The following is a 67,691-nucleotide window of genomic DNA, read 5'->3' on the forward strand; positions in this document are numbered from 1 at the left end:
AATCCTTTACTATTAGTTTAATGATTTAATTGATATATGATTAGTGTAAAAAAATTATACTATTAATTAATTAAACATTACTTTAAATATGACTTTTATAATAATTAAAAAAAAACAAGTTTTGATTGAAGCGGGAAGTCAACTCATAAGAAAATGAACATTATTGGAAAATTATGAGTATAAAATTTTATTGGAAATCATGAATAGTATAAATTTTTTCAAAATTAAATATGTTTAGACTTAATTAAGACTAAACTTTTCAATTTTTTCTTCAAAATTTCAAAACCAAAATCATACTTTCTATTTAATATTTTTTTAATTTTTACAGAGCATAAAGAATATTAAATAAAATAGATGTTGAAAATATAAAAAAAGTGATTAAATAATAGAACCTGAAAATGAAGAGCATTACATGTCAATATTATGTACTGCAACAATTTGAGGTTAGTTATCTTCCTTGGCAGTTCATGTCAAAAGAACATAAAGAAAAAGAAAAAAATTACTTTGAGAAAAATATTTTTTTCATTGAATCTATACAAGAAATACATCACCAACAACTGCAAGAAGAAAAAACTAACTTTTACCTATGCAGCTTACAAATAAGCATAATAAATCTCCTAATTTATAGTTTCATATTTTACAGGGAACAAAATCCCTTAAATTAAGAAGAAGAAAAAATTTCAACACAATATAACGTGAAGAAAAAATATTGACCTTTTAATAATAATAATAATAACTGCTACCCCGTAATATTGGAAATCATTGCTCCAATGATGCATGAGCATATTCCCCTTCCACAATGTGTGCACATATGATTTTTTTTTTAAGGTATGTGCACAAATGAATTATTGTGGCATGCATTGGACACTGGACAGTGTTGGACATATTGCAATCAAAAAAAATTATTTCCTAATAAACCTGATTCAGAATCAATCACAATTAATTGCTTATTACCATTAGGTAAATGGAATAACTGCGCTGCTAATTTTTGTTAGCTACAATAACTGCGTTGCTAATTTGCCAATGGCTATATTGTTACATTTTTCTCACACCTATTGGGCCTCTATACATTTAATTACTTATGAAGTTTGGGTATCTATATTAATAACAAAATTTTCAATGAATAATGGGTATATGAATGTAGGGGCTAATTATTAAGGGTTTATCATAACTATATTTTCACATTAATTAGTCTATGAGATGAAAGATACAATTGGGTAATTATCCTTCCAACTTAATTAGATGCACTTGCTTTTAAATGACATTATACTCTAATGAACTCTACATTACATGAGACCCTGAGGATATCACATTATGATCATACAATTTGTATCACACTCACAGGTTCCGAAATATTCATTTGATGTAACCACAAACCATGCTGTTAGGGAAAATCTACTATTCTTTTTTTTATTGTGTCTTACTCAAACTAAAACTTTTCACATTTTTTCCTTTATTGGGAAAAATTGGTTGACTTGGTGTTGGAATATCTTTAGAGATGCCCTAGTGCATCCAATTATTTGCGTTGGGCCTTCACCTCAATTTAAGCACAACAAATTACTTTTCAACCTTAATTTATTTTTTTTAATCTAATAAAATCTAAGATTTTGCCAAAGTTATTGATACATGCGGGGAAATTATAAGCCCTTCTTTTTCTATGCTATGAAAATATCTTGATAGTGATTTATTATTCGAATTTATCTTAAATTAAAAAAATTACAAAATTTAAATAATAAATATGCCTAAAAGAACAAAAATCTCCGTTGAGTAGGACATGAACACATGGCAAGGGGCTGCTAGTTCCTCATCTCAATCATGTTCTTGTCTTTTTGTTATCAATTTTCATTTTAAAAAAAAAACAAATGCAAATTCAATCAGCGTCATTGTTTTCATTCATCACAATGCAAGGTGTGATGGTTGATTAAGGTGAAAAATGGAGAAAGTTATAACAACAATGAAAAGAAAAGAAATGCATATTTTTTATCGTTTGGTTGAGCTGAAAGTCATTGTAAAATGTGTACGAAAATGATAGGGTCTATGGGGTGTATTTTTTTTTTTCTTCACAAAGTAAGATGAAAGACGAAGAAATAATACATTAAAAATGTGAACTTGAAAGTTTCCAAATTTAACTCTGTTAACTCATAGGATATGCACAGGTAAAAAAATATAATTAATTATGATTGGCAAAATTGAACATAATAGAGACATATTTGAATATTTGTTTTTTTTATAACAAATAGATTGAATATGTCTTTGTTTCACTAACAAAATTGATTTTACAACTTATTTTTTTATAAGTTATAATGCATGGACAATCAGAAGTTAAAAATGATATTAAAGCAAAAAAAAAAAAAAATACAAACATAGGATAAAATTGGAATTATATAAAAAAAATTGAATCACATCTCATCGTATATATTGATTTTAACTTTTATAATATATCTTCAAAGTCATTAATCTTTTATTGATGTATCATCATTAATCTCTTAAAATTTATATTAAATAAATATTTTTAAATACATGAATTATATTATAATTAATTTTTTTTAACATTTAGGTTATATTTTGAATTTACTATAAATAATTTATATTATGATCCGAGATTTTTTAATTATTAACAATTTCTTTAAATATATATTGAAATTCAATTTCGAAATGAGGATGAGACGGATAGACTAAAAGAGATAAACAGTTAAACAAAATTAATAAAATAATACTGTATTTATTGTTAATAATATAAAAAAATACATTTGATTCTCTTTAAATAATATTTATTTTTCATTATCAATTATTAGATTTAGATCCAAACCCTATTCATACATAGTTCAGAAATAAATATCTAACTCGAGTTTTCACTATTCAGCAGAGAAGCCTCTCCGATTCCGGCACGGTGGTCGGCATTGCATTTTTTCGGCGGCTCATCTCCGCACCGACGTGAGTTTACGTAGGAATCGTAAAACCAACGGGAAAGCCTTATTCGTTATCCCTTTCCCTTCTCTGCTGAGAGAGTGTTGAGAATTTTAATTATGAGTGGTGCATGTTTCGATTTATATTTGTGAATATCTTTATCAATGCAATCTATGAATTTTTTTTTGTTCGTAATTCTAGCTGTCTAAATGCTTCTTGTTCTGTTCTTGTCTATATACACATATGTTATGTCTCCTAATGGATAATACATGAGAACTTTTTATAGTGATTGATTGTTCTTTGTTCACCTTCAGACTTATTAGAAAACTTTCTGTGACACGCATTCAAGTTTTTCATATTCAAATACTCGATTATACGTCAAGTAGAGATTAGTTGAAACCATGATGATCTTGTAATGCCTAATTATTTCACCACTATTGCAAATTATTTGTCTTTCTCTTTCTACAAAACCTTACCAATTTTCAACAACATTGAAATTTATAAACATAAAATACAATTATCCATTTGTTTCAAATCATCAATAAATTGCTGTTTTGGGGTGCAGTGACAGGTATGGCAGATAAAGATGAAGAGCTGGCTATGCCAAGGGATGCAAAGATTGTGAAGTCTTTGATGAAATCAATGGGCGTGGAGGACTATGAACCTCGTGTTGTACACAAGTTTCTTGATTTATGGTATCGCTATATTGTTGACGTGTTAACGGATGCTCAAGTGTATTCAGAGCATGCAGACAAGTCTGAAATCGACTGTGATGATATTAAGCTTGCTATTCAATCCAAGCTTAACTTCAGTTTCTCGCAACCACCCCCTCGTGAGGTAATAATTAGTAATTTGCCACTTTTCAATATTTTTATCCAATGGTTAGATTTTCTTTCAAATCCAAAAAAGAAGGAAAGTTGATTACATATTTTTATTTCTTACTGTTGAATTTAGGTTGGTTGTGATTTTTCTGATAGAAAATGCATAGTTTAAAAATAGTTCAGCCTTATTTATAGTTTAAAAACCAAACACGTATTGCAAGTGCCAAGCTAATATGAGAGAGGCTGGCTTGTTTGTTTGAAGTCTAGACGTCTATACTACAACTTAAGTAAAATCTATTAGAAGAAAATATAGTTCAGTTCTGTTACTTTCTGACAATCATGGTAATAGGATCTGTGCTACATAATTATAAACAATTAAGTTGTTTTTTTAAATAACCATATTGGATTACAAAAGAAATTGCAGGTAAATTATTTTTGTCTTCTTTTCTCTTCTGTGAGCTCTAGCTTTCTATGCCCCCACCTTTTGGTATTGCAGTTTCATCACTAGCTTGCAGAAATTAATCTTGTGTTGAAGTTTTAATTGTCAGTTGTTTGGGAATTATGGCTGAGACTGAGATTGCCTTTCGGTGGGACAGATCACTGAAATTCAAAATTATCTAGAAAGAGAACATGCTTAAATGTAATCACTTGGCAGGTGCTTCTGGAGTTGGCTCATAACCGCAACAAGATACCATTGCCAAAGACTATAGCTGGACCTGTTATCCCGCTTCCACCTGATCAGGACACATTAATCAGTCCCAATTACATGTTTGCAATTCCAAACCAAAGGCCTGCTGAACCTCCTATAGAAGAAACAGAGGATGAAGAAGATACTAATACTATTCCCAACCCCTCCCAGGAAGAGCAGATAGTCATGCAACAGAATTCACCTCAAAGAGTATCATTTCCCCTGCCCAAACGCCAAAACGATTAATTTCAAGTCCTGTCTGCCATTAATGCTTAATTTAGTCTAAGCTCGCACGTAATTGTTTTACTATGGTGGTAGTAACAAAAATCTATAAATTTTGTAGCTTGTTCGATTTATTTATTCTTTGTAAAGTCCACTGGGTTCTGACATTGAAATAAAATGGTTTCCAAACGGCTCCTTGTGGTTAGAAGTCCTAGTGAACACAAATGTTCACCACAGCTCTCTCTATAGTTGGTTTGGAGCCGTGCTAATTCTGAAATTAAATTCAATTGAGTATTTCTGTAGACATGAATTTTTTTTCATTGTATTCTGTTCACTTTTCTTAAATAAGATCCTTTTTAACTTTGAGCGGCCACTGACCAGTCTACATTCTTGTGATATTGATCGAAAGCTTGCTGAATACTGCGTGCCATAACTTTTACTTGCCTGAACAAAGTCAACTGTAAATGCCACACTACAACAATTCCATGTTTTTAAATGTTTTTCGTCTTGTTTGGCATAAAACTCGCATAATTTGGTTCTAAATTACGCTAACCTTATTCGGATTTAACAATGCTCTTATTGAGGGCACTGGTTAAGGAATTAAGAGAAAAAAAATTTCATTAAAAATTATAAGTATTTAAAAATCATGAGAGCATATTTTTTGTACAATGTTCTTATTTATTTTCTTAATCTCCTAAGAGTATTGGTTAGCATTTGCCTTTAACAATAATAAATATTGATTTTCTTTATCTTAAAGTATGATCAAACAATTCTGTTTCAGTATTGCTACAAAACAAATTGATTTTTATAATTGTTATATATCTAGATCATTGTAAAGATTTCTATTCTTATCATCTCTTCTAACACCATATTATTGGCATACGGCAGATTATATATGTACTAAAGGGTAAGTTTTAGTAAATGCAAATGTATATTATACTGTAAGGATATGATGTTGAAAGATTACCGAAAGTTGATGAATAATCCATCTTACACATCATATGAAGTAGCAGTCTATGAGATTCAAACTTTTCGAATTCTTCTCTTGTTGCGCTGCTTGTTTACTTTCAGCGAGTAAAACTTGTTCGCATTTGTATTTACTTATTTAACTTTTAAAGATTGACAACATCAGCAAAGATAATTTGTTTCAATCGTTACTTACTGAAAAGATTACTGTGAAGTTAAGCATGATATAGTTTTGTTCTGGCTGCATTATGCTGTACTTGAGTGTTTATTCAAAATATTGATGGCAATGATGCGAGGTGAAATCATATCCAGCATTTATTCAGAATATTGGCAATGATGCGAGGTGAAATCATATCCAGCATATGCTTAAGCTTTCATAGTTATTATTATAACACAGCTACCCAGAATAAACACACTTCATCAAATACTTTTTTTTGGGGGGAATCAATGAGAATGAGAAACATCCACACAACTTTGCAGGGACATAAGCATGAAAGCATTGTGACAAAAATACTCAATTAGAAGAGAAGAAAATGAGAGTTAATTGACAAAGCTCGCTCAATAATAATCAATATTCATTATAAGAATATTTCCCAGCAATGTTTCATCAAATTCTGCTTTACACAAAAAAAAAAAAAATCACCAAACTTTGCTTGAGGCTTCAAGCAATCCCCTAACAAATTCCAAACACAAACTTTTGTGTATCACTCTGAAAAATATAAACGAATACTATATAGATCATAACAGTCATGATCTCTCCCTAAAAAAACCTAAGCTTGTTCAAGACAGTTCTCCTTTGCTGGAGAAAGAAGAGCAACAGCAGAAAGATCCGAGTTACAGAATTTCTTGTAAACTGCCCTAAGCTTACTTCCTGGAGCGGCAGCATGAAGGTTGACCATGATTTTGGCGCAATCCCTGGCAGCAAAAATAAAACGAGAGTCACTTCATGAAAGTTGACAAAACAACACTCAAACTACTTTCATGTTTAAAACATCAATTTGCTGATCCAAGAAAATATTAACCTCAGTTGCTCCTCAGAGTAGCCTGTGTAGTGCTTCAAAGTGCTTGTCCAGAAAGGGCTCCTTCCAAGGGTACATCGAGCCGCAAACACGGCAGCAGCAGCGATCAGAGAAGGGCGATACAGGATTGCAGTAGGATAATGCATCAATCCAAGTTCAGCAAGAAAAAACACCATGTTCTCCATCTACAATGATGAAAAAATTAGGCACAATCATCAGTGCATTCAACTCTGGAATCTTCTAAAAAAAACAAAAACTTAACAACCCAAGTACAAAAATATACCTCTTTGTCCGATGGAGTGGAAGCTTTGATATACCTAACCAAGAAGTGATAGGGTGTTGGAACTGTTAAGTACCATTCAAGCTTCCTAAGGATTGTTTTCTCCATCATCAACACTTGTTGACTAACATAAGCATTGTCTGATATGCACTCAAAGTCATTAACCTGCATATATACATTGGAAAACCCACATCATAAGTAAAAGCAAAATTATTCTCTCAAAACATGATACATAGATCATAGAAGAGAAGGAATTTTACCTCCGGTGCCCATATCTCTTCATATTTCGAGGCTATCAGCATTGAGCTGATGCCAACCAGCTGAAGCTCCCTCCTAGGCACAGCCTTCACAGATAGGAATCGATCGACAATGTTCAAGGTCAAATATAGAGTTTCTGGCATGAGCTCAAACTTCCTATGCACTTCTATCAACCAGTCCACAAGGATTGATCTCATCTTGGCATTAATATCTGGCTGCGAACCCATGTAGTCATGCACACAACCCTCTTCCTGTTTCATCAAAATCAAATACATCTACATATAAGAAATGCATAGGAAAGAGGGAACATAGAGACAAACAAAGAAAAAAAGCATAGAGCATTACTTCAGTCTCTTTGTAAAATTTGTAGATATCATCGATGTACTCGGCTGCCGCCAATTCATTGTCCATGTCAGTTGCATCAATGCTCACCAACAAATCCCTTGGAAGTCCACAAGCAGCCTGAGGTTAACAAGTTGTTAGACCAGAAAAAGAGCACCTCAACCCCAAGTCCCAAACCACATTCCAAAAAATGAAGAAAAAAAGGAACAACCTTGCTTCTAGCAGAGAGGACTGAACTGAAGGCTTTGGCATTCTTCCTAGCAGATTTTTCCCTTTCCTTTTTTCCCTTCGCAGCTGGCTTTTCTTCTGATTCATCATCAGAGCTAATGACAATCACTTCAGGTTCTTCTTTTGTCTTCTTAGCTGCTTCTACCTTTCTAGCAGGAACAAAATTCCCAACACCATCCCCATCAGTTGCTACCACTGCTCCATTGTTCGCTTCAGTGCTTGATTTCTGGATAACAACCATTCTCACATATTTAGAGACACATCCGTTACCAAAAAGAAAACAAATTTCTTCACTGGTTTCTTTGAAAATCAGATAGTTCAAAAGTAAAAAGTAAAATAAAAAGAAAATCAGGGGAAAGAGAATAACAACCTTGTTCTTCTCTTGTGCATTGGCCAATAATTGAGCACGAAAGTTCCTATTAAAAAAGAAAAGAGCAGAATTAGGCAAAAGAAAGCAGATGAAAATTATCTAAAAGGATAAAACATTTCAAAAGAAAAAACCTTGTGACAGGCTTAGACAAGTTAATTCCATTTCCATGGCCTTGTTTACCCACGAGATTCCCAATATCCTGAAGCACCCTTCTGTTGTTTCTGCCTTCACCACCCATGTTCTTCTGCTTAACCTCACCAACTAAACCACAAAAAGGGGAATTTCAGAAACGAAAACATAAAAACCCAAACTTTATCATCCAAACAAATCTTAAAACCCCAAAACCCAAAGAAACATTGAAACATTTATTATCGACATCGGCAGTAAGAAAACAACAAAAAGATACAAAAAAAAGAACAAAAACCATTGATGGGTTGTTGTTGTTGTTGCTGTTGTTCCAATCTGGCGGCCATGACAACGGTTTGATGCGGTTCTTGAAACGTTGACCCAAAAACACCGCCGAGAGTGGAGAACAGCGACGACAGAAAACCCTGAAGACCACCGTTCCGCGTCTCTCCTCCGCCGCTTACGTCGGTTGTCGCCACCGCACTCTGTTTGTTGGTAGCAACCTTTTCCTTCTCTCTCTCTCTTTCTTTGGTTCTACGCCGAATTAACGAAACGAAAGTATGTAACAGTGTGTTTGTTTCTTTGTTCCTTTGAGTGTTTTTTATAACAACACCTCTGGCCTCCAACGGTCGATTCTATATTCAATCTTGACCGTTGGATTTTTCTCTCGCATCAACGGCTAGTATTCGTTTATTCACTTTCCTTGCGTTATTTTATAGCCGTTACTCTCACACACTTCTCATTCCCTGCTTATGCTATTGCATCTTCTTTCTCTTATTCTTTTTTAGTTCTTACTCTTCACTTTTGTACTTTAGCATAAAAAAATCAAATCTAATATGTAATAATATAGTTATCATCTTATCTTACCTTAGTTACAAGTGTCCTTTGATTTATTTTTAAATCAAACTAAATCTATCATTCCACCGCGTTTGCCACTTCCTTTCATTTTTTTTAATAGCACATTCTGTTCACTCTTTTTATTTTCTTTATTTTATATATTCAATCATTTTATTTCTTCCTTGTTTAATTTGTTTAAGGAATAATAATAATAATAGTTCACAGGACTGAAACTTTTACAAGATATGCCCTCTCACTTTTTTATAATATATTTTTTCTGATTTTTATAGTACATTAATTTTTTTTTCTCCATTCTCACAATTAACGTCGCGGTTTAGTTTTTTTTGTTTAAAATTCTTTTGGTTTGATTTTTATAAATCTATTCACAATAGAAGTCTATCAAAAATCATGTTAGAGATGAATTTTTAAAGTAATTATTTTAAAAATTAGTAAAATTAATTCAGGATGTAAAAAAAATTATACTGATAATATATATTATTTAGTATTTACTTTATATTGAATATATAATTTTGTTTTAAAATCCATTAGTAACAGCATTGGCGATAGATTTTGGTAATTTTAATGAGTTCATAGATTCAAATATTATTATCATTAGAACGAAAAAATGATTTTTTTTTTTCAAATAGCATTTAGTCATAAAACTTGCAAGTATTCCACTAATTAATATCTTAAAGGTAAAAAAATTAATAATTTTTCTAAATTGTTTTTGAAAGTATTAAATATTTCTAATTACATTTATTAATTTGAATTCTTTAAATAATATGTTTAAATTTGAAGCATTAATTAACACTTACTTATTTTAAAAAAGATTTGAGCATAAAATAATACTAGTATGTTATTGATGAAGGGGTTGACAAGATTATCAAAACCTATGCTTTGAGAATTAAACCAAAACGGCTAGTTGGATCGAAAACACTGGTACACAAAATTAGTCCCGAGAAAAATTAGTTAAAATTTTTAAAAATAGTCAATAATCAATAAAATAGGCAAAACATAGTATTGGTAAAATAAAAAAGACAAAACATGGTATAATTGGACAGTAAAAGAATGTTTAAACAACATTAATTTATTTTATTTTTCTTGAAAAATATGAAAATCAATTTAAAAATAAAAAAATAATTGTTATACTAGCTTTTTTATTTTATATTTTCAACAAAACAGTAGGTTGTAAAAGCTGGCGTAAAAGTCCCAAGTAGCAACTAAACCAATATAAATGTTATGTTAGGCAAAACATTAACTAGTTTTTTTTTTAATTGAAAATTTGTTTAATTATTTGATAAATAAGCTTTTTTTAATAGTTTTTAGTAGTTTATAACATTTTTTTAAATACTTCTTAAAATAATGTTTTTTAAAATACTATCTTTTAACTTCTAACTTTTAATATTTTCATTCATTTTCTTTTTCAATATATTTGTTCATTTTTTTATCTTTTAAAATAAATCATAATTTTATTATATTTTTATCATTTTATACTTTTCAATTTGTTCAACAATTAATTTTACTAAATACATTGTTATCTTTTCAGCCATGAGCTGATTTTTTAACTTTCATCTAAATTTTAACTAATTTTATTAAACATAACCAAAATCCTTATAGTGCAGTTTTTACTCTAATAATGACTTGTGGTCTTTATATATAAAAAATAAAAATACTAGAAACACATTCTTTTGAACACATATTTATTGATTAGTTGAAATTTATTAAAATAATAAAAAGAAATTATGAATATCATATCATATTTAATATATCTCTTAATTTTATATTTTTCAATAAATTTTAACCAACGTGTATTTGAAATAATGTGTTCCCAGCCCCCCTCCCCCCCTTTTTTTTTCCTAATACTCCTTAATGCCTTAAAGGTTTTACTAAAGTAGTCCGTCATGAAATTTGTAAGGTTTTACTAATTAATGCCTTTAAGGTAAAAATTAAACATTTTAAATTGTTTTTGAAAAAGCAAGTATTAAATAATTTTATACATTTAATACTTTCTGATGAAAACTTTTACCTTAATGTCTTTAAATAATATTTTTACAGCATTCATTAATATTTACTAATTTTAAGGAAAATATAAACATAAAATAATTAATATTTACCATTATTAATAAATATATAAAGGAGATGTATCTAATCATAAATTTATTTTTACGAAAAAAGTGACAAGAATAAATTTGAACTATAAAATTATAAGTGAATGATTTTACATATTTTTCAGTTTATATTAAGAGTATCTCTTCAACCGAATGTAAGAGATCAATCCATCTTAAATTCAAGAGATCAATATAGGAATTAGTACGTGTGTATGGTATCTTCAAATGAAGTCTTTTAATTTTCGTAATGCTATAGTACGTACTTCGGTTTTTATTGGTTAATTAAATGCGTTTTTATATTTGTCCATAATTAAACCGGTCAATTATATGTCCGTGGTAATTAAACACTAAGCAAACCACACTCTTCAAGGATTGAGGCCGGAAACACACATTCTGGCATCAAATTTGGCAAACATAGGGCATATGGAACCTAGCTTGAACGAAAAAGGTCATGTTTCTAAACAAAACCTTTAGTGTTATCTGTGGTAGAAAAAGTCATAGGAATTGAAAATTTACGTGGCCCAAATAATTAACCGAATTCGATAATATCGAAGATTGAAGACAAATCATATGACATAAAAAAAAAAAGACAAATTATATGCAGCTGAACGCCCGAACCTTCTGTACATGGTGGAACTGATTTTGTTCAATTTTTTTTATTGGGGGGGCAAATATTTTCAAACATCAAATTATAGTGGTCACTGGTCATTACAATTTACAACTGCTAAAGTTGTCCCCAAGAAGGTCATTACATCTATATATGCCGAAAAAAAGAAATTATAAAAGAAAATGGGGATATCCAAGGCATCCAACAATTAAGTTCATATTTGATCAAATCAAAAATCGGAAATGATGACAAACTTAATTACTGATCAAAGATTCAAAATTACTAACTATTGTTATAATTAAGTGGCTATATATAAATTGTTCGCATAAAAAATTAAAAAGCCATATTTTATGAAAACTATTATCTTATTGATAAACCTTTTAAAAAAAATTAATCAGTAATTAATTTTTAGACTTTTTGATAAAAAAAAGGCTAATGATTAATGAATGTGTAGCTTTGTGAGGAAAGGAAGCCGCGTACGTGCATGCATGTGAGAATTTAGCTGGATAAGTGCTTTTCTAAGACAGACATGTGACGAATGCCGTTTAAGCCACGAGGCGCCTATGTACGTGTGTCATGATTTTTACCATCCCTTCGATTAAACTCTGTTTAGCCAATTATTTAGTAGACAAAAAACTTAGACACTTTGTATATCCCAAAAATATATATTTTCGTTCTAGTCGATTTCGACTGGAGATGAAATATCGAATTTAATAGAGAATATAACATTGTCAATATTTATAATAATGTATCTAATCGTTATCTTCATTTATTATATAACCAATATTTTATGTATAATTTTCTCTTTTTTTTTTTATCATTGTGATATTAGTTTGAGATATTTATCAATTTTATTAATAATAATTAATTTTCATGACAAAATCTAATTAATATTTTTAATAATATTTTTTCCATAATGTTCAAACTCGATGTCTACTTAAATGAATTTAAATTTAGTATCACTTAAACTAACATGTTAGAATTAATCCCTTTAGAACTAGCAGCTATTGTATATGCTATATACAAGTTTGCACGCTCATCAAAACACCTGAGAAAACACAAACTAGAGTCAGCATTTATACATTACGAAAATTAGTTTCCATAATGAGTACATACATTATAGAAACTAGTTCACGTATCAATCAGTAAAATTAAATCATGCATTTATCTATTAAACTACATTATGAAATTAAGCTTGTTTGTTTGCATGCAAAGATAAATCTAGAATGCTGAAACGAAAAAAAAAAAAAAAAAAAAGCAGAGCTAGCCAACCCTCGAAGACCAACAAATTAAAGCACACCTAGCTAAAACGTAATTAGTTTAACCACATACTGCTACCAATCGTGTCACTTCCTTATGCCACCACCACCCAGACCCTTTTTCCTCTTCTTTCTTATATAAGAAACCACCAAGGCTAGCTTCAAACATCACTAGCTAGTCTTCATAGAGTTAAAACTATATCATATTCATATATCTACCTTCATATTCATCCCTTCTCTTGTGAGGATTAACCATACGAAAAAATCCAAGCATATATCAGTGAGCAAATTTAATAACAATAATTAATAATATTATTGGGATGCATTATAAAATCTTTAGTAACATTAATTGTATACATAGTGTTGGTTGTTTCACGGTTAATTTTAATTTTTTTTTTCTTGTAGATTCGATTTGTACTGAAACAATTGAGAAATGGGGGTTGGCGACAATCTATTCCGGGTGCTGAACCTACATGATGAAAAGTCGAAGGTTGTAGCGGGTGTGAGTGTGGGGTTGTGCTTTATGTTAAGGGGGAAGTTGGGGTGTTGGACACCGGACAAGTTCATTCTGAGGTGGTTGCTTGAATCATGGGAGGATTCATCCATGATATCTCCTTTTAATTCCATGTGTTGGTGCATTTTTAAGCCAAACTAAAATAAAATAATGGCACTTTTATGTTAAATCAACTTTAGCTGGGTTACCAACGTTATGTTGTTCGATTAAAATCCCGTTTGATTTTTTACAGAAAATCTTAATATCAAAGTTTGAACTAGTTGAATTTATTATAGGATTAAATTATAAAAAATTGTTATATTTATTTTAATTATGATATAGATATAATCATCGTCAGGAACGACAAATCGTTACATTAGAAACTTGACTAGTAGAGAAGGATGCATAATAATATGATGATGATTTAAGTTTATGGATGTAGTTATGCGAGATTCACAGTAAAAACACACTAAAAGTCGAAAAAGAAGAAAAAAAATCTAGAAGGAATCATTGATGAATAAGAAAAGTTCAAACGTAATATATATATAATAAAAAAAATCATAGTATGACATCTATAATAATGAAAGGGATACGATCAATCTTAGAATTGTATCGAATCAACATATGGAGTAAGATTATGCAAATATTAATACTAACTCTAAGAAACCTACTCATAGGCTCACTCGTAAACAACCAAGACACTTCTATCTCATTAAGTTAAACAAAACAAATATAGTACGAGACCAAATCGAACCCTAATGTAGGACATTATATGCATGCATGCTACTAGATATATTAAACACAGACACATATTAAAAGGAAATATGAACCCCATACACATTTGGATAACACAAGTATAGGCAAAAATAGGTCAGATTAAATCAAATTTTATAGGCTTGAATTTAACTTGGTTTATAATTATCAATGATAAAATGACATATTTAATAGTTTTTTAATCATCTAGTCGTTGGACATATATTATTTTGACAGTTATCTAAAAACAAATTTCTTTGTATGTAATTTAATTGTAAAAATTTAATTATATTTTTAAATACCATATTACACACACATATTAAAATAAGATATTAAGATGGAATGTTAATTAATTTTTAAATTGCATGAAATCTTGTAAACTTAATGTAATTCAAAAACACAAATGTCGGATCAATAAAATTTAACTTCCATAAAAATATTATTGCAGTTGTAATTTTATCAAGTCTAACATTAAGTATCAGTGAATCTTGTCTCTTAATTAAAGAAAATAACAATATAGCAAATAGCAATATACAAATAAGAGTGGTGGTAAAAATTCTCATTCATTAATTTTAATTCATTTTTACACTTGCTTACAGACGACAACTCACTCTTATAAGAAGAAAATCCTATTTCAAAACGTATACATCTCGTACGACTTCAACTACAAGACCAGAACAAAATTAAACAGGATGGGATAGGTATACGGTATTTATACGGATACCGTGTGACATTTTAAAAACGTTATAAAGTTTAAATTAAACCAATGTCCTGTTCTGAGATTTTAATACGTCCTGTATTTGTAAACTATTTAATTATTTAATTACTAGCTAAGCTCTTAGTAATTAAAGTACTTTGATTTTGTACATTTTCAAGATTGGCCGCCTTTTGCTTGGTATATATACTTATACTTCTGAGTCGTAAACTTTCATTTGTATTAGCTTCTATATTATGCGTGTGTTATAGTTTCACTTTATGATATACAATTTTCAAAATGCATGCTTGATTATTAATTTCATATGGGTGACATTCCTAATTTGGCGTAAGAGTAAGAGTTATTTCAATTTTAAGGGAGAGAGTGAATTAAATGGATTTGCCCTAAATATTCATTTTCAAAAATTAGTTTAAACATAGAGAATTATGCAAGCTTTATAAGAATTATTTTAGTCTTATCACTACCTGAAATGAAAAACATTTTAACATACGTACCCTTCTCATATTCAAGACTAAACAATTAGAACATAAAATTTGTAAGATCAGACCATTACACTTGGGCCAAAATTTAAATTGAATAGAATATATATATATATATATATATATATATATATATATATATATATATATATAATACCATTCTAGAAATAGTAGTTTAACTTTTTTTTTCTTTTTTAAAAGCTAGAAGTATATCAACTTTAATAAACTCAACTTCAAAAGCTAATTTAATAAGAGAAGATTGTTCAAGTCTTAGAAAAATTATTTTGATCATATTTCTAATTAATGGGAGATATGTGTCAACAAAGATTAAAGAAATGCAAGCACAAAGTTTTTAATAATTAAGAAAGGGAAAACTACATAATTTGTTTTTTTTAATATAAAAAATACTTCTTTTTCCAATAATATTTGTTATTTTTATCTCCTTAACTTTAACCCTTAAAGTTGGAGTTGACAAATTCAAAAGTTAATAGGTCTTGCTATATTGGTTAAAATCTATATTAATTAAACACACCATATTAGTGTATGCTGTCCTTTTTATTAATTTTTTCTCGGTTGTGTGTATTTGTCTAAAACAATTTAATTTTCTTTTATCTAAATTATAGCTGAAAAGCATAACATCACATTAGGGTTTGGACATCACTTTCAGGACTAACTAATCTGTCTACTTGCTAAATGCAAAGTCAAACCCAAGTAGTTGCATCGTTTTATTGCTATATTGAAATAATTGTGTGTGCACACTGCACTAAAGAACAAAGGTACAACCAATGCTGTGTTGTTAAAGGGGTGGCATATTTCATATCAAAGGATATGAATTCATGTCATTTTCAATGTAACAAATACATCTATTTCCCCAGATATTTTGATTGTTAAAATATTTATATGAAGAGTGGCAAACCTTGAGTTTGTGGTACTTAAAATCGTGATAACTCAAGTTCCCTTGTTTAGTTTCCGCAAAGCTTTAGTGAGGAGTCCACAATGATTGTCCCGATTTAATTAGTTTAAGCCATAAAGACAAAAAATTAAGGCAAAACTTCAATAATGTTCAGTCGCTATTACTATAAAGACAAAAATTAAGGCAAGTTTAGAGTATTGAATTAGCTTATGGACCGGCTCAATTCTAAATAAAAGTAAGTCATCATGAATAAGAATAATTAAGTCGTTTACAAAACAATCGAATAATATTATATGTTAGTTTGTTTGGAATGTTTTTAAATTTTAAGAAAATTAAACGGACCAACCTTTACATTTTAAATTAAACAGTACAGTAAATAAAAATGCTCTAGTTTTGTCAATATAGTGTTTGCTTCCCCCAATTATTTAAAAATTAAAATACTAGAATTGTCCTACGAAGAAGATAAGATATCAACGATGAAGAGTTTTCCCTTTATTCCTTCATATTCTAAAAGCATCACTTATTATATCCAAAGTTTATAATAATGAGTGAGACATCTAACCAAGATATGTCACCGACCCACCGTTTTGGCTCATTCCACGTGTCAACTATCACATGGTTATTTTTATTGGGATTCTCTTACAACTGAGTGATGATGAAACCCATGATGAGATTTGCCCCTGGGAATCTCTTGTGCATTTTCAGAAAAATAATAGAAACAAGTTCACTATCAATTGATTAAAAATCATTTGTTTCTATTTTTTAATGTGATTATTATATAAATCAATAAATTTATTATATATGTATATATAATTACTTGACTGCTAACTCAAAAGATTTGTTTTTAATAATCATGTCATTAATTTTAAACATTCATAAGATTTGTTATGATTAATTTTTGCTCAAAATTTTCAGTCATTTTTTTGAACTCCTTTCAAATTATGTTTTTTTAAAGGTTAAATTAATTATTTAGTTTCCATAATTTCACAATTTTTATCTTTTTAGTTCTTATAGTTTTGAAAGTAATTTTTTAGTGTATATAATTTATATTTTAATTCACTTTTAGTCCTTATAGTTTAAAATTATTTTTTTAGTTTTTATAGTTTGTATTTTAATTCTTTTTAGTTCCTATAGTTTGGAAGTAATCTTTTTAATTCCTATAATTTATATTTTAATTATTTTTTAGTCCTTATATATATATATATATATATATATATATAATTAACTACAAATTAATTATAAATTATTAACTATTTTTTATTATAAATTATGTTGCGATAAATTAGTTACGAATTATTTGTTAATATTTTTGTAGTTAATTCTAATTGATAATATTATTTATATTTTGATGGTAAAGACTAAAAAAGAATTAAAATATAAAGTATAGAGATTAAAAAAATAACTTTCAAATTATAGAGATTAAAAATGAATTAAAATGTAAATTATAAAGACTAAAAAAATCACTTTCAAACTAATTAAAAAGAATTAAAATATAAATTATAGAACTAAAATGATAAGAATCTTGAAACTATATAGAACAAATAGATGATTTAACCCTTTTAAAATTTACAAAATTTGAGTTCACATCTTCTCAAAAAATTTGAGTCCACTTTCAAATAAACCATCATTAATGTGGCCTCTCAATTAGAAAATATCCTGTTGAAAAGAAAAATAAATAAATAAAATATATCTAAAAAAAGATATAAAGAAAACAACTATACTTGTCTCACACAAATTATTTAGAGCAACATGGAGCAGTGACTATTTTAGTAATTCAGCAGAAAGTCAGGGCTTCATAAACACTCCATAGTTGGCAGCCTGGCAGCACAAGAATCCCATATTCTCATTCTCTTAAGCCAGTGATTAGAAGCCAGTTTTTCTGTGCTTCATACTACACCTTCACAAACCCCAAGAAGAATGGAACGGGGAAGAAGAAGCAGCTCTTTTGGCCCTATGTCCTCAACCGTCCCTTGTTTTCTCCTCCTTTTGTTCTGTCTCTCAGGATCTGCTGAGGCCTACAAGAATTATACAGTTGGAGACTCTTTAGGATGGTTTGACAATACTGAGAAGTCCAATGTCAATTACCAGAAGTGGGCTGACAGTAAAGAATTCAGCTTGGGAGATTTCCTCAGTAAGTTTCTTCATCATGTTTTTCTGCTTGCAATCCTTGTTTGTGTGTTTTGTTGTTGTCTTTAAAAATAGTGGTTGAATGTTTTTTGACAATTTCTTTATGGCTTGATTGTTCTAGTTTCAATTCTTTGATCTGATCTCCAATTTGCATTGATCTGGTTTTATTTGACTAAAATTCAACACTACTATGATATCTAATCAGATTTAGAGAAATACTGGATTGGAAAGACAGATAATATTACATCACTCATCCTATAATTTTTCTCTGTTTTTTTTATCCTTTCTTTGAAAGCAAACAAAGTATCTATTTTCTTTAAAGTATGATAGAAGAAGCAAAGCTGTACTATTTACTTGTATTTTTAATTTGGAATATGTTGTACCATTAACATACTTCTAGAGTGACACAAAATATAGATTGGCTTCAATCATAGTACTATCGTGTGTTGTTTCCCTCTGCAGCATATATGCTGTTTTTTTGGGTACGTTGTGCCATATATTAATGTTAGTCGATTTAGAAAAAAAGTTAGGCTTAAATTGGAAGCACTAAGAGAAAGGCATCACTACTCTTGTTGGTATTTTTCTGGAGTCTGTCACACGATCCACAACCGTTAGTTTCGACTCAATTATTCACTCTTCCATTTGACACAATAGCTAACAAAGAATATTACTGTTAGTTACCATTTGTCCCTTTTTGGCTAAAAGGGAAAAAGGAAATTCTGATACCCAAAATGACTTGTTGACAACTACTAGTAGTACTTTTTGTTATTCTTTTCTTTTGGTACAAATATTCTGTTTTGATACTCTGATTGAGTGGCCACTCATTTCTACTACTTGTTTAATTTCTCTTTTATGTAAAAATTGTAATAATAATATTCTGAGACGAAGAAAAAGTGAGGAAAGGGACTTGCTTTAAAGCTAATAGTCAAATTGAAGCTAACCATAAACCATTACACTTATAATTGGCGATGATTAAGCTATCATTTAAAAAAGCCATACGTTTCATGAAGAATAAATTAAGAAAAAGAAACATTGACTTGAACCAAACACTTAGAATACGCCATTTCCACGTAGCAGGGGGAGCATTCAGTTGGGCAGAAAAGTAGGTAATTCTTTGAACAACAGACCATGCCAATGTTTTAGTTTTACAGTTGCCGTCAATTAAATTTTCTATCATAATCCTATTGAATTCTTTGAACATGGAGGTGTTGTTGGCGGTTTGGTATCAATATTTATGATATTCTATTTTCACCTCTCAATAACATGCTTTGAAATTAGGTTGAACTTTTTACAAACATCTTGTATTACAATTTGAGTTTTATTTTTATATATTTTTAATGTAACAAATTTTATACTATTAACCAATAAAAAAATTATCTTATATGATTTTTAAGATATATTATTATAAGAGTCGACAAAATTATATATTTGGTTAACAATATAAAAATACTTTACTATATGATTGTATATATTACTCGTACAATTTTCTCTACCATGCTCTATTATGACATCAAATAATCTTACCTAACAACTTTTTGATTTTTGGGTATTGTTGTTTCAGTTTTCAACTCGGACACTAACCACTCAGTGGTTCAGACATACAATTTCACCACATACAAAGAATGTGACTATGATGATGCACAAGACAAGGACACAACCCAATGGTCAGCTTCTGATCCATCCAACACCCAAACACATCCTGTGACAGTGGCTGTTCCTTTGGTGAAGGAAGGCATGACATACTTCTTCTCAGGTGATTATGATGGTGACCAATGCAAGAGTGGACAACACTTCAAAATAAATGTGACCTATGGACAAGGGTTGCCAAAGAGTCTTAAATCCCCAGAAGATGCTCCATCTCCTGCTAGTCCTGTTGCTGGAGATGATGATTCAGCACCAGACACTATTGTTCCTTCCAATTTCAGTCACCCCAAAGAAGAAAATGATGATGACAAAGCTAGTGACGACCAGAAATCTAGTAGTTCTGTTTCAATTTTAATGCATGCACAACTTCACATTGTCTTATTAGGGATACTACTTTTCTTGTTTTAAAGAGTCAAGATTTATTTTTTATATATATATATATATATATATATATATTTTAAATATATGCTACTATTATTTTATCTATTTTTTTTTATCTAGTGTGAGTGAGACAGTGGGGTTTTGAGAGATTCAACTGTGAGCTAGGATATACCATATATTATTATTGTTGTAAACTAAAATAATGTAACAATTACAATCCTTTATTGTTATATATGAGTTTCAATTTAGATCATATAACATTGCTTGTCCTTTTAATCTAATCTCGAGTCGAGTCCCCTCCTCCCCCTCCTTTTTCTATTGTTGCTGGCAACTTCAAGAGTGGTCGAGTTTAGTAAAGATAAATGCATATGGTGCCTAAAGAAAGGATAATTGTTGACATAATTAAACGTAAATAACTGATTGTGTTACTTTATTATATTTGGTTTATTAGCGCTACTAAAATAAAATTAAACTACTAAATCGTAACTAATAACTTCACAAAAAAAAAAAACCCATAACTAATAATGTCGGTACCTACCTGTATCATGCCATGGCATATATGTTACTTTCATACAAATTCACGTGATTATAGTTTATGTCAGGGTATGTGAAAGCACGTGTAGCAGCAGAAACTTATGCTCTCGATTTTTCTTGATTTCTTTTAGGATTTTGGAGTTTTAAATAAGATTTTACACTATTATATAAGATTTTATTTTTAATGTCTTAATGACGGGTGCTGGTTGAATTAGTTTCTTTAGAGCACTAATGCATAAACAACTTTTTACGACAGTGGAAAGGAGATTTTTACTAAGGTTGCCAACCGACTTAAAAAATGGCAGCATTTGGTGTGATGACGTTCTTAATCATCCCGTTCATCCCTCAAAGTTTGTTAATTTCAAAGTGTAACACTTGACAGATGAACATGTCAATGTTTAGTTTGTGGTATCCTTTATTTATGACAATTATTTATGGATAAAGGGACCATTTATTATTTGCACAGAATTTGATTCTTTGTATAATTACAAACTACTATATCAATGCAACTTGACACGCAAATATCAATTGCATCAAATGGTATACGCCAATAATGCCTAAAGAAAAGGAAAACAATACAAATGAACCATTAACAATACCTGATGATGAATAAGGTTTTGAGGATTCGTCATGCTGTCCAGAAGATCCATGAAAAGAGTACCTCAAATTTGAATTTTTTGTAGCATAAGAAATTCCTCAATGGTTCTAAGTTTAAGTTCACCATTTTGATTGTGTCCCCAACTTCAATTGTGGGTGAAAAATGATACACCAATAGTTTAAAGAAAAAATTACAAAATAATATTAGAACTAAACATTGAGATTTTTTTTAATAGTCAGACTAGTAATGCAGGACATGACAAATAAAGGACTAAAGAACAAAAGTTCTTTGCCATGTAGAGAAGACATATATACAATGCAATATGTGACACAGGAAATTAGAATAAAAGGACATTTTTTGAACTGCTGAAACAAAAGACCCGTAACCAAAACCTACATCTAAGATTATGTTGCAAAGGACTAATATATAACTGCCTTTTTGCCATCTAGAAGAAATAAAAGATTTTAATATTGCTATATCTAGGAATAGCTATTAGGCTATTAGTGCATGAAAAAAAAGTCGAAATAGACTAAAAGACAGATAACACAAACCTCAGCTCGAGGCTGTCCATGGTAACTGCCAAACAATGACACTCCCCATAACAACCTTGTTCTTCTCTTGTGCATTGGCCAATAATTGAGCACGAAAGTTCCTATTAAAAAAGAAAAGAGCAGAATTAGGTAAAAGAAAGCAGATGAAAATTATCTAAAAGGATAAAACATTTCAAAAAAAAAAACCTTGTGACAGGCTTAGACAGGTTAATTCCATTTCCATGGCCTTGTAAACCCACGAGATTCCCAATATCCTGAAACACCCTTCTGTTTCTTCCTTCATCACCCATGTTCTTCTGCTTAACCTCACCAACTAAACCACAAAAAGGGGAATTTCAGAAACGAAAACATAAAAACCCAAACTTTATCATCCAAACAAATCTTAAAACCCCAAAACCAACATTTATTATTGACATCGGCAACAAGAAAACAACAAAAAGATTAAAAAAAAAAGAACAAAAACCATTGATGGGCTGTTGTTGCTGTTGTTCCAATCTGGCGGCCATGACAACGATTTGATGCGGTTCTTGAAACGTAAATATACCATACTCCAATCATTCTTCAACCCCATGCTTACTATGTTCCACACCCAATACATGACATAATGGTCACACTTATACCCTCGGCTTTGAACATGACTCTACGTTCAATATGTAAAATGATTGAATTAGACAATTACGAAGTTACAAAACATGATCATTCAGACTTATATGACTAACCTTTAATTCAATCCACTAAGTTGCAACTTTATCAATTTGACCATCAAAACTAATCTTTAATGTCTTCATTGCACTGCTTAGTAAAAAATATCAACGTATAAACCAGGACAAAAATATTTATGTATCAACGTTTACAATAGATTAAATGAATTATAATATAATACTTAACTTGTTAATTACAACTTTGATATAAATATCAGGCTTCTTATGCAGCGAATAGAACTAAATGACAACATCCTTCGTAGGATACAAAATAACCGGCTGCCAATGGTCCCTGAATTAAAAAATAATTAGGTATGTAAAATACAAACATTCTTTACAGGCATTTAATAAATTTGACTTACTAATTCAAGTAAACTCCTAGGTAGACTTCTCGTTAAAATTCTTTAACCCATGTTTCAATGTAACGTTGACATTCAGCATGTCTATCCTTTGCATTGTGTATGGACTAAAACTAAAGGAATTCATACACTGAACCATGACCCAAGGTTGAACTCCACTCATCCATAAACCTATTTTAAACAATTGAAATGAAAAATTGATAATCATGTATGTCATAACGAATATTAATTATTAGTCAATCATATGAAATGTACTTACATCATTGACAACTATAATATAACTATGTTCAAATATTTGTCGCATGATATTATTTCATTTATATCTTACAATAGTTTTTGTTCTCATATGAGATTGTATGGCCACCAACGAAACATTTAATATAGTTATTGATGTAAGTTTCACATGCTAGGGTGGTTGTAAGTTTTTTGTTTTCAAATTTAATTTTCAAAACAAAATATATCTGACAAAAATGAAACTAAAATGATTTTTAACTCAATTTTAAACTTTCTAATTCGTTTTCAAAACTAACAAAAATCGATTTAACTCAATTTGGTCTCTAGTTTTAAAAAAGTACATTTTCCTTACATTTAACAATGTGACCCTTCCCCTACCACCACCCCCACAATAGTAGCCATCACCACCGACACTACGACAACCATCACTGCTACCACCACCCCACCATTACAATTTGAGATATACTTTTTTTTTTGGAGAGTTGGACTGTGTTGAAGAGATTTCTGTTCCACATAACAAAATAGTTGACTGTTTAACCTCTTGTATCCATGTAGCACATATAAATGATATTCTTGAAAAGCAAAAGGGCTTAATGCACATATATACAGCGTTCTTATTACCAGAACATGAATGGAGTGGTATTCTTTATGCCTCATTTTTTCATTTTTCGAATTCCCTTCCATTTTTTTTATTAAATTTTAATTAAGAAAGCAATCTTTATGCAGTCAAAACTACAGCCTTTTTATCCATAAAAAAACTTTGCCCAAAGGCTCCACAATGTTGTGAAGGACTCCCAAGGGAAGTCACAAACTTGCTGGAGCAACTTCCTTTGTTCAGGAGGTAATGGAGGCTGGCTTACTTTCTTTAGATGTTTCATTCTCTGTCACCAAAAATACTACATTGCATAAGCACAATAAAAATTGCCCAGGTACATCACTGTCGTCTTGTTTGGTTGAACATTATTCATCAGTTAGATTTGTATACTTTTTCTTTAACAAGTGGTGATTCTGTAAGTAATCTAATTGGTTGCTGATAATTTTATTTCATATTCTGCATTTGTTGTGCCCAAAATTAGGTTCATGTTTCAGCTTCAGAATGTGTTCTGGAAGTCATGAACCTTGCCATGGACGTCCCTTCAGTTGGCACCATCAATGAAGGATTCAAGAACGAGCTGCTTCATCAGTACGAGATAGAGAAGAACGAAGGTGCAAAGTCAATATTAAGAAAGTGTGTCAACATTCTTCAAGACTGGAAATAATAAATTGTACGAGTTATAGCCTGTAACCCTCATTTATGAAGTTTTGGGTAGATGAAACATTTACTATGTATAGCTCGTGCTTGGTGTAGTAGGTCCATATAATAGTGATGACAAGAAACCTAGTATCCTTAGGTAAATCCCTTACTGAATGAATTTTTAACACGATCAGGGTCTGGATAACAAGGTATCTATTCTATATTTATGAATATTCATAATTTGAAATTACTTAAATGTTTTTAATTATATTTTAAAATTATCTAGTTTTTACCTGACTCATTAAACAGGTAATATGGACAATTGTAATGATATACTTAGATGGCAGATGCTTATTTTTATGCTGTCTTTCAAGGAAATGTGTATTTTTATTAAGAAAATTACTGGTTATCCAAATTACCATGACAATGATTTTTTCTATTAAAATATTCCTATTGAAAGAGTTGAAATATAGTTGTGAATTAAGTATTTAGAGAACATATTAATAAGGTTATTAGTAGGTGACCCAAAAAAAATTAGATTATTAGTAAAAACTATATTTTAAAGTGACATGTTTTCATATAAATTAAAACTTTTAAAGGAAAATATAATGTGAGATGAAATGAGTATTGTATTCTTAAAAAAAAAAAACAGAGTATTGCATTAAAACATTTTCCTACTAAAACAACTAGCTGGAAAAGTAAGTATTTTCTTTGTTGTATTTATTATTTTCTCTAGTTAATAATTAATATTTTCGGAAAGGTTGATTAGGAAGATTTAAAATTATTTTTTTGGTTTGCGTGTCTCTTTAGTTCTCATAAAATAAGATTTTTTTATAACTAATAAGATTAATAAAGAATTTCATTTTAAAAATATAGAAATCTAATTGAACACTTTTAAAATAATTAGAGGAATAAATTGAGTACTAAGCGCAAAGAAAATTTCACTTTTAAAATTATATATTTTAATTTGTAATACAAAACATATATTGAAATTTATTTATTATTATAATTTTTTATTATAATCTGATGTATATATTAAAATGTAAATCTTTATTATTAATTTTAATTACATAAAAATATACATTTGATTTAGTAAAATTCATTCAGACCGTAAGATACTGATTATTTGATTAAGTAAAAAAATACAAAAAATAAGATAAAGTCAGATTAAAAATATTCTTTTCTTTACCCCCATCAAATCAAATCAAATTATAATATTAAAAAACTGAATTTATTAGTAAAAATTAAAAACAATAGTCACAGCGAGTGTGGTTGCGTTTCTCCGTTCTGAGAAGGTTTTGGTCGGCGAAGTGAAGTCTTCTCCTTCAACAACAACAAGGGGTTGCCGTGAAGCATGGATGAAGCTGAATTTCAACGCCTTCTCCAACTTTTCCCCGTTGTTCGTTCTCGCGATTACACCGTACTTCTCTTTTCCTCTCTCTGTGTTTAGGGTTTAAAATTTCATGCCTTCTCTTTAATTGTTGCTCTCTATTACTCTGCATCAGCAATCTGGCTTCTCTGCCAGTTAAATTTCGATTTTTCAGAGACCCATGTTGTAATTTTCGTAATTCACATATTGCTTCTCTCTAATACAATTATACCTTTTGGCTTTTACGTTGGTTTAAGATGGTAGTGTTAGATTAAGGTATTGTAGTGTCTGAATTCATGTGGAAATTTAAGGTGGCTGTAGCAGAAAGGGTTAGGGTACCATAATATATGAGGAGGGTTTGGTATGAGATGTTAACCAGGTTCTGGCATGAATGAATTTTATTAGTGAGGATGTGGTTTTAGTTCCAGTTGTGAAATTGAGTAATTCAACTGTACACTAATTGAGTTAAATCAAAAGAAATAATGAAATGTTGTAGTCGGTTTCACCTAGGAATTAAGTCAGAGGCTTTGGTGGGAGGTGGGAGGTGGGAGCAGTGAGCATAAGACTTTGTGGAGTGTTTGCAGATCTATGGTTTATTTGATTGAAATGGATTGATTTTGTGTTTGAGGACATTCATCTCTATGGAGCGGTCATGGGACAAGGTTGTATTCAATTCATGGATACTACCTGGGTCCCTTCTCATGGTTTTGTTAAAGGAAATTTCTCTTCTAAACGTTTAGCTGGATTGGAAAGCTCTCCTGTTCTGCAATTTTAAGTTTCTTCTTTTGTTGTATTATTTTTATTTATTTATTTGTTATTAGTTTTAGTCTTTTAGGAAGATAGCTATCCTCCTTCCTTTGTGTGTTCTTTCTCTTTTCCATGTTATGATATCTTATTTAATAGAAATTACAAATGTAATGGTATTTTGTACCAACTTTTGAACTTTATTGAAACAATTTGAACATACTGAAATCCAAAAGCCATCTCTGCTTGTTATGCTTTGATGGTCAGTATGCTGAATTAACTTTTTTTGTTCTATGCATGGTTTGCTGATTGGGAAATGCTAGGATGATGTTAAAGCACTTGCTACTTGACCTATATTAGACTTTAGAGGCAAAACCTTGACCTTTCTTTTGTCTGTCTCTGCCTCCTGTAAGCTCAGTTTGGATTATGGAGATTTCCTTACAGTTGCTGGGATTTGCCAAGGAAATTGTCTGAACCAATTAATGTTATCTCATCTTGTTTTGATTTTTATTTGATACAAAGAAGATTGGATCATTGGAATAATTTTCCATGTTTAGTTCATTAACATATGTAGTTAGCACAACATTAGCGTTTTATATGAATCAATTGGTTTTGTCTAAACTGAGATACTGATTCCCACAGCATACTATGATGCAAAATCCCTATGCACAACATTGACGTTTGAAGGACTGGCATTAGGAATATATATTAATATTATTTTCTGAACTTGAGATACTGATTACCATAGCATATTATGATGCAAAATCCAAATTTTTTATTTCTTCACTTAAATAATTTACAAATTCTATAATTTGTGAGTGCATTGAAGTACCAAATTGACAACTGTTAAATTTCAGGCAGAAGCAACATCATCCAGACAAATTGCATCTGGGTCAGCACAGAATGAGGTGGTAATGCTGAACCTGAATCTGTTGTATGCATTGATGTCTGCTTATATATTTGATGTTAGCCGACAAAATTTTCTCTGCAGTTAAAGGAATGGCAAGATGCATGGGACGAAAGGGATAAGGATTTTGAGAAGCAAGGAATTAATCAACAAGGTACCACTATCTTTGGGACTTTTTTTTTTTATCAACTTCAGTTTTCTAGAAAGCACATCAAAGTTCATGAGTTACATGGCAATGTAGTTAATTATGTTGGTTATAACTTACAGAAAACAGAATTATGATTTTGAAATTAATGGTATGCTTGTGTGATTTCTTCAAATCTACAGATTCATTTTGGAGCAAGCTAAAGTCAGAGGCTGCTAGGAAGGTATTCTGAAATTTACCTGTTACTATATGCATACTGATTTTGTTTTAGAATTAACATTGTAGCACATTATTGAGGAAATTTGCTTACACCCTTGTTTATTTCTAGTACCATGTCCATATGCTATGTCAATAAATCAGTTGTTTTGCATCATTGCTTCATTCCTTTGGCAACAGTGACCTTTTACTTGATTTCCATGCCCAGATGAATTTTTCATTTAATGGACCTTTATTTTGCCAAGTTTTTTTGGGTACTTTTTTTTTTCTTTTGTTATAGGGGAGAAATATTCTTATTAATATTTCTGTGCACGAACAAGTTTTCACTCTTGTGCATTCTCTTTTTCGTAAGCCTGTTTGTGAGAGCTATAATTTGATATTAAACTATTACAAGCCCTTCAGACAGTAGTGACAAAAGAGATAAGGGGGTGATGTCTTGGTATGTCTGCTATGTAATAAGCCTACAACTTTGTTGGTGATTTTATTGATTATCCATGGCATTCCTGTGATTATTAAACAAGTTGTCAAGTATCCTTTGAATGAGACTTAGCTCATTGGTTCTAATGTTCCGACAGGTGGGTGCAGAAGAAGCGGAGAGATTTTGCAAGTCATTCCAACAAATCCATAAGAAACTAGTATGTGCAAAATATTTGAAATTTAAGTCATTGTTCCATAAAATATATTATGAAAGATATATTTTATACAACTTAGTATCTTCTTGAAAGCATTTTTTGTGAAATTGTCTAAAAAAAGTTATGCCTCCAGAAAAGTATTATTTTCTATGAAAATGGAATTTTCTATATTTTTTTAGGCGAGTCTTTCTTGAAGGATTGTCTTTCATTGATTAGGAAAATAATTGTGAACTGCATAGACTTAAGAACATTATACATGTTTTGCAATAAAATATAGAAAACTGCATTTTCCTCACTGAAATTCCAGAAAAAGATAAACAAAGGAAAATAAAATTAAAATGTTTCTAATGAAATAAATAGAAGCAGAGTTTCCTTGTTAGTTGTTAGTATCGCATTTGATGAAAATTTATTTTCTTGTTTTATCTTATGTTTTCCATTGTATTTTAGGTCAATGAAGAGTTGAGTTTAGATGCTGCTCGAAGCTTCTTAAATTCATCCTAGAGTTCTAAAGAATCACGCATGCTTTCGACATTTCTTGTGATTAAACAATCAGCCGTTGTAACATTGTAATTCTTTTGTACTGTATCAAAGTATTTTATAATTTAATATCTGCGAGATTTTGATTTGTAGTTATTTATTATTATTGTATTAGTAAGAACTAATATTCTTCCCCCATTAACCCTCGCCCCTTTTTCTTCATTTCAAATGAAGCTGAAGTTTGCATCATAAAGCGGTGATTGTCATCGTATCAGAATCATATATAAAGTCTGTTATTTAAAATAATCACTTTTAAAAGTTTTTTTTTTGTTTTGATTTTTTAAAATAATCAAAAGTTGAAAAGAATATAAAATCTAATCAAAATCAGAAGTTATTTAGAATAGTTTTTCATGATTCTTTGTTTTTTTAATGATATTTTTATGATTGTGAATAAATATAAATTGTTTTTTTTAAGAAATCTAAAAATATCTACTAGATTCTTTTACCTTGGAATCATTTTTTTAACCGGTAATAGATTAGTTATATCTTGCAAGTAAACTAATGGCTTAGTGGAGGGGTGCAAGGTTTCATTTTGTTCATATGAATGCAAATGATTTATTTAGTGAGAGATTTTGATTAATCTTTGACTTAATGGATTGAGAAACATTCATTGTTTTCTAGGGAAAAAAATATCATAATGATGAATAAGCATTATTAAATAATAACCATACACATTTGGAAACTAATTGTTAAACTCTAAGCCACCATTTGTTGTATTAATATGTTCACACTTTTATGGGAGAGTTGATTGGTTATTTTAATATATATATTATCTACGATGCCTGTCTTATGTTTATACCTGAGGAAGATAATAATTCAACTGAAAACTCAAGATAGTTGAGGCCTTAGTATCCAGTAATAGCCTAGTAGGACAGCTGTATTAGGTGATAGATTAGAATGCAAGAAGAATAAATTTGACTACAAATTTAAAATGGATTATTAAAATTAAATTAAAATAATTTTAACCATTTATATATAATTTTAAGATAAAGTATGATAATATGCCACTATATATGTAACGCTAGTTGTATATCTTATTTCCTTTTCGGGTTTATTGTTAAGTCACCATTTAAGTTCGGTTGGCTTGATTAAATCATGCTAGCAGTTGATAGGTAAGTATCACCAAAAAACACGACATTTCCTTTTATATCCAGCCTTTACCTGGTTAATAAGAGAAAAAATGCCTGGTTTCTATGTTTTATTTTATTCAGAATAAGTTCTATGTTTTATTTTCAGATGATATATTGTTTTATAATAATTACAAAAATATCTAAATAAATATGACCACAAGTTATGAATCGCCATGCATGCTGGCTGCTACGTAAAACACAAATTGAGCAGCTTCTCTCAAGTCTCATTTATCCAATAATGTATGGGATTTTAGTTCTGTAAATATATACATATTATTTTATATAATGGCCTTTATAAAATACCATGCATCTTTCAATGACTATTGCTCCTTATAACAATGTTCAGAATCACAGCCTCTGTGATAGTTCAATTCATAAAGTAATTAAATACTACCACGACTAAATTAAATTGAAGAATAATTTGATTTAAAGTGAGATATTTGTTGTAAGTTGCATTTGGCAAAAATGAGTGTTGAGCTTTGATGTCATCTTTATTAATGGTTTAGTTGTTGGTTGGGCAGAAGCAGAATGACACTCTACCTGTCTTGGTCGCACCTCTCCTTTTGTTTTTAGCGTACAAATACAAAATCTGAAAAACATGAAACCTTTTCAAATTAGGAATTAGGAATCCATTATTATGGAAAGGGCTCCGAAATTTCTCATTTCTCAGAGCGGAAAATGTTACTAGCTCGTTCCATATAATATGACATTTTAGAGAAGGAAATATTATTCCAAGATAAATATCGTTTTACAAAAACTAATTATGCATTAAATATTTTTTTTTTAAGATTATCCTTAATTAATTCTTAATGAAAGTAATGTATGATAAAAATAAATGAGTAATTAATTAAAGAGATAAATAGTATATTAAAAATTATCTAATATTTTTTTAAAAAAAATCAACAAATTAATTACATTTCTTAGTTCCTATACCAAAATTTTAAACATCATATAAAGGTGTAGCAGAGGAGTATTAAAAAGATAAATGCTAAGGAATTCCTAGAAACTTAAAATTGAAATTTTTTTTTACTGGGATGTGAAATTAAATATTCCAACTGATTTTAAATGATAACGATATTTTTAAAGTTACACAATCTTTTCACTTCAAGTATATACATACTGTTGTGAAAGTCTATTAGGACCGAGCAACCAACTGATTCCATGATTGGATGCGTCTGCTTCACTTTTACGGGTGTTGATCCCTGAATTAGTGGCCACTTCACTCTTATTTTTTGAAATCACAGAGTTACTATTGTCATAAGTATAGACATTGCGTATTCAAGATACTAAGCATAATACTTAGTTGAACTTCCAATCATATTTGACAAGGTGATGATAAAGAGTTGTTAGTTAATACTACGTCATTCAATTTTTCTGATAAGACTATATATCACCACAAATTAGGATTATCATATCTAAGAAGAAATATTCAGAAACTTGTGTTAATTTTGGAGGGATTATGTAAAGGACAGGTATGCTTATCAATTAGGAGAGATTCTCTCAAGAGTAAAAATTTTCTTATTTTCACTGTAGGTCGAAAGAAGTCTTCCGTGATTCAATCCTACGCTAAGTTTCATATTGTATTTTCTAATACCTATCTGAATCATAAGTTATAACTAGAGTGATTTTCAATCAATGAATTAACAGCTTGGTTAAATTAAGTTGATACACATAACTCTTTCTTTTGAACGCAAATCTTTGTTGTATTGACACCTTTGTTTATTTTGAAGTGTCACTGACCTAACTAGTCACCTAACTACCAACTGAAAACCAACCAGTTCCTCTTTCTCTGTCTTCATTGAATTCAAATAATCAAACAAAAAGTCAATGACCTTTTCCTTCCCTTTGTTCCTACTCTTCTACCCCCTCCAGTTCCTACCCATTCTAGTTACTTCCTCTTTCCATTCTCCCCAATTTCTAGGGCTTCCTCAACTCTTTTCCTTTTTCCAGGTCTGTCTGCTTCTTCCAAATCTCTTTTTTCTTGCCTCTTAAATGAACTTGCCAACCAAAGTCTCAAATTCAAATAGGAAAAAAAAAATAGATTTTTCTTTTTTCTGCACTCTTCATTGAGTATGAGGATTGTTTTCCATTGAGTGCCTTTTTTGCTTTAAGTTTATTTATTATTGTGGAGCTGAGTTTCAAGTTTCTACTGTGAGTTCTGCCTCTTGTTTTTCTAGTCAATTTGTGATCAGCAGCAATTTAAAATCTCAAAAGCACAGTTTATCTTTATGATATTAAAAACATTTTCTCATTTGATACTATGTTTCCAGATAAAAAAGGCTTTGACTTGATGTTGAGATGTGAGATACTCAGAACCGAACAAGCAAATTTTTATGACCATATAGCTAATGAATTATGTGTGATTGATCACTCTTTTGTCACCATGGCTATCCTTGTTTGAGTTATTGGAAAATGGGGAATGAAAAATCACTTCACACAAGCTTTGTACAACACAAATGCGGAAAGGTTGCAAGTGGAATGCACCTCCTTTACATTCCAACCACACATCCTGGCCCTATTATAGCACGAGAGCAAGTTGGAAGTGATTTTTTGCCCACTACAAAGCAACATGGAGTACAGGATTGAAAATTAAAACATTTCTGTCTAACTCCATTTCACTTTCCTCCTCATTTTCCACTTGCTCAGACAAACACTGTCTGTGTATGTTTGGATTAACATTGGATGGTCTAGAATTGCTTTGAAATACTAGCTAACATGATTTTAAGTGTCCACTTTTTCATACAAGCATTGTCTACGCATGTTTGAATTAACATTGGATTATCTAGAATTACGTTGAAATACTAACATGATTTTAAGTAATGACCACATGTTTGGTTTCATGTTAAGGTTGGGTCTAGAATTAATTTTGAGTTGAAGCAATTCTACATAGCTTTTACATTGAATCGAGAATTTTATAGAGTTTTACTACTAGTATACTTTTATATTAAAACATCTAAACATAAATCACATCACTTCAAAAATCAATTTTGCAAAAGTTCACCCAAACACACTAAAATCAATTGCAACTAATTATGATCCTTCTTTAACTGTTTTTTATATGACGTGGCATCATTTGTGGTAAATGAAATTTATAAAAGGCAACTGATTTGTCTTGCAATTTTAAGTTTTAACTGATTGTGAAGTACAACCTTAATCCAGAAGAGTATAGCTTGCCATTGATTCTCATTCTGTGAATATAAATAGACGTATGATATGCAGATGAAAATATGCCTCTCATTTGATGCACAGTATTTACTCTCTCACATCTTTTGCCAGCTCCCTTTAACCCAACCACTTCACCATGTCAAGTTTGGAGGAACCACTTGGTCTTGACAAGTTGCCAAGCATGAACACCATTGATAGGATTCAGAGGTTCTCATCTGGTTCTTGCCGTCCCAGAGTCGATAACTTGGGCATGGGAAACTGCTGGATTGAAGGACGAAGTTGCAGCACATCTAACAGCTGCAAGTGAGTCAAGTATTGCAACTTAAGTTAGAGACTTGATACATTTTATTGCTCTATCATTCAATCTCCTTTTTTCCTCTTTTATGTTCTAATCACTGTTGTTGTATAGTTTTTAATCTTTTACCTGCCTACTATGTCCATAAATATTCTATCTCTGTGCAGTGAAGATGATGAAGAGTATACAGCAGAGACATTCCCATGGAAAAGACAAACAAGGGACTTATCCCCAGATGACTCCTTCAGTCAAAAAACTCTGATCAAAGGAAGGAAGTCAATGAAATTTGGAATGATTGATGATTCATTCTCTGATTGCCAAACCAGTCCAAAATGCCATACCAAAGATTTGCAAGGTTTGGCTTATAAGGTAATTCAGTGGCTGCATTATCTTCAATGTTCTTTGTTCAAGTTCTTTCAGCTACTAACTTAGCTATTTACACCTTGCCTCCTCTTGTTTCCAATTAAGTAATATATTTTAAACTTTTTGTTGTCGTTTTATTTTATCGCATTTCCTTTTCTGCTAATTAACATATTTTCAATTTTAATTGGATAATGGCATGATGCAGTATCTGAATAGTATACCAAAGTTTGTAAAGATAGTAGAAGTTGGTCCAAGGGATGGATTACAAAATGAGAAGAACATTGTACCTACTGCTGTAAAGATTGAATTGATTCACAGACTAGCTTCTACTGGGCTATCTGTTATTGAGGCTACAAGTTTTGTTTCTCCCAAATGGGTCCCACAGGTATAATAATGACTTTACCTTATTTCTTGTAACTTGACATTGATGATTTTCAAGAGTGATGGCTGGAGTAAATTTTCTCTAAGTTGCTTTTGGATGACATTAGTTCCATCTGATTTTAAATCATAATGTTTCTTTGTCTTATAGCTGGCTGATGCAAAGGATGTAATGCAAGCAGTGCATAACTTGAGAGGCATCAGATTACCAGTTCTGACCCCTAATTTAAAGGTAGAATAATCTAGATAACCATAAATAGGCAGACATACATTCAGATCTCTGACCTTTTTACATTCATAGGGTTTTGAAGCTGCAATAGCTGCTGGTGCTAGAGAAGTTGCTATTTTTGCATCAGCTTCTGAATCATTTTCAAAATCAAACATTAACTGTAGCATCGAAGAGAGCCTTATTCGTTTCCAAGCTGTTACTCATGCTGCTAAACAACTCTCAATTCCTGTTCGAGGGTATGCCTTTCATTTTCTTTTTATTGAGACTACATCATATTATGGTTGCTTCAATATATGTGTTGGGAAAGACCTTTCAAATAGTAGTTGGATGCATGAAAGTCCCATTGGTTGATATTGTAAATGTTGCTGACACCATTCTGTTTTTATTCTGTGTATTCCATATTTCAATTAGTTTCTTTGTAATGAAATGTGATAGGTATGTATCATGTGTTGCTGGATGCCCAGTGGAAGGACCAATCCCTCCCTCAAAAGTAGCATATGTTGCCAAAGAATTATATGATATGGGTTGCTTTGAAATCTCCCTTGGTGACACAATTGGAGTTGGCACACCAGGTAACAAGTTTAATCAATTTTGAACTTCTAAAGTTTAAGTGATCCATGCTTGATACAATAATTCTGGTGGTGGATATGTTTCATTTTGTTGATAGACTAGATTGTCTATTCTTGTAGACCTTTTACAGTATGAAATTGATAAGGTGAAAATGTCAATTCTTGGCGGAACTTGGGGATGAATGTAAAACTAAGTGCTTTGTATTTTACTAAGTATTTGTCATTGGTTTCTGGTATATGATCCCTCTGTACTTAAATAGTTTCCTATTCATTTTGTTATGTTCAGGAACTGTAGTTCCTATGCTTTTGGCTGTGATGGCTGTTGTTCCAATAGATAAGATAGCTGTCCACTTTCATGACACATATGGACAATCCCTTCCAAATATACTTGTGTCCCTCCAAGTAAGTCATCAACTAAATATAGCTTGGCCTTTGGACATGCTTGTCTTTTGGTGTGTAAAAAATGATTTCATTTTATTAGTTTTGTTTTGGCACTCAACATAATCAGTAACGTATGTTAATTTGTATTTGAACAGATGGGGATTAGCACAGTGGATTCCTCTGTTGCTGGTCTTGGTGGGTGTCCATATGCTAAGGGAGCTTCAGGAAATGTTGCTACTGAAGATGTTGTGTACATGTTGAACGGCCTTGGCATCAAAACCGATGTTGATCTTGGAAAATTAATATTGGCTGGGGAATTCATCAGCAACCATTTGGGGAGGCCATCCACTTCAAAGACTGCCATTGCCTTGAACCGTGTCACAAGTAATGCTTCCAAGATTTCACATTAAGTGTACCAAATGTATATCAATATGACAATATGCTTCAAGTAGTGACATATGATCACTCTATACATATTATGTTCCTTTTGTTCTACATGCTGGTACAAGAGGAATAACATGTTCACTCATATGGATGCGTTTTGGTTTTAGAAATGAAGAAATATAGTAAGTGCAAGGTGCTCGTTTGAAGCTTAGCTTTACCATTTTCCCCTAACTGTTACACTCTCCTTCACAACTTGGTTGTGTACAATGTTTATAACACGAGCTAAATTTAACATTGGGAAATAACGAGGAAAAATTGGGAAATCTAATGGAAATGAGAAAATATAACATGATATGTAAAGTTCCGTTATAATAATTATTTTAAAAATTATATTTAATATGATTTTTAATTGATAAAAAAAAACTTTTGTACTCACATTATATAGAAATTAATCTCAAAGAAAATTGCAAGACGGGTTCTTTTAATTACTATATATAAAGGAATTCAAAATACTTTCTTATCAAAACAAGTTACTGTAGAAGGAATTGAACCCGAAAATATCCCATCATGTTGAAAATATTTTCAACTTAGAACAAAATTCTTTCTCGTGAAAAGTTCTTGTAATTTTGATATTAAAAAATATAAGAAAACTCTTTTGGATAGCTATTTATTTTCTGTATTTTTTATTTTTATTTAAATGTTTGGTTTTAGTTTTTCATAAAAAAATGTTGATTATTTTATAAATTTATTTTTTGAACAATATCTATTATTATTTAGTGATGATATTATATACATCTGAAAATACTATATCAACAACCACTTTGAGATGATATATGAGGTGATATTTAAATATATGTCACACCATCCGAAAATAATAAAAAAATATTTTTTAAACTTTAAAATTTCTAAGAAACAAAAATGTAAATTGAAAGAATAAAATAAAACTCACGATATTTGCAAGAATAACAAATAGTAGTAGTATTAAATCTCTCTTTTTCATAAATTTTACTCAAGTGTGTTTTGAACAATATTCTGATATATAATCAACAGACTCATTTTTCTGGGTTGAGATTTAGAACACAAAATGGAAAGACTTGTCAAAAGTAATTAAAAGATTTATAAAATAATAATTTCCGCACAACTCGTATTTTTGGGTTGATTTTAGAATACAAAATGGAAGGAATTGAATAAAGTAACTAAAATATTTAATAAAAATAAAATAACTATGCACAGCCGGGAATCGAACCCGGAAATTCAACATCAGAATTTTCCAAGGTGTGCTACTGTGGATGTTGTGTTAGAATTTTCAAATTTCATAAATATGTAATGTACTAACCAAAGTTGATGCCAGAATTAACAAATTGGTTAATTATGGTTTAGTCCAACATATACTTTTTGCAAATTTTATTTTTATTCCTCAGTAAAATATTTGATATTTTTTTTCTATTAACAATCTTAGTTAATTTTGTTACTTAACAACGTTTTTTGATGACATCATATAAATAATCCAATCTTAGTCTATTTGTTCAGTTATATTGCGGGATTTTTTTTTTCTCGATGAAAATTTTTTTCTCAACCCTTTGATTTAAAAACTAATATATCTAGGGTGGAAAATTGTTTCCCAAAGATGGGAAACATGTGATGCCCTCTCACACTCATCATAGTATGTGTCTTCTTGGCCAACAAATGTGTTTCTAAACATGCAGTACATGTTTGGATTTTACTGAATCGTCTGAAAATTATGTTAAGTTATCAGTTTGTGTAATTTTAGATAAATGCTCAGGTGTTTGATCTTTCGTTAAAAAACTGATTGAGCATACAATTAATTTTGAATTGAAATAATTTTTAAGTTGAATACAAATTTTAGAATTTTTAATACCAACTTGTTTTTAGAATGTAAATCATTTCACTTTAATTAATTTTGTATAATGAATTTCATCTGAAATTAAATTTGTAAACATTGGCTAAAACGTGCATATACACAGTATACATTTGATTTCTCGTTTAAGAATTGATTTTAAGTTTAAAATTGATTTTGAATATATATTTTAAAAAAAAAACGTTAAAGCTATAAATGAGAGCTTATAAAAAACTTAAGGTTCATAACAGTATTCCGCAGCCGGGATTCGAACCCGGTAATTCAACATTAGAATTATCCAAGGTGTGCTACTGCGGATATTGAAACATGCATTGCAAAGTATGATATAAATACTTATCTTGTACAGTTGATAATATAAAATTAAATAAGCAATCCATTTCGTCCCAAAACAATTGCTTAATCTAATTTGGTCTTTGAATAAAAAGTTACTACATATTCATATAATATACCGATGAGTACGTATATCAACATAAAATTATTCTAATTTAATCAGAAATTTTAACATTCAATTATGACTATATAATTACGTTAAATACTCAAAAGATAATTTATCATTCATATTAGTTTCACAAGATTCAAATAAGATTATCTTAGTTTATTAAACAAAATACATTCATTTAATATTACAAAAACGAGATACTAGTTTTTTATTTATTTAATATGAAGTTAATCCTTAAAATAATGAAGAATATATCAATTTATCCTCTAATAAAATCCTGACCCAAATTGATGCTTGAAAATTTTAACTCCAATAAATAAATAAAAACTAAAGTGTCTCACTTTTAGGATATAATTTTTTGGTGATTTTTTTTTCTTTCAAAAACTAAATTGAGTCCGGTAATATATTTGGATCAAATTGAATATTTACTTGAAGAAGTTTAATTTTTATGAGGTTATATAGACTCGGTGTCTTTGCTGCCTTCTCCTATTCTTCTTTGTATAGGCCATGTTTATTTTTCTTAAAAGAAAAATAATTATTTTTTAAAGTTCTTTAAAAGAACAATTTTTTTAGGGAAATTCAAGTTAGGGTTCTTTAAGTAAAAATTTATAAGAGCAACAAAAACACTTACCCCATTTTGAGGGCATGCTGGATCAAGAAATTTTATCTTTCACCTTGTTGGTCATTTTGGAATACCATTTTCTGTAGGTTGTGACTTTTGGTCATTGTGTGATCATGTGCTTGCTAGCTCGTGACACATCCTCCTACGTATCATGCGAATCCTATAATAATTAATAACAAAATGGTCATGGCATGTTAAACACCCCAAATGCCATCATGGACTTGTGCTTACAAAGTCTTGTATATTTACCATGCATGTTACACAGATTATCTGTATAACACTCACAAAACTTAATTATGATATTATCAAAGACAAAGCTAAATTCATCATGATGAGGGACACCCACCACCCTCAAAGTTGAACTTAACAAAGGGAGCTAAAATGATCATCTTCTGATCGTGTTAAGTAGCTTTTAGCCTTGACTGACAATAGGTATAGATTTTCTTTTTCTCATTAAAAGGGAAAAAAATCACACAATTTGTTGAGTACATAAGGCTAGCTATGATTAAGGCAAGGAAATAAATTGGTGCACAAGCAAAATCAAAATAATTATAAGACCACTTTTTTTACTTTGCTTTTGGTTCTCTTTTTTACCAGTCAAAGTCATGGCTCTCCCTCTAACATAATTGGGATCTCAAATGCTTATACTTAGAATAAGGGACATGGTTTCATAATTGGTAATGGCTACTAGAATGAATTTATCTCTGACTAGCTTGAGGTAAATTTCTGAATTAGTTAGGACTTGGGCATGCATGGGGCCTTAATTTACTGTTGCTATAATCCTATTGTTGGTTCCATACGACAATAGCAGTGATTGAATAGTAATTCTACTCATTAGAAATTGCATGAGCGTGTAGCTATATCCAAGCTAGTTCCAAGTTCCACATTTTTTCACATTCGAATGCACAGAGATATGATTGAAACTCCCGTTTGGGTTGATCACACCTATTTCACTATTTGTAGATTTTAACTCAAACAGTGTATACGTCTAAAAAAAAGTATTGAAATCTTTATAAGGTATGTAATGCTTAATCATTGAATCTTTATTTAAAATCAAAATTATAATTAATTACCATGCTAGTATCACTTTCACATTTGACATGCCATTATAGTAACTTATAAACTACTTGATCAATACAAGTTTAATTATTTTAGTAAGTACTTAGCTACTTTAACTTTTTTGTTTTTGCTAAGTACTTAGTTACTTTAACCATCGGGTATATATATTTCAAGATCTCATCGCGCGAAGAGTGAAAGATTAATTAATTTTCTTTTTATAAGCCAAAGATTAATTAAAGTGATTAAGAAAAACTACATAAATTCAAGTAAAGTAAATCGGTTGGTGTATATATATCTTGGAATGGGAAGTAGGGGCAGGGGAAGGAATAGTTTGTCTCTAGCTTGTTGATCGATTCCCAATTTCCGATAGAGGTTACAAAAATTCATGTTTAGATCCTAGTGAAAGAGAAGTAGAGAACTTGTTATAAAATAAAAAGGCAAAAACTTGTAATCCACAAAAGTAGATTTTTCAATATATTTTGTTAAGTTTTTCTTGTCATAAAGCCAAGGGGCCATCCACCATGGGAGTAAAATAAATGAAAAAAATGTCCACAACCAAAAGCCATGAGCTTTTCCCCTTTTCTAAAGCGAGTGAAAACAACATCATTCTTTGTAAGAAAAAGATTCATGTGCTCGTTATTAACATTTCCATGGCTTATTTGTCAAACCCCCCACCAGGTTGACCAAATTATTATTTTTCCACTGTTCAGACTGAATTTTTTTATGAAAAAGGCTTGAATCTCGACACATTGTTTTGTAAATGTACACCGAGATCTTATGACCTATGAATCAAACAAATATGCTAGAATAAGACTAAATAGCACGATCAAACAATTGTGAAATTGCAAGATCCAAAATTAACATCAGTATTTCTAGATTTCCTCCGTGCAAAAGAATTACTATTTCAGAACCTAAAATCTAGGGTAGCATTTGATCATCCTTCTAATATGCTCAACTAGAACACAATCTTTTTTTAAAATTTGTAGTTTGCAGTTGCATATGAACCCTAGCTAATTGATTTTGGTTTAATATGGTTAAAATCCTGTTGCTCTGGCACTTTGGTTGATTACTGGAAGTATATGGAGCTAAGACATACCGAGACACATTAATTAAAATTAAAGCAAGTTGACAATACAAAATTCGAAGACGTTGAATGCCAAATATATAATCACAATATGACATAATTATATGGTTCTTTAATTTTATTTTTTTACATATTTTCAAGTTTAAATGGATATTTTCAGGTTAAACTGTACTTTAGTCCACCTACTATTGTCAAAATTCAAATTAGGTCTCCTTTTTTTTTCGAATTTAATCTTCTACTATTCTAATTACAAAATTTTAGTTATGTTTTAACTTAACGTTCGATGGGTAATGAAAATATTGACATGGTGTTTTATTGTATTGTGATGAGAACACATTCATGTTCATGCGAAATTCTATTGTATTTTTATATTAATATTAAACATCAAGTTAAGATATGAACCAAAACTATATGATTATAATAATAAAATAATCAAATTGATGAAGAAAATAGAAGGGAGAAATTGGAATTTTGAGAGTGGGAAAACTTAAAGGTGTAATTAAGTCTATTTTTTATTAGACAGATTATATGATACAATACTCTGAGTTTAACAAAATTTTATTTAATTTCTTTTCTTTAATAGCCTATTGAGTCTGTGCATAATTGTGCTTATAGAAGTCAAAAGAAAAACAATTTATTATTTTTAATTCATAAAAATTAAAAACAGATATTAAAAAATATATAATAACTTATCTAATTTGTTCAATTTAGTTAGCTAGACTTTCTTAATGATAAAATTTATTTGATGAGCTGACTTAGATATAGATACGCAATTATATTCAAGTTCAAGACCTCTCTCTCTCATGCAGTGATCACACTTCACAGAGAACATCACCCAGCAGAAGCAGCAAAGTCTCATCTTCTGTCTCTCTCTGGTCCATAGTTGTTTATAGTTTTCCCAAGTAGTAATTAAAAAATGCATCCAAACACACTCTGCACTCCATATTTATTTGCATTATATAAGGCACCAACCCCTATGCACATTCATTGACTGTCCTCATTTTCATAGCTCACACTTCAAGGTTACTCACACCATCCAATTCAAAATCATCCAATCCACATACAAGTTTACCAAAATCACACTCTGACCAAAAACAAAAAGGGCCACCACATCAGACACACACATCTCACCCTCCTTCAAATCAAATTAACTACTAGTAGTACCACTTTACTTTCCCTTCCTCTAAGCTTTATTATTTTTTCTTTCTCTAAGTATTTTTAGTGACACCCTTTTTGAATCAGATCCAAAAGAAGCTACTAGTTTTGTTTCTTTCTTTACGGGGTTTTGAGCCAATTATATAAGTTTTCCATGCACGATTTGTGCCTAGTTGAGAGCATGAGGCTGATGAGTCTGGCTTGTTTCTCAATTCTACTGTTGATTCTGTTCTTGTTCAAAATCTCATCATCTTCTGCTGCTGATGGGTATGCGAAATCTCAAAGCTTTAGAACTGAGCCTGTGTCAAATCTTGGCCCATTTAAAGGAAAATCACGACAGAACACGGGTGAAGGTGGTGGTGAAGCATTTCTTGGTGATGAGAAAAGGATAATCTACACTGGTCCTAATCCTTTGCATAACAGATAAGTGAACATTTACTCTCCTAAAGTGTCTTTTTTTTGCCTTGTTTATTTCAAGCTCTCTTTGTAATCTGTATATATATAATTTTGTTTCATTTTTGAGTTGTTTTTACTTCTTTACATGTTCTTTCTTCCATTTCTTTTCTTGTAAGAGTTTTTGACTTATTTGTCATGGACCAGTTTCTTCTGGTGTATTGTCAGTAAACCATATGTAAGAATGTAAGTTATGTTATCAACCAATATCTCAAACAAAAGAATTTTGGCTAATGTGTCTCCAATTCCATAATGCTTTTGGAATAAAATTAAAACTTTTATGTATAGACAGCGGAAAGTGGAAAGTTTTTTTTGTTTTTTTCATTTTTGTTCTGTCTTAAGTAAATTAGAAATAAAGTTTAGTTCATTGGGGGTGTAGAATTTTTTTTAATTATAAGTGCATGCACTAATTGTTTACCCTTTGGAATAAATGCCAAAAAAAGAAAGGAGATGCAATGATGCACCCAGAATCATTTGGCTGGCATTAATGAAGCTATTGTGGTGTAGTGACTGCTATGTTAATGTTTGCCATTTTTTTTTATTTCCGTGCAAGGAGAATAAAGTACGCAGATAAATCCTGCTATATATGGTTAGTTACTTAATTTAAATATATTGTTAATGTTATACGATTCTTATTTAAGTGCAAGAAGGTATGAAATTAGACACAATTCTCTCATTTTTTTTCGTCAATTTTGCTTTGGACTTCGGAGATTTATCAAAAATAATAAGAAAAATAAAATAAAATTGAATATAATGTTCATGTTTAGCAGACGTAACTCGAACCTGAAATTCAGATGAGAACATCTCCGGGTTTGTTCTACTTGGGATATGGTTGCTCTTAAGAAGGAAATGATCACCACTTGCTATATATACTCGTCTCAGGATGAGTTTTAGAATAATTTTATAGAAAATTAGTGTGTTGTTTCTTTGGTACATATAGTTTTTTGGCTACATAAATTAGTGTGTTTTTTATTGTGTGCTTTTATTTTAAGTTTTTTTAAAAATTATTTTTTTATCAATTTTAACTCATTCTATTTTATTTTTAATATATATTGCAACTCATGGTAAGCATTAGAAAATTTCAAAGTTTTAAACTAATGCAGAGGCAAATTCGAATCCCCTGAACTTTACGAAATGGAATAACGTAACATTTTTTTTCTTCAAATTTGTTCATATTTGTATTTTTTTTTCCCCAGTAAAAACGTGAAATATCCAGACAGTTTCATTTAGATCTTTTTTCAAAAATAATAAAAATAAATATGAAAATTAAAAATAAAAATCCACAGTCGGGAGTTAAACCCAGAATTCATCAATTGAATTTAACAAGGTGTGCTACTGCAGATGTTCTGATATTTTGATGCAAACATTATCATTATTATTATTATTAATGAGTTGAACCCGGAATTAAACATTTGAATTTAACTAGATGTGTTACTACGGATGTTTTTATATTTAAATGTAAACATTTAAATATATATAAAATTTTGTTTGAAAATAATAAAAATCAAATATGGTTAATTAAAAAAAGACTTAAATATGTAATCACTTACATATTTGGTCAAATAAAATTTGGTTATTTATCATAAACCTTTAGCATATTTAAGCATTTAAAAAAAAAATTCACAACCTGGAGTTGAACCCTAAAATTCATCAATTGAAAAAAAAAATAGAATATCAAATTAAACTTAAATATAAATTAGAGAAAAAAAAGCTAATCTAATCAATCAATTAACATGAGTGATGTCAATATACTCTTTAACACATTCTTCCATACATATTCTCTTTTATTAATTTTTTTATGGAAAAAAATGTATTCAAACATGTGGGACTCACTAATAAGGAAAGATAGATATTAAATAAAATGAGACTCACTAATTTTTGTGATTTCAAATAAATTTAAATCAATGAAAAAATATGTTAAAAGAGTATGTTAAACATTGTGATTCTAACATTTCTTATAAATTAAATTGTATGTATTCAAAAATAAGAAAAAAATAGTAATATAATATTTATACCTTTCAAGAGAGAAAAGAGCAATTTATTTTTATTATGAAATAGATAGAGATTTGTGTAAGAAAAAAAATATAAATATTCAAGAAAACATTTAAAATATATAGTTACAATTTCAATTTAATTAAACTATAACGAGCTACTTTTTATAAGGAGCTTTTAAATTTATAAGACTTTTAAAATTGGGACTCCTTTTGAATTTTCAAATATTACACTTATGTGCAAGTGTGATTTAGGTGACATTGCAATTCAGCAAATGGACTTAAACCCGTAATTGGGCCTTTGGGACCCAGCCTCCTTAGTTTCTAGTTCGGATCAAGATAGATGAATTCTATTGTGTGAAAGTAAAATATTTTTCGAATACGAAAACAACCTTCATCATTGGATATGTTTTAGCTTTCATATGATGGTTTTAATTTTTTTTTTCTCTCTCTTTTTTTGCTTATTTTTCCTTAGAGCATCTTTAATGCAAGGTCTTGAACAAGGATGTTGTGTTCAAGATCTGATCTTGCAGAGATCTTGTAATAAAAATAGTGTAGAGATCTTCAAAGTGAAGAATGGATTCTTGTAGAATAATCCTGAAGATTTCTAAACAATGTTAAAAAAAATAAAAAATTACAAATAAAATCACAAAAGCAAAACCAACTCTTGGGAACAACAAAAAAACAATGGAAGAAGGGAAAAAAATAAAAAATGGAAGAATGGAACACAAAGGAGAAAAAATATACCTTTGTTGACTGGACGCTAGGCGTCGCGAGAAGGGAAAGGTCACGCTAAGGGGACAGGGAAGGGGAGGGAGAAGGAGGTTGTGACCGTGAAGGAGGGGAAGGAGGCCACGGTGAAGGAAGAAGAAAAAAAAAGAAGCAATGAGGAGAGAGTAGGAGGGAGGGGGAGGGCGTCGCCACGGACAGGAGGGGGAGAGGGAGGTAGCGTGAAGTGGAGGGGAGGGGAAGGGAAGGGAGAAAGGAGAAAAAAGGTGGAGGGGAGGAGAAGAACTAAGGTTAGGAGAGAAGAAGGAGAAAGAAAAGAAAGGAAAAAAAAAAGGGAAGTCCACTTTGGGAGAAGAGAAAAAAAAGTATTGAGAGAAGTCTCCATTCAGAAGAAAAAAATTATTTAAGATCTAAAAATGAGATCTAAAAAAATAAAATAAATCTTAAGAGATCTTCAATCTTATATGATATTATAAGGTCTACTAAAAAGTAATCTAAGATCTTAATTTGTGATCTACCACCAAAGATGCTTTTAAAGTGTGTTTGGATGAGAGAATTTAAAATTCAAAAGAATTTTAAATTTTAAGAATTTCAAATGCTTCAATTTAAATTTTTTCATTTTTAAAATTCTGTATTTGGATAAAAAGTTAAATTTCTTCATTTTCAAAATGACCTTGTGATCGTAGGAGAGAGGGATGGCTACGCCTTTCCGGCAAAGAACGGCGCGGGAGTCGCCGCAGTTGGAAACGACGAGTTTGTCCGACGTGACGATGGCAACGACAGCAGTGGATCTGACGACATCGTAGTGGGGAGTCTGGAGCTCGCACCTGCACGTGAAGGTCTGGTTGCTCTGGCTCCTGCGATTAACCTCGTTGTCCATGCGAGCGAATCTATTCTCCATTGTTAGCTTTCACTCCAAATTCTCGCGTGCGTGATCAATTTCTTCATTCAAGATATCGTGTAACCGCTCCTTGCACATAGTCGCAACCTGTGGAAACGAAAACTACACAACTTCTAAGAATCACAGTTCACAACCACAACTAGATCCATTACTATTTAGCAGAGGAATAGTGAGAGAATACGAACATGAGAGCAATCGTGACCGTCAAAAACGCCAAAGTAGTGGAAGCCTTGGGTGAAGGAAGGTCGCACCGAAACGAAATCTTCCATGTCTCTTCTTCTGTCGCAAACTGACGTCACGCCGAACTTAGAAGAATCTTCAACTTTCAACCTCTGCCGCAACCTCTAGGCGCCCGTCTCCGACCTCTACTGTAGCCTCCAGGCACTCGTCTCCGATCTCGTCGTGCGTGTTGGGAAGCCTGAGACGATGCTGGCAAAGCTAACCAAGACATCGTATCCAAAGTTTGCAAGAGAGAGAAGAGGAAGAAACTATTGAAAATAATGAAGGTCCGAGAAAATATACCGTGTTCGTATCCTAAGTTCACAAAAGAATTTTAATTTTTTATATTTTTTTTGAAAGAATTTCAAATCTTAATATTTAAGTTAATTATAATACTTGAACAAAATATTGAAATTTTAATTTCTTTTTAAATTTTTTATCCAAACATCTTATTTCACTTGAAGATAATTAAAATCCTTTAAAAAATTGAATTATCCTATAAATTTCTTCATTTTTTTTTCTTTTTCCTTTCTCTTCTCTCTCCGCTGATCGTCTTCCCCTCTCTTTGTATCGCCACCACCATGCACCACCATCTCTCCAGGAAGACCACCACACCCTGCTCGAAACCTTTGCCTCTCTCGTTTATTGAGCTCAGAGGTACCAAGATCAGAGACTCTCCCAGCGGAAGGGACAACAGAGAAAGGTCGATGAGGAACAAATCTAGGATTTGTAGATCTCGTCGGCGCAACCCACCGTCGACGAGCGCTTCCGGCTGCAACGATAACTATCATGTCTCATTCATCATCCTCACTCAACAAATTGCAAACGTTTTGTTTTGCGATCTGATTGTGTTTGTTTTCTCTTTTCTGAAACAATGCCACTAAGATCCAAATATGTACTGTCCAGATCGAGATTGAAGCTTGCGTTTTGGTTTGCAATGTGCATTTTGAATTACTGAATCTTATTGTTTTTTTTTTAAATGAGGATTTTCCTTCGAGATCTTAATCGATATTGTTTTCGTGGTTCTTTGAAGAGGTGGAGGTATTGTTGTCGGGACAATGGAGTTGTCAGTTGCGGTGTTGTCGTTGACTACGGTTTGGAGTCACCATGGCATTGATAGAAGTTGCAGGTGTTGAAGCCAGAGAGAGGATAAAAACAAATCTGGATATAAATGAGTTTTTAAGAGATAGATAAGATTTATTTCTTAAAATAAGTATAAATTTATTTTCTTCAAGCATAAATAATTTAACTAAATACATTGAAAATAGAAAATTATTTATTTATATTAGAATAAATATTTGTTTTAACAAATAAATTTCAACATACTAGTTCATAATCCTTAAAATTTTTCTTGTCACAAATGGTCAAATATACCTTTTTTAATAAAAAAAGAAAGTCAAATTTGTCCTTTTCAAGATTTAGTTCATTTTTACATTTTCAAATCTTACATAAAAAAAATATTTCAAAATCTAACCATCTTTATTCAACTTTTTTTAGGGGATCTTCATTTCAACTTCAAACTTAAAAATCTCAACATTGCAAATATCTCAACAACATTTCTTGAATTACTCATCTGACCTCATTTCATAACAAGGACTTTAAAAACTAAAGGGATAATGGACAAAATATACCTGTATGAAAATTAGTAAAGTAAATGAGGCATAATTTTATATCACATATAATTTTCTAGAAATAAATCAGACCAGAGGGATAGAGAACACATTAAATCTTATAGAATTTTCTTAAGTTGATACCAATACTCAGAAAATACAAATAGACCACGTTGGTTATTTTCCTTTTAAGATTTTTATGTAGGAACCAAAAAAATTACTTATTTTTCTCGTTCCTCAGATAGTGATGAAGTTGTCCATTTTATCTTTTACAAATATATATTAGTTGTTTTCTATTTCTACTTTCATAATAAATGTGTAAATTAATTAAAAATTAGATGAGAAGTAAGAATATAATTTACCAAAAAAAATAACGTTATCTTCAATTTTAAAAATGATAGATAAATATCAACAAAAATTTTCCAAAAACTTAATACTTAAAAAAGAACAAAAGTACTCTTATCATTTAATTGCATAGTCGTGTGATTCAAGATTTTGCTAACATTTTATATATATATATATAAAACGAGCTAAATGTTGGCTTCTAAAGACATAAATCCAATTCGCCCAATTAGTGTTTTCATCGAATGTTGAAAGCTGTCGTGTTCATCCTTTAATTTAGTTGTTGTGGTCCTCTAATTTATTTCTCTAACGATAGATGCATATGACTTGTTTGCTAGACTTTTTAATCTCCACTCTCCAATATCATAAGTAAAATTTACATTGCTAATCCTCTGGATTTTGGGTTTGCTGTGTGCAGTCTCTTGCGTTTGAGGCCTCAAGTAAAAGCTACATATATATTTAGAAATTTAAATTTTATTTTTAACTCTAAAAGTAACTCTCATCATCATCATCATTATCATTCATTTTCTTTTCTTAACTATTAAAATTAGCTATTCATTACAACCATAAAAGGTGTGTTATCATTGTAATTTATTGCATTATAAACATTAATAATGATTAGGTTACTTCTTTTAATTTTCATTCTGCATACCAATACATGTCTTTCATTCCACTTACAATAGCTAAGAAACTCAACGAAGTTAGAAATAATGCGAGATGTTAAAAATATTATTTATATTTTTCACTTTTTTTATCAGGTACGAAAAAAATTCTCCTCTACAATTTAAATTTTAAGCCACACTATTGACATAATTTAACTTTCTAGCTTGTTGGTCTATTAATATTCTTCTCCTTTCTGGTAAATAATATAGAATTTGTTGCACGTAAATTTACGTCCTACAATTTTATCTTATGCCCAAGAGCCAAAATTGCATTACGTATTTCTTACAAATTAGAATTACCACATAGGCCTAATCAAAGTGCCTGCGATGACGCTGGAAACAGAATTTATTAGGATATAGGCCTATTCAAGGGTCAAGACCCCTAAGGAGAATCAAAGGGTAATAGCACCATTATATTTATTTCCTCATGTCTCGGGTAAGAGGACCTTGACCAAACATGCATTAGATTTGTTTAACTAATTAAATCGTTTCTCCATTATTTAAAGTAAACATTATGCGACCAATATTATGATAGTTGGATTTTTTTTATCAAGTGTTGGGTTTCAATCATTGAACACGTGAATTAATTAACGTAAAATTATTCTAATTTAATTAAATTTTTTGGGTTTGAATTTTAAATATACTGTTGTATCGAATATTTGTTAAAAGAATTTGATCAATTTTTGGTCCGTTCGATCATTTTATAGTAAAAATTAATCATAAAAAAAAGTTGAAAGATACTTGTAAAAAGAAATGTAAACATTATGGGATACTGAATTTCGGATTTTGATCGTTTGGCAAGGGAGAGAATATCACAAGATATATAAATTATACGCTTGGTACGTAATGATGCAAAATTGTTATTAAGAAATCATAAGACAACAGTAGGGTCACGATAAACAGAAAAACATGGTGAATTTAAGTTGCTTAGAATAAAAATTAACTTCCCTTTGACAATTATGAAATGCAGCATTAATAAGGCCAACACAGAAAGGGACAGACCACCAGAAAAACTCCCTCAAAAGCGATCCATTCAATTCTGGTAGACCTTTGAACTTTGAAGTTTACTTTGAGGGATGACAACAAAGTTCCTTCAAATATATATAATCCAAATCCCTTCATTTTAGGAACAGCAATCCCTACACTACAGTTGTTTCCCATGCTCCCTATCATTGTCTTGTCTTTTTAACAAAAACACTACACCTTGTGTCGTGTCATTGCATTTTAAGTCTCTTCTTAAGTTTACTTTTCTGTGTCAAACATGGTGGACATGATGGATATCTCCTTCTCCAACGAGTTCTGCTACATGAGTACTGCATGTAGTTTCAGCCAAGATATGTGCTTCTACAGTGCACCAACTAGTCCTAGCAGGCTCAAAGTAAGAACATCCTTTGGTTCTCAAACTGGCCCCACAACACCAAGAGCAACAACACATGAGGATGATGCAAACTCCAATGTGAATGAGTTTGAATTTGAAACCAGTCGCAGGTTCGATGTTTTTCTTTTATCAGCAAAATGTTAATTGTTAGTATTGTTAGTATCACCCCCTCTCCACCCCGCCTTCATCACTAGACCAACCTTATATCTTCTCGCAGGTTCAATATATCTTCTCGCAGGTTCAATGTTAGTGTCGGTGACTTGGACACCGAGACAAACCAAAAGGATGAGAGCCCTTTTGGGGATTCATTGCAGACTATGGCATTTGCTGATGAGCTATTCTGTGATGGTAAGGTGTTGCCACTAATGCCACCTCTCAAACTTCCTCCAAGGATGCATCAGAATGGGGATGGTAGCATTATGAGCACTCACAGCTCAACACTGACGTCTCCAAGGTCCCCCGGATCGGTGCTTAGGGTTCGGTTTTCACGGCAATGTTTGTGGAATGATGACTTTGATCCCTTCATGGCGGCTTTGGAGAAGGTAAGAGAAGAAAAGAGAGGGAAACCAAGTGCAAGACATGGTCTCAGGAGGACTAGGTCACTTTCTCCATTCAGGAGCTTCAACAACAAGTGTGAAAGAAATGTGGGAATATCGAAGTCAAGTCAACTTGAGTCACATTGTTGTGACACAGCTCAGCTAGTATGTGAACTTAAGAAAGAGCCATTAAAGCACGTGTCAGGAAGAATAAATGTGCTATCCGAGCCCAAAGGGTTGGTGTTTGCTAGACAGGTGAGACTAGTGGGAGTGAGCAATGACACTACAACCTTGGAGAGGACCTCAGTTTCCAAAGTTTCTAAGGAAACAAAGAAAGATGAAAGGAAAAGAGGTGGTTTTTGGAGAAGGAATACGAAGAGAGAAAATATAAAGAAGTTTCTCTTTGGGATTAGTAACATGTGGAAAGCCAATGCTCATCACAAGTTAGAAGATAAAATGGCAGCACAGGAGAAATAACCCTTGGTGAGGAAACTTGACATGAAATCTGTGAAAGCAATAGAATCAACACAATGGGGTAAAGATCCAAGAACAGGTGAGTTGACCAAAATGAGATTGGTATGTCACAGGCCATTGCCAAGATTTTTTCTCTGCTTGGGTTATGAAGGGAAAGTGAAGTGACTGAGTCACACAAGGTAGAATGTAGAAGTTAGCTGAAATGAATGCTTTAAATTACAATTTTAGATTCGTTCTATTTGTGTGTAATAGTGTTGCTGTGATGTTGTCTCTATTTTACCATTTTATACTATCTAGGGGGAAACATATGATAGCAATGCTTTTTAGAAATTGGCTATTTATATCTTGTCTAGAAATTTTCCCACATGAATTGGCATATCAATTTCCCTAACAATCTTGACTCCCTTTATAGCCCTTTTTTTCTTCTTGCACATAACATTGTTGAATAGACATTCATTTTTCTGGGAAAACAAAACACTGAATGGTAGATTAGATGAATCAGCATGAGTCCTGCATACTACTGAGGAGGCTACAGACCTCAATCATAAATTATTGCCAAAAGAAAAATCAGTTAGCGCATAGAGGGCGCATTTTTTAGGCATATTGCTGATGATCCGTTTGCATATAAAAATGTCTGAAATACTTCTCACATCACTTGGTACGAAAGTTGTATACTTGCATTGCTATGTGATTTCAACGTTCACTAATATGAGAAAATCAGAGATTTTTATCATTCTATATATTGTGGAATGAATATTCTACGCCATCAGTGCATAAATGAGTAATTTACATTTATTGAAATCACAAGCTAAACTTAACCATGAAAAAAAATGGGATAAATAAAACGGGGAAAGTAAATAGGTAGCCTCAAACGCTCATTTGGTTGAATGAGAATCCTATACCCTTTTTTCTCCAATGCAGAAGAACCTGCCTCTGCCAATGCTTAATAAGAATACTAGTCTTGACATAATGCTAAGTGGAAAATTAGATCTGATTAGTCCAAGACTTCAGAAGGCCAAATGCTTTTCCAAATGGAAATCTCAGTCTCACTCTTAATCTTTCTGATTCCTCCATAAAAACCATCTGCTTCATTTCCTTCCTCTCTATGATCTCTTCTACTTATAGTTGTTTTCCCCCAACGCGAGTCAGGATTGTACTGATTGAACTCTAGCACCACTGTGTCTGCACCCAACAAACAAATAATGCAGTGTCAAATAAACCATGTTTGAATCCTAAGAAAGGAAATGGAAATAATGCGAAGACTCAAAAAATTGACATGTTTAGTTTTCATTTTGGCAGAATTTATAACTATTCAATATTCTAGGCGAAAAGCTTTTTATGGTATGACTGCATGGTCCACAAAATGCCAGAGTCCACTCCACAACTCCATAAAAAAAATAGACAGGAACATGTGTAAAAACTGTCATCATGCTGACACAAAGTGATGAAAGAATATGACAATAGAGTTTTTCAATAAAATTTCCTGTCAGAGAGATAACAGCCAAAAGCAACGAGTAATCGTGGCCAGGAAGATACTGAGGCACAAATTAGTAATTTGCACTATTATTATTCTGTTGCTATTGTTATCTATGGTTAAGGAAATGTTAAATGAAACATCAGACCGGATAGCTAAGCAGAGATTGTGGATTATTCTGGTCATAACTACTAATATCAGAAAAAGGGAGTAAACTTTTAAGGCTTACAGTGACTGGTATCCCCACATTACATAACAAAATGAAAACAGAACATAAAAGAGAAATTGATTTTTTTTTCTTCGTTTTAACGTAGTTGGCCATAAACGTATCCACTGAGACACAAGTTATCAATGTGTTGGTGGAACTATGACATGCGGACCATGATATGTCTAGGGGACCAATCATATATCATAGCTAGTGGTCCAAGTTTTGATATATTATTAGGAAAGGAACCTAGCCCAAATTGTGGTCTGGTCTGCCATGAACTTCACATTTATGTAACTTTTTTCACCATTTAACCTCCACGATGAAAAACATAATAATGGTAAATAACAAAACTTTAAAATATTTAATCCATTAAACAGTATTTTAACCTTCACTCCAATCCTGTGTCTTCAAAATTCTGGAGCATTATCTTTTATCTCTCTCCATTTTTGCATATTTATACACTTTTCAGTTGAATAAGAAAACAGAATTCATCCCAATCTTACAATCATTCGTTCAACCAATCACTAAATCATATCCTCCTTGCATCGGTCCACTAGGCAATTTTACTCAGAACATAATTCAACTTGAAGGAAGGAACAAAAAACATTGATGAAATGAATGATAAAAGGCAAAATCTACAGCCAAGAAAAAATAATGAATGATAAAAAAAAAAACATTCATTTAAATGGAAAATGCATTAGCTCACCACTACTATGACAACGGCAGTAATTTTCATTCCCATCGCATACTTCCAAGTGGCCTACAACACCATACCACCAACCTGCCATAAAGGTTCATTTCATCAATCTACTATCACAAAAAAAAGGGTAGATAGATGTAAAGGAAAATGCATAATTAAGATTGGAGAAGTAATTATTTTTATCAAAGACTCAAAATTGGATTCCACTTGTTTTACTCCTCTTTTCGTTTACTCCTCACAGTTTGTATTCAATATTCATCCTAGTTTTTCTTTTTCTGTTCATAGCCACTCTTGTTTTATGCTTGTTTAAATATCTCTTTAACCATATTCTAAAGACCATAGTAAACAGTAAAAGTAGAAGAATATGTTGAGCAAAGGAACAAACCATAAGGAAATTCTTTGTTTCTTCTCCACTGAATCTCTACGTGATCACCGGGATGCAAATCATATAGACAATCAGAAATATGAAGATCATGTGGAGGAGTATCAACAGGTGGTGCTCTTAGCCTTTCCCATGGAATGCCATGCTCTACTGCAACTGCCCTTCTTCCATGTGGTGGATATCTGTAATAAGCAATCAATAAATAATTGGGCCACTAGATCTTAAAATGAGCATATGTGTATGTTTTACTATCAAAGTTAATTTTTAAATTGTTATTGTTGTTGTTATAAGAATATTCATAAAACTTTTATTTTACCTTTTTGAATTGTGTTGGGGCTTTACTCTGCGAATTAAATTTTAACTTTTAAACAAATAACATGAAATATATATATTCTAATTCTGGTGTGTGTCTATGTATAGACAGAACATATGTGTATGGATGACAGAATTATGATATAATGAAAATGGGCTCAGTTAATTTTTAATATTTCTTCTTTCAATGACTGATGGGAACATAATATATTCACCAAGAATCATGTCCAATTAAATTACCTGGCCTGGAAGGTGTCAGTGTGAGGATCATAGCTAAGCTCAGCATCATAGCATGACAACATAAATCCAACATGGCCATTCTGCAGTGAAAAATGTAACTTGTGAGAAAAACACAATAATCGTCTATTCTAGTTACCATGAAAAAACTAATTTGTTTCACTATTGAAGGTAGCATGATAGAATATAAGTTTTCAATAGGAAAAAAGCACAAAGGGGTTCATGATGATTGATACCTCACGGTTATAGACCTGAGCAGGAAACCAGAAATTGCCAGTCTCAAGAGCAAGATACCATGTCATGAGTGAATCAGGAGGCAAATAACTTTGCTGCTTGATGCTATTATTTGCATCTACCTTGGTTCTCATCCATGAAAAAGGCCAACTAAGTGACACCAGCCTCAACAAGCTCCTTTGCTTGCCATGTCTAAGAGTTCCAACATTCCCTTTAGAAGCAGCATGCCATTTCCACTCCCTATAAGCAGCTTGACCAATAACTCTGCCCCATTTCTGTTTCATGTGCCTCTCCCAAAGGTGATCACTCACACAGCTCTCCCTTAGGGAACGGCAAACCCCGGCCATTTGACAAAGTGAAGGTGGAGGGAGCTTTTCAAGAATGCATTCCAACACCAGCTCTGGCAAGTCCAACACTGACATGTCTTGGGAGTCCTCAATAATCTCCACCTTTGAAGACTTGTTCACTAGAGACATCCTTGTCGGAATTTGACCAAGAAAACCAAGCCAAAGGCGTTTCCTAAACAACTTAGAGATGGACTTCACAGACAAGTCTTTGTAAAACAAAGGGGAGATCAACCTCACTTCACTTGCCCATGACGGGAGTGATTTGAGAGAGAGGATAGGCTTTAAAAACAGAAAGAAGGAGATGCAAGTGATAAAGTAGAGTAGCATTAGCACTTAGGAATTAGGATATCTTTCACAGGTCAAGTTTGGCATATGTTATAATAGAACCTTAATGCCAATTGTGCAACACCAATGGCTAACAAGGGGAAAAGCAAAACCAAAAATGACCTCACTCACTACTTGACACAAATTAATTACACACCCTCCCTTCCTTGTTGGAAAGAAACACAGGAAGCAAATTGGAACCTTCAAAACAAAACACCTTTTAAAGATGGGTTTTTTATTGGTTCAATGAAAGCCCACCAAAACCCAATGGTGGGCCTCCTAGGCCAAAGTTAGATCAGAACAAATTAGGTAGACAGCCACACGAATGAACCATGGAAATAAGCCTCACACAGTAGCTTAATAATACTAACTCTCTCTCTCCTATTGGCTTCCAATAAAGAGGAGAGAACAACAACACAACCGTGTAGTCAACCTAAATAGCTGTCATTCAATGAAGAATGAAGAATTTGTATTATACAATGGTCCTTATGAGGAGGGGAACAACAACACAGCAAGAAATGGAAGTGGGGCAACCAAGATCTGATAACAGGTTTTATAGCACCTAGAAATGGAATTGAAAAATGGAAGAAAAAAAAAGATGGAAGATGAGTCTATATAATAAGAGATTCTGATGTATATAATTGGTGTGCAGAATCTCCAAATCTTATGTATATATAATTGGTGTGTAGCTAGAATAAAGTAGATCTAGCTAGTTGGAACTTAAGCAGCAAGAGGCCCACACAAGACCCTCAAGATTCACAAAAACAATGGAACCAAGGCAAAGGACAATACTTGGGATGGTGCAGAATAGAGAAGAGGATTAAAAAGAGACTCTGATGAAGAAGATAATGAATGTGAAGGGTAGGTGGGACCCCCCTCACTCCAACAAATTCTTCACCACACCTCAATTGTTATCCTCTCCTCTGAAAATGCAATCACGGAATTTTTTTTTTTTCTTTCTCCTTCTTCCTGTAGTTGTTCTTGTTCTGTGTGTGGGACAATATAGAGAACAATTTGTGGACAATGAAAGGAAAGGGCAGAATTATTTGTAAAATGAATGGGAGGCTGAGGTTACGTTAGATTTTTGTGGATGACAACCACATTTCTACTCTTAACATATATCCATGTCATCACCAATGGCTATTACTCTATCATCCAATCATCCAAGGATTCCCATAAATAAATTACGTAGATAAATAAATTTTTTTATGATACCAAATATTCACCGATTTTTTATTGTTAAATTTTGTTAAAAATTTTAATTGATTATCTTTAATAAAAATTTCTCTTAAAATCATTTTTTTTTATTTAGATGACTTAAATCTAAAATTTTATTTAAAAAAATAAATTTAATATGATTCGAATGAATTCACTGTCACTTGTTGGTGTATATAGACAAATAACTAACAATTTGAATTTTTAAAACTAATTTGCATTTTTTTATCTCTAGATAATCTTGTATGCTTTGTTTTTGTTGTACCAAGTTCTAGTTGGAAGGAAATATGTTTGACTAGAAAAGGCAACTACATTGGATAACGTATATAGGACAAGATTCGTTAATTTTAAAGTCGGAGGTTAGAGGTAAGGATTCGGATTCGGATCCGCTACACCTGCGTACACTGTAACAAACATGTTCTCGCTGACAAGTCACAACAAGATGTCAACGTTTTTAACAACTATCCCCTCTATTCCTTTTATTTTTAATAATTAAATATCTGTCATCAATATTAATCAGTATAATCAATTACATTTTTATTGAAATATTGTGTTGTTTATAATAATTTTATCTTTTTTCATGTTTAATATTACCTTTTTTTTAAATATCAGACTTTTTATTTTATTTTATTTGTGTATTTTTATAATATTTTTTTAATTTGTCTGTTATATTAATTATTTTTTGTCTAAAATATTTTTAATTACCTTATATTAGATTCTATGAATTAAAAAGATAAATAAATGCTCTCTCTTAAGGATTGGAGAACAAAACTAACCTAATTAAGATAGAAAGTAATTAATTAAAAAAGATGATGAATCCTAATAATTTGAAGGGTAATTTTGAGGAAAACAATATAAATTGTTAAAGAATGAAATTACTAATTAAATTAATTAACTTTGTTAAAGAATGTAAAGTAGGTAAAGAAGTCTTATATTTAGAAACAGATGTAGGTAGTATATAATATAAAAAAGGTTAAAATGTAATTTTTATTTATTTATTTTCTTAAATCTATAATTTTAGTCTTCTTATTTTTCAATGGAGATATTTTTTTCTATTTTTAAAAAATATAAAATTTTAATTTCTTATTTTTTTAATAGAGACATTGTATCCTCCACTTTTAGAAATATATGCAATTTTAATCCCTATATTTTATAAGTGAGACATTTGGTTTCCACTTTTAAAAAATTTAGGATTTTAATCTCCTTAATCAATTTAAAACTTGTTCACCATGTATTTTTTTAATAAAATAAACATGTTAACAATTAAATAATTTTTTAAAAAAAATTGTCATGTGTATATAAACAAATAGTTATCTTGTCAATCTTTACAAAATACATAGATTAAAGTTTAAAATTGATCATAAAAACTAAAATTGTAGATTTTTATAAAAATAGAAAACAAAATATCTCAATTAAAAAATAAGAAACTAAAATCATAAACTTTTTAAAAGTAGGAGATAAAATATCTCAACTAAAAAATAGAAGAAATAAAAACACAAATTTAAGAAAATAAGAGGATAAAAATTACATTTTAGCTTATAAAAAAATAAAGAAAAACAAAGTTTAATCAAGTTGTCAATCCGTTAGCTTAAAAAAAAAGTCAGCAATTAGACCTTAATTTGAAGGAAGGAAGCATCTAGAAATAGATTTACCTATAGCAGGAATGTTACTAATTTTATGATGAGTTATAATGTCTATAAAAAAATGATGAGTTATAATGCACTATGCATGTGTATCATTCTAAAATTATATGTTCTAAGAATATAAACAAATTAAATCTTAGTCATGAAATCATGATATCAAATTTACTTCGTCAATTCAAGACTCGATATACAAAGATAGTTTTGCTTTTCATTACTTTTTCTTTTTGCAAGAATTAAGATGGTTCGATGGTACGGAATTTTTTGTTCCATTCTTTTTTCTTTTCTCTTTAATTTATAACGAACCAATAGAAATCAGCAAGTTAAAAGTTTAATCTTGAAAATTCGAGACATTGAATACGGACTAAATGATTCATCCATTTATTTATGATGTACTCTTGTGTTATATATATGTGTGTGTCTGTGTCAAATAATTTAACTAATGCTACATCAAATTTTATGGTAGGTAAGAGTGCATTTAACCTCTAGGGGAACAAAGAAGCTGGAGATTGTGTATTGTCAACTTTTACAAGGTCTCCAAGTTACTCTGGTAGATTTTTTTTATTCATTATTTTATACATGATTATAAAATATTCCTTTTTAATATTTATATAGGAAATATTTTTTTTTCTTCGGTTATATAGGAAATAATGTAAAAAAATATTTCTTTGCAATTTTTAAATAAAATTCTAAAATGCAAACAAAATAAAGTAAAGTAATATACTAGTTCTTTTGTTATTAAAAATAAAAACACTTCATCTAATCGAAAGACTGAAGCATCCAACTTTTTATCTCTACCTTACAGAAAATAAAAGGAGTCACGTGCATGCGGAGGTGACTAATAACGGATCACCATTTCACGTGTGTGTATTCTCTCTTATTGAGATCTAAGTATTATAAAGAGGAAGCACTTTTTTTTTTCTTATTAAATTATGTTATTCATCGTATTTACATTTTTTTTCGCTTCAAGTATATGCATTCGAGTGTCTACCTACAACCATTTTCCAATAATAGAGCAAGGGCATTGGAGCCTTTAAGAAAAAAATCCCGTGAAAAAAAAGTAAGATCCTACCTTATTCTTAATTAATCAGATTGGTAAGACATTCATAGTAGAGAATAATGAATAAGAAATGGGACAATTAAATTCTTCCGGATCAGGGTTTAAAAAAATGTCTTTTTGACATGAGGAGATTATATAAACAGAATCTAACTTATTTCTATTTATTTAAAGCATATAATATAGTAGTAAATAATGAGTAAATTTGTCTGCAAATAATTTAATTATGTGGCATATGGAGTAACTCGCAAGGATAAGGTTTTTTTATCAATAAATATTATTTTATTAGAATGATAATTTTGTTGGAAAAAAAGATCGAACTCACGGGTTTTTTTCTCCTTAAACTCTAAAGTCCTTATTAACTAATGGGTCTTTAAGACCTTAACTATTTATTAAAGCATAATATATATGAAACTTACCCTAGACCTTGTATAATACTATATATAGTATGCATTTAGAAAAGGCAAGCTTGTTGCTTGTTAGTTTGTTTAATATGGCTTGGTTTGCAGAGAATGAATGATATCGAAATTGTTATTTCTTGCATGAAAGCAAGGTAATAATAAAAGAGGAATTGTGTAGGGTGAAGGTCAAGTTGTGCACAAGTTGGGGGAGAAGGAGTGCAATTTGATAGGTGCGTGGAGAGCACGAACGAATGAGAAAGAAAGCATGGCATGAATATGATGAGATCTCTGAAAAAGAGTGCCTGATAATTGGAATTGGACGGTGCAAACAAACCACCGCCACAGCCACCTTCTACATATCGTGAATTTGCGTGCTGCTTGTTTTATTATTTTACTTTACTACTCCCATATCCACTTTCACTCTCTTAATCGCAAGTTAGTGTTACACATCCCAAATAAAACTATATAGTCCCATCTATCTATAGTCAATAGTTGTTTTAAACAAGATACTAAGACTAACTAAATGGAAATAAACTTTGTTTCACTTAATAAAAAAATTATAGATGAAGTTGAAATTTACTAACATTTATTTTGAGTAAAATTAGACTTAGATTCATTAACCAAAAAATTAAATTTAATAAAAAGTCTGAATCAAACAAAACTCGAAAAATATTTCTAAAGTATTTGAATATATGTTTCACTATTTCTTAGGCCAAATTAGTTTAAAAATATATATACTAGCAGTATATTTCATTTATTAAATTAATTTTTCAAGAATCTTAATATGAAGATTAAGTTAATTGATGAAACATATACTTAGAAATTTTGAACATAATTTTTGTTATTTTAAAACAAACATAATTAATATTATAGTTTTTTTTATAGATTAGTTTAATTATATATTTTAGAATATACTAGCATACAATTTTATTTTTTTAAAATCTCAATAATTAAATGATTTTCTATTATATCTATAACTTCTATAAGTATTATAATAACGATATTTACTTTCGATCTCTACATTTTTAGACTATTTTATTTCTTAGTAACTGTATATTAAAGAATCATCTCACTAACGAAACGGCTGCACATTCCTATTTATCCTTTACCCCCTCTCATCTTTTTATTTTTAAAAAAAAATATAAAGAGAGACGAAAGTGATTAACAGTAATTAATTTGTTTGTAATAAGTGTGATTATTTTAATTTTAAAATTAAGAAATAAGTATAGGGGGAAGGAATATTCAATTATTGGGGCTCTCACTTTCAAATGTTTGTTGATTTTGATATTGTGATTGATTGATGTGTTGGGTGGTCCATCACCTCACCATATCCCATAATGGACCGCTTCCATGAGTAGTCGTCTTCCTTAATTGTTTCATTTTTCTATTTTTCTTTACAGAGAGAGAGAGAGAGAGAGCAATGCAATGTATGCATTATGCAGCTTCTCACACTTCCCAACCATACACACATATCAACATGATGCAATGCAATGGAAAGTAACCTATCTACTACTTGTTTGGCTTTATGCTGAAAACGACACCCATCTTTAATTATAAATTACACCTACAACTTGCCCTGAGACACCATCAAATTATCATTCAATAATGTTAATAAAATAAACTACTATACTCGATCCTTCTAAGTTTAATTTAAGCCTGTTTGTTTAATATATAAATAAAATTGGGGGACCAAGACAAAACCCAATAATAAAGATTAGTAGAACCTATAGTTAGGTAAAGAAATTATATTCCTAAGTAACTCATCTTTAACATAAACATAAGAATCGAGTTTTATCAAAAAAAAAAAAAAAAGAACCGAGAATCAACCTCAAACAAAACTAGTCTATTGATGCAAGAATTATATAAGAAATGTAATGTCACTAATCAATTAATATAGTTATATAGATAGTGTTTTCAGTATCATTTTAATTTGTTTTATGCACATTATTTGTGACTTTGTGAAGTCATCCAGATAAAAAAAATTAAAATATTTATTAAAAATTATAAAATAAATCAAGAGTAAATTTAACATGTTAAACTTCATCATCAGCCTGTTAAAAAAAGTTAAGCTAACCAATGTTCTTACTGATTAAAAAATTAAAAAAAATATTTAATTGAAAATTATATAAGAGCTCATTTTAAAGTTATAGAGAAATGTTTTTTTTAATGTTATGAGTGTCTCTTAATTTAATAGGTAAGATATTTATTTTATTAGTGATATATGATTATCGTTGGTCTAAAAAAATTTAATATACATAAATAATTAAATATAATTTTTTTATTAAATAAATTATTCTTTCACGTATAAATATAATAAAATCTTATATTCATGTTTTAATCATAAGTTAAGAAGCATATTTTTACCTATTTTCAATCACAAATTTTACTTAGTCACAAGTTGACAAGTACTCATTTAGTCCTTAAGGGCTGCCTTACCATCAAGCAAATTTAAATAGTTTAAATAAAGCAAACCTACATCTATAGATAAAATGAGAACTCATTCAGGATATATAACCACTTATATGACAAACTAAAGTATAGATGTACACACTAGTTAATTGCATTAAACTTTTTTCTCACAAATAATAATAATAATAATAATAAATGTTCCTTTTATTTCCAGCATCTTCCTAAATTCAATCATGTAGTATCATCAATCAGAAGTATATATATAGGCCACTATGATTCTCAAAAGCACGAGGATTCGAGGAACATTTAAGAATTATAGTAGAACAGTGTGTAGATATTGCACTGACTGATATCTTGTAAATAATTAAATACACCCAAATAATGAATAAGGGTGTATAATATTATTCATTTTAATTTCTAGACTAATATTCTAATCATGTCATTGATTTCTGATACGGGAGATAGTAGACGTGTAACTTATTGACGTGTAATAATATGGTTGTTGTATAGCTAGAGCAACAATTGTTATCATTGTAAAAAAATGCACAACTTCCCTTTGATTTATTAAACAATGTATGATTATTAAGCACTTAGGCCTTAGCTAGACTAGGTATAGCCATAGCTATGATTTTAAGCATCAATCACTACTTTGTTTTGGGTCCATGGTGGAGTTAATTCAGGATTTTGCTTTTTTTTTTCTTCTTTCTTTTGAATTTCTAAATTATAATTCTTTTAGCTTTGAATATTCGTTGATTTCTAGATCCTCCACTACCTTGCAAACACCTTCTAGAAATTGACAGTGTAAGACACGTTCCACAAATCTTTAGATATTAAATTCTTTTAATTATGACTTTTTCTTTTCACCTTTCCTTTTCTTTTTACTTGTTTAATCTTGTCGCTCGAACAGCTCAGTTTACCTACTGAAATGGAACCTTAAAATGTTTATTTTGCCCATAATTTAAGTTGGTTTTTAATATGGCTTACTTTTTCTAATCATAATAAATTTTACATATTGTATAAACGAAGTTATTCTAATATATATTTTTTTGGTCCTGGCTATTTTTATATATAAATTGTTGTGAAACTTATTTTTTAATATTATCATGATTATTTAAGAATTTTTTTAATAGTCATTTTTACCGCTCCCTCGATCGATTGATTTATATAAGAAACCAAAGAGTTTTTTCTTAATAATTATACTTATTAAACATTGACTCAATTTTAAGTGTATTAATTACTAATTTCGTTTTGGAGTATATTTTTACTTTAAATCTAGTACTGAGCCACTTATCCCATTCTTCATGCATTTGGATGTATTTATTGATCTATTGACAAGATAAGTTACAACTATTAGGGGGTGAGGATGAATTATATATTGAATTACATGTAATATCATTAAATATAATTATTATTTAAATGATTTAATTTTATGTGTAATTTTAAAATAAAATTTAAATTTATGACATTTTTAATTATAATTAATTAACTTGATTATTTTCATTGGTCGAGAGAATATGCATGCATATGACTTGCTAATCATCACACATTATTTCTTTTGGTATTTTAATTAAAGCCGAACCACTAATAAAACAAAAGTTCAGATAACACGGATACTCTTATTTCCATATCTTGCAAATCATATCATGATATCAATAGTAACAAACTTTAAACTAGAGTAATATTTTTTAGGACAAAACTTAAATATAGTATCTTAAGTGTGCGTTTTTTTTGTTCTCCAATCAAAATATAAGTTTTACTTCGGTAATCAGTATAATATTTTAATACAGATCTTTTATTATGAAGACTATTAAGGTAGAACTTCAATTCTAATCCATTGAAAGAAAACTTCAATTCTAATTGGAGAACAATAAAAACAACACACGTATCTAAGTTTTTTTCTTATTTTTTATTTGTACATAAATACACAAAGGACTTTTGATGATTGTCAAACTGTCAAGCTAATTAAAGACCAGACAATAACATTAAAAGGGCATTGCAATTTTGGCATAATGATTGTTATCAGACTCATTTTTTCTGAGCGGGTCAAAGTATAATAGATATTAGATATTTCTTCATTAATATCCTAATCTTTTAAACTATTTGATAGTAAAAAGATCATAAGAAATCTACGATTCTTCCTAACAAGTACTCTTAATCCTTTAACTAACTAAAAAATTACAGTTATTTTTTTTTTGTTTATGCATGGCCTTTTTCTTTGACTTGGTTGGACCAACAATAGTAATTACTTTGTGCTGATGATAGTAGTGCTCAGCATTTTCAGTTTGGACTAGATTTTGTAACAATGGAAAATCAAATGGGAGGAATTAGCTAGTACATAATTGTACTCACGCAAGATTAGATCGAGTCAAGAAGAAGTGCCGTGACCAAGCATATTAATTTAAGGGATTCCACAAATGTCAAACACTTAAACACTGATGACTTTATTGTTATTCCTTCGTTTTTGTTTTATGATAAAATTAAAAGCAATGAATGTAGGTTCTGTCCTTTGAGTGTGGTCAGGTCAACAATAGGGGTTGGATCGAGAGAGTGAAGTCTTTTTCTGTCGAATTGAATTTCAATGGTGGATAAGGCTAAAGCAAGCCCACCTTGTTAGCACAAAAAGTAGCAGTCCTAGAAGATTGACATAATTTAAAAAGAAACCTTTTTCTTGGTCTATGAGGTGGGCAACGTGGCTCAAGGAAGAGGCATTGTTAAAAAAAAATTGCCCCAATGGACGCAATACTTAGCACAATAAAAGTGGTTCCCTTGGGATAGGCACATAATGTTTCACAATTTTCGTGGCATTGAGTGGGTTCTGATAGTACAAGTAATAATGTTGGATTAGAACTTAGAAGTTAGAATTTTCATCAACCAAGCAATTGGGTTGATGATGTTGCCATTTGGGTGTCATGACATTTGTAAGAGAAACCCGGAAATCTTATCTAAATGCATATGCATGGTTAGACAAAAGGCCAAATTGATAATTCACAATGTCACTAACCGTAAGCTGGCAAATCCTCTTCAATATAGGTTATGGAGCAAATGATATAACCAAAATTTTCATTTCTTCATGTTGATCATGAGTGAAATAGAAAGTATGTATATATATGATTTAAGCATATCCTCTTTGGTTAATTGCTTTGATATTTCCACTAAGACATACAATCTTTTGGTGTTTGTCCCCTAAAGTTTGAACATCTCATCCATCAAGCCCCACCACCTTTGAACTCACCTACCCCACACATTTGTCCATATAAAATTATCTCTTTCCCTCTCTATGAATGTGAACTGTATATGTGCCAGATGCTAAAACAATCAACTTCATTTGTAGATTATTATTATTGGCACTTTTAGTTGGTCCCTAAGATTTTTTTTTTTATATATATATAAATATAAATTGTTCGTGTGAATTTTTACTAGTCTCCAATTGACCACTGTATATCCAGGGCTCTTAGGCCCCATATATATGCCAAATAAAATCCAGTAATGGAGGAGTTTGGGCTAGGGTGGAATTAGGCTTGAACGTGGAGTTGGAGGCTGTTGCTTCCTGCACCTCTAACTTACTTCCTGCATCCTTTCTGGAATTTTTTTTTTTTACCTTCGGTATTGGTCATTCTGGAAGCCAAAATTTGTAATCATTCTGGAATGTGAATTTACATTTCAGATTGGTCATTCTGAGTGTCAAAAAAGAGGTATACGAAACAACTTGGAGGTGCAGGAAATAACAACCAAAATTTGAATATCTAAAACCTTCATTCTACACCCCAACAATCTTAGCATTGGTTCTCAAGCAATGGCTTAGCATTGCCCTCTTCTTCCAGTCTTTCTGCACCCCAACAATCTCAGCTTACACCCCTTGTAAATTCCAAATTAGATAATTCAGAATGTAAAACCTTCATTCTGGATAAAACTTTTCGTAGTAAAAAGGGGGTGTAAGATGACATTGTGAGGTGTATGAAAAAGAGACCCTTAGCATTAATCAAGAGAAGTAAAGTTTTTATTTTTTTTTAGAGGTAGAGAAGTGAAGTTGAATACCAAACTTTCATAATTTCTAGGCTTGGACAACAATGACTTCAAAATTTAAGCATTGCACAAACAAGTCTTGATGGAGATTCTTAGATACATTCAATGTAGGACATGGAGATTCTCATATTGGAGTTACTATTGATCTCACTCCCATTGCTATTCCAAAAGTGTCATTCTCACAAAATCATGATTCTATTATATGATTGCGTACAAAATTCATAACAGAAACGTGTAGTGTAAGAGGTGCAAACAAATTATACAATAAAAACATGTTTTTATTTTGAATTTAGCAATGAAAACATGTTTCAGTTGAATATTTTGTATACACCTCTTATACTATAATGAAAACACGTTCTACGATATAATATAGAGGTACATAAAAATATTCAATAGAAACATATTTCCACATATAAAATCTAAAATAAAAATATGTTTTGGTTGTGTAATTTTTTTGCATCTCCTTTTTATACAATAAAAATATGTTTCTAATTGTTTTATCAAATAATGAATGTGATATCTTATCAAATTTAACAGGCTAATATATTATTATACTGACTGTTAATGATTTAAATATATGTTATTAAATTTACATTTCTTTCACTCATTTACTTAATTTTGTTTTCAATAATTTTTTATATATGATGTAAAATTATTGATCTTCATAAAAGTGATTATGATGGAATTATCTATAAGTTATTTTGATAAAAAAAAATAATTTGAGTTTTGTTATGTAATTCATTTGTTTATACAAACTTCTTTGACTTTAAGAGAACAATATTATCAAAATTAATTTTATAGTTGTATTTGAAAAGTATTCATATTCAATTATCTTCTATTAATTGTTATTAATAAATAAGTTATGTATTGTAGACATTTAAATTAATTTTAGATTTTTAATAATATATAAATTAAAAAAATTGTTAATATAATTTTCTATATAATAAAAAAAATTCTCCTTCAAATTTCTTCTTGCATCCTATCTAGTATTTCTCTA

General features: G+C 30.5%; 7 protein-coding genes and 1 pseudogene across 9 annotated transcripts; 6 read left to right on the top strand and 2 right to left on the bottom strand.

The window, feature by feature from the left end:
- The first annotated feature begins 3,331 nt into the window (after positions 1 to 3,331).
- LOC114372077 (transcription initiation factor TFIID subunit 9-like) lies at positions 3,332 to 5,001 on the top strand. Its single transcript, XM_028329468.1, has 2 exons — positions 3,332 to 3,744; positions 4,384 to 5,001. The coding sequence occupies exons 1-2, from the start codon at positions 3,481 to 3,483 to the stop codon at positions 4,660 to 4,662; spliced, it is 543 nt and encodes a 180-aa protein (XP_028185269.1). The 5' UTR covers positions 3,332 to 3,480; the 3' UTR covers positions 4,663 to 5,001.
- A 1,147-nt stretch (positions 5,002 to 6,148) lies between these two features.
- On the bottom strand, positions 6,149 to 8,812 carry LOC114401091 (G2/mitotic-specific cyclin S13-7-like). Its single transcript, XM_028363571.1, has 9 exons — positions 8,526 to 8,812; positions 8,233 to 8,362; positions 8,102 to 8,147; positions 7,715 to 7,957; positions 7,507 to 7,623; positions 7,164 to 7,412; positions 6,907 to 7,068; positions 6,627 to 6,808; positions 6,149 to 6,519 (listed from the first exon to the last, which is right to left on the bottom strand). Exons 1-9 carry the CDS (start codon positions 8,572 to 8,574, stop codon positions 6,375 to 6,377), a joined length of 1,323 nt encoding a protein of 440 aa, XP_028219372.1. The 5' UTR covers positions 8,575 to 8,812; the 3' UTR covers positions 6,149 to 6,374.
- A 9,316-nt stretch (positions 8,813 to 18,128) lies between these two features.
- Positions 18,129 to 20,775, top strand: LOC114401107 (blue copper protein-like). The gene is made up of 2 exons (XM_028363572.1): positions 18,129 to 18,522; positions 20,080 to 20,775. Exons 1-2 carry the CDS (start codon positions 18,309 to 18,311, stop codon positions 20,568 to 20,570), a joined length of 705 nt encoding a protein of 234 aa, XP_028219373.1. The 5' UTR covers positions 18,129 to 18,308; the 3' UTR covers positions 20,571 to 20,775.
- Positions 20,776 to 22,744: 1,969 nt separating this feature from the next.
- LOC114376931 lies at positions 22,745 to 24,891 on the top strand (annotated as a pseudogene).
- Positions 24,892 to 25,965: 1,074 nt separating this feature from the next.
- LOC114401123 lies at positions 25,966 to 29,446 on the top strand. The gene is made up of 6 exons (XM_028363574.1): positions 25,966 to 26,174; positions 27,725 to 27,775; positions 27,859 to 27,928; positions 28,102 to 28,142; positions 28,711 to 28,770; positions 29,215 to 29,446. The coding sequence occupies exons 1-6, from the start codon at positions 26,109 to 26,111 to the stop codon at positions 29,266 to 29,268; spliced, it is 342 nt and encodes a 113-aa protein (XP_028219375.1). The 5' UTR covers positions 25,966 to 26,108; the 3' UTR covers positions 29,269 to 29,446.
- A 2,745-nt stretch (positions 29,447 to 32,191) lies between these two features.
- On the top strand, positions 32,192 to 36,415 carry LOC114401139 (hydroxymethylglutaryl-CoA lyase, mitochondrial-like). 3 transcript variants are annotated; one of them, XM_028363575.1, is made up of 9 exons: positions 32,192 to 32,384; positions 33,711 to 33,902; positions 34,062 to 34,263; positions 34,463 to 34,642; positions 34,787 to 34,867; positions 34,937 to 35,100; positions 35,300 to 35,436; positions 35,720 to 35,835; positions 35,970 to 36,415. In XM_028363575.1, exons 2-9 carry the CDS (start codon positions 33,736 to 33,738, stop codon positions 36,222 to 36,224), a joined length of 1,302 nt encoding a protein of 433 aa, XP_028219376.1. In that variant the 5' UTR covers positions 32,192 to 32,384; positions 33,711 to 33,735; the 3' UTR covers positions 36,225 to 36,415. The 3 variants fall into 3 exon arrangements, with proteins under 3 accessions (XP_028219376.1, XP_028219384.1, XP_028219377.1); XM_028363583.1 differs by lacking the exon at positions 32,192 to 32,384 and adding an exon at positions 32,462 to 32,585; XM_028363576.1 differs by lacking the exon at positions 32,192 to 32,384 and having other exon boundaries at positions 32,789 to 33,902.
- Positions 36,416 to 49,482: 13,067 nt separating this feature from the next.
- LOC114401170 lies at positions 49,483 to 52,126 on the top strand. Its single transcript, XM_028363609.1, has 2 exons — positions 49,483 to 50,831; positions 50,939 to 52,126. Exons 1-2 carry the CDS (start codon positions 50,605 to 50,607, stop codon positions 51,732 to 51,734), a joined length of 1,023 nt encoding a protein of 340 aa, XP_028219410.1. The 5' UTR covers positions 49,483 to 50,604; the 3' UTR covers positions 51,735 to 52,126.
- Positions 52,127 to 52,390: 264 nt separating this feature from the next.
- Positions 52,391 to 56,987, bottom strand: LOC114401165 (F-box protein At2g26850-like). Its single transcript, XM_028363596.1, has 5 exons — positions 55,281 to 56,987; positions 55,048 to 55,127; positions 54,499 to 54,677; positions 54,120 to 54,194; positions 52,391 to 52,913 (listed from the first exon to the last, which is right to left on the bottom strand). The coding sequence occupies exons 1-5, from the start codon at positions 55,950 to 55,952 to the stop codon at positions 52,726 to 52,728; spliced, it is 1,194 nt and encodes a 397-aa protein (XP_028219397.1). The 5' UTR covers positions 55,953 to 56,987; the 3' UTR covers positions 52,391 to 52,725.
- Positions 56,988 to 67,691: the final 10,704 nt, after the last annotated feature.

Source organism: Glycine soja, chromosome 2 (assembly GCF_004193775.1).
Source record: "Glycine soja cultivar W05 chromosome 2, ASM419377v2, whole genome shotgun sequence".
Lineage (NCBI taxonomy): Eukaryota > Viridiplantae > Streptophyta > Magnoliopsida > Fabales > Fabaceae > Glycine > Glycine soja.

Excerpts from the sequence above, each read along its gene's own strand:
- LOC114401091 (XM_028363571.1), bottom strand. The coding sequence starts at position 8,574 with ATGGCCGCCAGATTGGAACAACAGCAACAACAACAACAACCCATCAAT. Across the intron at positions 7,958-8,101 it reads ATGCACAAGAGAAGAACAAG|AAATCAAGCACTGAAGCGAA; the intron begins GTTGTTATTCTC and ends GTTGTTATCCAG. Across the intron at positions 6,809-6,906 it reads CCACTCCATCGGACAAAGAG|ATGGAGAACATGGTGTTTTT; the intron begins GTATATTTTTGT and ends TCATCATTGTAG.
- LOC114401139 (XM_028363575.1), top strand. The coding sequence starts at position 33,736 with ATGTCAAGTTTGGAGGAACCACTTGGTCTTGACAAGTTGCCAAGCATG. Across the intron at positions 33,903-34,061 it reads AGCACATCTAACAGCTGCAA|TGAAGATGATGAAGAGTATA; the intron begins GTGAGTCAAGTA and ends ATCTCTGTGCAG. Across the intron at positions 34,643-34,786 it reads CTCCCAAATGGGTCCCACAG|CTGGCTGATGCAAAGGATGT; the intron begins GTATAATAATGA and ends TTTGTCTTATAG.
- LOC114401165 (XM_028363596.1), bottom strand. The coding sequence starts at position 55,952 with ATGCTACTCTACTTTATCACTTGCATCTCCTTCTTTCTGTTTTTAAAG. Across the intron at positions 54,678-55,047 it reads ACTGACACCTTCCAGGCCAG|ATATCCACCACATGGAAGAA; the intron begins GTAATTTAATTG and ends TGCTTATTACAG. Across the intron at positions 54,195-54,498 it reads AAACAAAGAATTTCCTTATG|GTTGGTGGTATGGTGTTGTA; the intron begins GTTTGTTCCTTT and ends CCTTTATGGCAG.
- LOC114372077 (XM_028329468.1), top strand. The coding sequence starts at position 3,481 with ATGGCAGATAAAGATGAAGAGCTGGCTATGCCAAGGGATGCAAAGATT. Across the intron at positions 3,745-4,383 it reads CGCAACCACCCCCTCGTGAG|GTGCTTCTGGAGTTGGCTCA; the intron begins GTAATAATTAGT and ends ATCACTTGGCAG.
- LOC114401123 (XM_028363574.1), top strand. The coding sequence starts at position 26,109 with ATGGATGAAGCTGAATTTCAACGCCTTCTCCAACTTTTCCCCGTTGTT. Across the intron at positions 26,175-27,724 it reads TTCGTTCTCGCGATTACACC|GCAGAAGCAACATCATCCAG; the intron begins GTACTTCTCTTT and ends GTTAAATTTCAG. Across the intron at positions 28,771-29,214 it reads AACAAATCCATAAGAAACTA|GTCAATGAAGAGTTGAGTTT; the intron begins GTATGTGCAAAA and ends ATTGTATTTTAG.
- LOC114401170 (XM_028363609.1), top strand. The coding sequence starts at position 50,605 with ATGGTGGACATGATGGATATCTCCTTCTCCAACGAGTTCTGCTACATG. Across the intron at positions 50,832-50,938 it reads GAATTTGAAACCAGTCGCAG|GTTCAATATATCTTCTCGCA; the intron begins GTTCGATGTTTT and ends ATCTTCTCGCAG.
- LOC114401107 (XM_028363572.1), top strand. The coding sequence starts at position 18,309 with ATGGAACGGGGAAGAAGAAGCAGCTCTTTTGGCCCTATGTCCTCAACC. Across the intron at positions 18,523-20,079 it reads CAGCTTGGGAGATTTCCTCA|TTTTCAACTCGGACACTAAC; the intron begins GTAAGTTTCTTC and ends TTGTTGTTTCAG.